General features: G+C 43.0%; 1 protein-coding gene and 1 long non-coding RNA gene across 2 annotated transcripts; one reads left to right on the forward strand and one right to left on the reverse strand.

Moving 5' to 3' along the window:
• Positions 1 to 5,008: 5,008 nt before the first annotated feature.
• LOC138757644 (uncharacterized) lies at positions 5,009 to 32,616 on the forward strand. Its single transcript, XR_011353781.1, has 3 exons — positions 5,009 to 5,087; positions 10,974 to 11,104; positions 32,315 to 32,616. It is a non-coding gene; the product is annotated as an uncharacterized lncRNA (long non-coding RNA).
• On the reverse strand, positions 25,166 to 55,200 carry znf330 (zinc finger protein 330). The gene is made up of 9 exons (XM_069925301.1): positions 54,915 to 55,200; positions 41,637 to 41,656; positions 41,252 to 41,322; positions 37,494 to 37,573; positions 36,959 to 37,085; positions 33,312 to 33,416; positions 27,273 to 27,319; positions 26,967 to 27,084; positions 25,166 to 25,631 (listed from the first exon to the last, which is right to left on the reverse strand). The coding sequence occupies exons 1-9, from the start codon at positions 55,032 to 55,034 to the stop codon at positions 25,342 to 25,344; spliced, it is 978 nt and encodes a 325-aa protein (XP_069781402.1). The 5' UTR covers positions 55,035 to 55,200; the 3' UTR covers positions 25,166 to 25,341.
• Positions 55,201 to 72,089: the final 16,889 nt, after the last annotated feature.

The raw sequence follows: 72,089 nt of genomic DNA on the forward strand, positions 1-72,089 counted from the left end.
TGATGAAGGCAGGGTGGTAGATGAGCTCTAGTAAGACATTTGACAAGGTCCCCCATGAGAGTCATTCAGAAACTTACAAGCATGGGATTCATAGAACCTTGGCTATATGGATTAAAAATTAACTTGTATGTAGAAAGCAGAAAGTAGTATTGGATGGGAAGTACTCCGCCTGGAGGTCAGTCTGTTTTGGGACCCTTGCTCTTTGTGATATTTATCAATGACCTGGATGAAGAAGCAGAAGGATGAGTCAGTAAGTTTGCAGATGATACGAAGTTGGAGGCTTTGTGCTGAAGGTTGTCGTAGGTTACAAAAGGATATAGACAGGATGCAGAGTTGGCCAGAAAAATGACAGATGGAGTTCAATTCGGGTGTGTGAGGTGATGCATTTTGGAAGGTCAAACCAAAAGGCTGAGTACAGGGTTACTGGTCAAATATTTAAGAGTGTGGAGGAATAGAGGGACTTTGGGGTCCATATCCATGCATCTCTCAAGGTTACCGCACAGGTTGATAGGATAAGTTAAGAAGGCCTTTGGGATGTTGTGCTTCATTAACAAGACTGAGTTCAAGAGTCCAATGGTCATGTTGGAACTCTACAAATCTTTGGTAAAATTACACTTAAGAGTATTGTGTTTAGTTCTGATCACCTCATTATAGGAAGGATGTGGAAGCTGTGGAGAGGGTGCAGAGGAGATTTACCAGGATGTTGACCGGACTGGAAAATAAGTCATATGAGGCAAGGTTAGCAGAGCTGGAACTTTTTTTTTTGATCTAAGAAGGAGAAGAGGTGATTAAATAGAGGTCTACAAGATTCTAAGAGGCATTGATAAGGTGGTCAGCCAGTGCCTTTTTCCCCAAGGTAGGAGTAGCAAACACCAGAGGACATCTCTACAAAGTGAAGGGAGGAAAATTTAGTGGAGACATCAGGGGTAAGTTTTTTTTTAAAAACACAGGGTTGAGGGTGCCTGGAATGTCAGGGATGGAAGTGAAAGCAGAAACCTTAGGGGCATTTAAGAAACTCAAATAGACACATGAATGAAAGAAAAAAAATAGGGGGTCATGAAATAGGAAGGGTTTAGTACTTTATCTGGTAAGAATATATAGGTCAGCACAATATCGAGGGGCAAAGGGTCTGTACTGTGCTGTAATGTTCTATGATGAATACTCTACTCCCATTTCCAAAGATTAACAATTCAAGTTTAAAAGGAGAAATCAGTACAACTGCTGAAGACTTTATTGCAGATTTGAGAAAGGTTACTAAACATGGCAATTAATAATACAATACTGGAGAAACTCAGCAGGTCACACTTTGGCCTGAAACGTTAGTTTTTTACTATATTCTCTGTGTGACCTGCTGAGTTTCTCCAGCATTGTGTTTACCACAATCACAGCATCTGCAAATGTTTATGTTTCACTCTACTAAACACTGTAAATAATGAAAAATCTTTCTCAGTAGGATTTAACCTCCTCCAAACCGCTATCAAATTTAAATCTTTCATCAATTAAACCATTTGAACAGCAGCCTTCGAATTTTTCAAAATCTTTGGAAATTTATCCAATAATGGATCTAGTACACATTTAAAATCTCCCCCAACCAAAATGTTTTCCTTGGCTTGACTCAATGTTAAAAAAGCTTCAGACATAAATTGCTTATCGTCAACATTTGGCACAGACGCATTTAACAATAACCATGGTTCCACAAACAATTGACAATTAATCATTAAAATTTGACCAGCTGATTCCACCAATGACTCAAGTTCAAACAGTATTTTCTTGTGAATCAAAATCGCCACTCCTCATGCTTTGGAATTGAAAGAAGATAAAATTATATGACCAACCCAGTCTCTCTTCGATTTTAAATATTCTTTTTCAGTTAAATGTGCTTCCTGCAGAAAGGCTACATCCACTTTCATTTTTTTAATATAAGCCAAAACACGTTTACGCTTAATCGGATTATTTAAACCTTGAACATTAAAAGTCACAAAATTCAAAGTGGACATTATTCTAACAATAAAAAACCACAAAATAAAGAAAAAAAAAACCTCAATAGAATAAAATAAAGCTCCCCTTGCCAAAAGATCCCTAAATTGGTAAACTACAAAAAAACCCAACAAACAAAAACAATTACATAAATACAAGGAAAATGTATATATACCCCAAAACTACCAAAAAGTAGTAACTCCCCAATTAACTGGGTGTGGAGAAAACCCCACAGATGGCAGATGACTTCCAAAACCTTCAGTGTCATCCACCTCCCCAGTCAGATTTACAACATCATAAATCTGAATCAAATCATAATCCCAATGAGTTCAGTTCCAAAGCTTATTCCGGACCATCAATATCAATCAAGCTCTTTGACATATCTGCCTTTCCATTCTCATTCTTCTTATGCGATGTCTTCCTCTTCGGAGAAGAGTGCCTTTCAGGCAAAGAATTAGCAAAAATTAAAGCATCATGATCATTCTCAAAAAACTGTGATTGGAAATTGCCGTAAAAAATCTTCAACACAGCGGGATATCGAAAAGAAAATTTATATCCCTTTCTCCAAAGCACCTCTTTCACAGAATTGAATTTCTTACAACTCTTAATAATCTCCTGACTTAAATCAGGATTTATAAAAAGACCTTATTATCTTGTACCATCAATGGAGATGAAATATACGTGCATTTTGTACCGCAACTTGCAAAATTGTCTGCCTGTCTTGATATTTCAAACAACTAATCAAAACTCCTGGAGGAGGTTGACCAGAATATGGTTTACTTCTTAAAGCCCCTATGTGCTCTGTCTAATTCCAAACCATCTGAAAAAAAAAATGCAACACCTAATGCGTCAGGGATCCAATTTTAAAAACATTTTACTGGATCCGAACCTTCAATGCCTTCTGGAATTCCCACTATTTTAACATTATTCTGACGGCTTTGGTTTTCCAAAGAATCAATCTTCTTCAATAAATCTTTCTTCTGAATTTCCCGTCCAACAAAGGAATCTTCCATTTTTTCTCTATTTCGTTCCACCATCTTGAAAAGCACCTTCAATTTTCTTTAAATTATCTTGAACTGTATCCACCACATTGAAACATCTATTAACATCAGCTTTAACAATAGAAATATCTTTCTTGACAGAAGAAACCTCATCATAAATATTGTTCATTTTAACAGTCATATTCATAAATCCATGATCCATCTGAGTAGACATTTGTGTTGACATATTACCCATTTGTTGAGCTAGACTTTCAAGAATTGTAAAAACAGCATCAAAAGTAGATTAAGTTGTCTTTTTCTGAGGCCTCCCTTCTTTTAATTCAGCAGTAACCAGCATTTCTTCTTCCATACCTTCCATCTGTGGAGAAACCCTTTCTTCTTGTTCTTTTAAGCCTACAATTGATTTGCTCCTTGTCAGCATGCCGACCGACGCGGGGCCGACATCTTCAGCCCATTGCCGGCCAGCATTGCCAACAGCCCAGACCTTCTTAAGAAGGTCATGGACCTTCGACGCACCGCGCATGCCCAGCAGTGTCACAGGCTGCACATGCACATCTTGACGTGCTGCCTTGGGCCTCCGTGCCATCGGGCACAGCAGCGGTATTGCACGTCAGGCCTGACAATGTACATTCTGACTGTTGTACCGCGCGCTTGACATTCCGAGTGTGTGGTTCAAGATGAGAAGAAAGAGTCGGAAGCCCAGCGCCATCTTGTGACTGCGAGGAGGACACCAGGGTAATACTTAGGCGAGCTGGAGTACATTGAAGCTTGATTGTCGGACCAGTCGACTCCGTGAATTCCACTTGGTAGGTAGGCCTCAATTCTTCTGTACTCTTGAATAAAAGTTTCTTCTGAAATTGTGTTTTTGATTTCTTTGTATTAGTAGCCATTATGCTTTTATAATATTCAGACAACTTCAGAAAAAAAATTTCAAGCTTTTACAAAATCTTCAATTCAGGCATTTATTAGTCCAACTGGGGAGAGATAGAATTACAATTCTTCCTACGCCATCACGCCACAGCACCCCACCCCCCTCCCGACACAACAGAGAAGAAAACACACCAGCACCTCTATTTCCTCAGGGGTTTGTGGAGGTTTGGTATGACAGCAAGAACCCTAGCAAATTTCTACAGATGTGTTGGGGAAAGTGTGCTGACCAGTTGCATCATGGTCTGGTTTGGGAACACCAATACCCCTTGGCATAAGGCCCTGTAAAAGGTAGTGAATACAGTCCAGGCAACACCCTCCCCACAATCAAGTACATCTAAGGGAATGCTGCCATCAGAACAGCAGCAACCATCAAGGATCCACACCACCCAGCGTACGCTCTGTTCTCACTGCTGCCATCAGGCAAGAAGTATAGGTGCAACATGACTTGCACCACCAGGTTCAGGAACAGCTACAACTCCTCCATCATCAGACTCCTCAACGGCAAACTCAATCAGACTCTTACTTTTGCACTTAATCTTTGTTTTTTTTTAAATCCTCTCTATTGCACATTTGTTTATTTGTTTTCATGTGTACATTGTGTGTAATTTTTTTTGCATTACCAAAAAGTGATAATTCTGCCTGACCTGCAGGAAAAAAAAAATCTCAGGGTTGTATGTAATATCACATAAGTATTCTAACAACAAATCTAAAATCAAATCATAATCTCAATCTTCTTCCACTATAGAAGGGAGAATATTCAAAGATCTGGACAAGCTGGAAAAATGGGATGAAAAATGGCAGATGAAATTTAATGCAGACAAGTGTGAAGGACAAACCAAGAAAGGATGTACATGGTAAATGATAGGGCACTGCTGAGTGCAGTAGAACAGAGGGATCTGGGAATACAGATACATAATTCCCTGAAAGTGGCATCACAGGTGAAAGGGTTGTATAGAGCTTTTGGCATATTGGCCTTCATAAATCAAAGTGTTGAGTATAGGAGCTGGGATGTTATGGTAAAGTTGTATAAAGCATTGGTGAGGTCACATTTGGAGTATTGTGTGCAGTTTTGGTCACCTAAGTACAGGTAAGATGCCATTCAGATAGAAAGAGGGGAGAGAGGATTGCTAGGAAGTTGGTCAGACTTCAGGAACTGAGCTACAGATAAAGATTAAACAGGTTAGGACTTTATTCGCTGGAGTGTAGAAGAATGAGGGAAGATTTAATAAAGGTATTTAAAATTATCAAGGGGGATAGACAGAGTAAATGTAGATAGGCTTTTTCCACTGAGGGTAGGTGAAATACAAACGATAGGATGGGTTAAGGTTGAAAGGGGAAAAGCTGAGGGGGAAACATCTTCACACAGAGTGGTGGGAGTGTGGAATTTGCTGCCAGCTGAAGTGGTGAATTCAGCTACAATTTTAACATTTAAGAAGAGTTTGGACAAGTATATGGATGGGAGAGGTACGGAGGGCTATGGACTGGATGCAGTTCAGTAGATCAGTGGGACTAGGCGAAACAAAAATTGTTTGGTACAGACTAGAAGGACCAAAGCAGCTTGTTTCTGTTCTATGATTCAATTTGATAGATCACAACTGGCTAGTTATAGCAGGATTAGGGATAAGTCAAAATCCTGAAGGAACTACATCAGCTGTTGTGAAGATTAATTTAGAATGATACATGATGAATTTGGGAGCGTTCAAAGTATGGAATACATAATTTATCTGAAGGAAGATCCTTTTCCTCAGTTTTTCAAAGCATAATGTGCATCTTATTGCATGATGGGGGAAAATGCCAAAGCTTGTGAAAATTATGTTTAAAAAAAATCAACACAAAATACAGTTTCCTACTCTGATTAATAATTGCTTCACTCAGGAAGATGGAGGACAGATTTTCACAACATTTGGAATGTCATAAACTTACCAACAAATTGAGTGGAGAAAGGTTCAAGCATATACTTAACGATAAATACTTTGGACTGTTCCAATACAATTTACTTCCATCTGGAATTGATTCGATTCCAGGCCTTTTTTCAAAACCTTAGGATGGTTGTGTAGAGCTCGTCGAAAGAACCAAAGACTTGTTGATCCAAACCAAGGCTTTTATTAGCAAAAGACAGGAGCTCTTCACAGGTAGCCGACCAGTCCGGAATGATCCGACCTGGCTAGGGACACAACCCTTTAAGGCCAAGACAATAGGCGTGGCTTAGCTCTCAGCCAATCGCTGTAAGCACAGTCTAGATACTGTAACTATATACACTAAGTACATTGGTGATAGATCTGTACTATCACATTCACAAAAACGAGGGAGAGAATGAAAGGAAGGGGTAGGTCAAGGACTGTAGCGGTCAGGGGGTCTGACCATCCGGCGTGACTGCCGTGGTGCCGGGATTGGGGTCGCTTGAGTGGTGTCGCCAGCGGGCTCGTCGGGTGCGACTGCTCCATCGCTCAATTCCCCAGTCGTGTTGTCGGCAGGGTGGCCCGGGTCGTTGGGGTGCTGTTGGTCCTTCTGTTGCGGCACGGAGCCTGGGGAATAAAGAGTTGGGGAAGGTTGGGTTGGGGGGTTTGCTGGGTCTACCGCATCCTGAGCTAGGTCCCGCACCGAAACAGTGTCCTCCCGCCCGTCTGGGAACTCAACGTAGGCGTAATGTGGGTTTGCGTGGAGTAGAGTCACTCGGTCGACCAAGGGGTCGTTCTTTGAGTGCCGGACGTGGCGTTGCAAAAGGACGGGGCCAGGGATGGTGAGCCATGCCGGTACAGTGGTTCCTGATTCGGATTTCCTCGGGAAAAGGAACATCCTTTCGTGGGTGGGTGGCATTTGTTGCAGTACATAGGAGGGAGCAGATGGAGTGTAAGGCACTAGTGAGAACCTCCTGCCAGTGAGAGGTGGGGAGACCTTTAGACCGGAGAGCCAGTGTAACCGCTCTCCATATGGTGGCATTCTCCCTCTCGACCTGGCCGTTACCGCGTGGATTATAGCTCGTGGTCCTGCTTGAAGCGATACCACACTCCAGAAGGTACTGTTGCAGCTCTGCGCTCATGAATGAGGACCCCCTATCACTGTGGATGGAATTGGGGTACCCAAAGATGGCGAAAATACTGTGAAGGGCCTGTATCACTGAGGTGGCAGTGGTGTCTGGGCAGGGCACAGCGAACAGGAAGCGGGAGAACTCGTCGATGGCCGTAAGGATGTAGGTATTATGGTTGGTCGACGGTAGGGGCCCCTTAAAGTCTACGCTAAGACGCTTGAAGGGGCGGGTGGCCTTGATAACGTGGGAGTTATCCAGATGGAAGAAGTGGGGCTTGCATTCAGCGCACACCGAACAGGCTCGGGTCATGGAGCGGATCTCCTCGACTGTATAGGGTAGGTTGCGCGCCTTCACAAAGTGGGCAAACCTAGTGACCCCTGGATGACAGAGCACCTCATGAAGTTTCTGTAGTCTGTCCATCTGTATGCTGGCGCACATCCCCCTGGAGAGCGCGTCAGGCGGGTCGTTGAGCTTACCAGGCCGGTACAGAATGTTATAGTTAAAGGTGGAGAGTTCGATTTTCCATCTGGCGATTTTGTCATTTTTTATCTTAGCACGCTGGGTGTTGCTGAACATGAAGGAGACCGCGCGTTGATCAGTCAACAGTGTAAAGCGCCTCCCAGCGAGGTAATGTCTCCAACGACGCACCACTTCAACTATGGTCTGGGCCTCCTTCTCGATCGAGGAATGTCTACTCTCTGGACCCTGGAGGGTTCTGGAGAAGAAGGCTACAGGCCGACCGGCCTGGTTCAAGGTGACTGCCAGGGCGAAGTCAGATGCATCGCTCTCGACTTGAAACGGGACAGACTCATCGATCGCGTGCAGCGTCGCAGCGGTGATGTCGGATTTGATTCGATCAAAAGCCGCTCTGGCTTCGGTCGAGAGGGTAAAGGAGGTGGTCTTGATAAGAGGACGCACCTTGTCGGGGTAGTGTGGATCCCATTGGGCGTAATATGAGAAAAGGCCCAGGCAGCGTTTGAGAGCTTTCTGGGTATGGGGGGGTAAGTCCATTAGGGGACGCATGCGGTCAGGATCTGGCATGACTATCCCGTTCTCCACCACGCAACCTAGAATAGCGAGTCGTGTGGTCCGGAAGACACACTTGTCCAAATTGTAAGTCATGTTCAGCCGACGGGCAGTTTGAAGAAATTTGTCTAGGTTGGCGTCATGGTCCTGCGTGTCATGGCCGCAGATGGTGATATTGTCCAGATACGGGAAGGTAGCAGTTAGCCTGTTCTGGTCCACCATCCGGTCCATTTCCCGCTGGAAGACCGCGACACCATTCGTGACCCCGAATGGTACCCTGAGAAATTGATATAGCCGCCCATTCGCTTCAAAGGCCGTAAATGGTCGGTCCTCGCAGCGGATCGGGAGCTGGTGGTAGGCCGAACGTAGGTCAATGGTGGAAAATATGTGGTATTGGGCGATCTGGTTCACCACATCCGTGATGCGTGGCAGGGGGTACGCATCCAGGAGCGTGAAGCGGTTAATGGTCTGGCTATAGTCGACCACCATCCGTAGTTTTTCCCCGTTCTTGACAACCACCACCTGGGCTCTCCAGGGGCTTGAACTGGGTTTGATGATGCCCTCATCTGGCAATCTACGCACCTCACTCCTAATGAATTGCCTGTTTTCGTAACTATATTGTCGACTTTTGGTGGCCACAGGCTTCCAGCCAGGGGTGAGGTTTGCGAAGAGTGCTGGCGGGGCAATCCGGAGTGTGGAAAGGCCGCAGGATTGGCCCCGGGGCATGGGGGCGGGTTGCTCGGGTGCTTCGGGGGTGGGGTGATGGCAGACCGAGAGGGGGGCGTGGGGTCCCCCAAAGTGTAGGGACATCATTCGGAACTGACACTGAAAGTCTAATCCCAGCAACACTGGGGTGCACAATTGGGGAAGGACGAATAATTTGAAGTGGGTGACTGTTACCCCCTGTACTTCCAGCGTGGCGATGCAATACCCCTTTATCCCAGTCGAGTGCGACTTCGTCGGTAATGAGATCCTCTGGGTAGTGGGGATAATGTCAAGTCCCCAACAAAGGGCCAGATATGGCTGGATAAAGCTGTCAGAGTCAAATAAGCAATTGGTGTAGTGTCCATGCACTTTAATCAGTTCCATTGCTCTGGTGAGGGGATGAAAGCATTGCTGGTCTAGTGTTATTGAAGCAGTTGACAGGGTAGTTCCGCGTGATGACGTCACGCAACGGAATGACGTCACACAACGGGATGACGTAGTCAACGCTGGAGGAGCAGGTTGGAGTAACTCCCGGAAGTGCTGTTGTGGCTGCGTTGGCGGATGAAAGGTAAGTAGTGGGGTTTGTAGTTGCTCGCGGTTGGCGGTGGGTAGGTCGTCGGTCGTGGCGATCGGGCCCTGGCTGTCGTCAGTGATGGACGCTAGGGTGAGCACCTGGTTGGCCGCGGGGGCGTCTGTGGCGGCGGCAGCAGTAGCGGTAGCCACAGTCGGGACTGAGTCCGGGTCGAGTGTTCCGCACGGGGGCGAGAGGCGGGCCAACACCATGGTTGCAAGGGTGAGCTGCCCTTTCCGGGTTTGGCGTCTCCGTGACGTCAGGCGTTGCCGTGCAAGGGAGCCCTCGCTCTCATTGGACGAGAGCTCTGGGGAAGAAGAGTTTGAATGGGATAGTGGCGGTTGGGCTTCACACGAGGCACTGTGTTTGCCGGTGGCCATTTTAGACCTACAGATTGCAGCAAAGTGGCCCTTTTTAAGGCACTTCTGGCACCTGGCTTTTCTTGCTGGGCACTGAGACCTGCTGTGCTTGTCCCTCCCGCAGAAATAACATTTTGGGTTCGCACGGGGCAGGGTAGCAGCAGCCGACAGGCCGTCAGTGGTAGGGTAGAAGGGCACTCTACTCATATCAGAACGAGGGGTCCAGTCCCTAGAGAGCTCGGTGGACTTTAAGGCTGCATCCTCCATTGTGATTTCAATCTGGGCCATGTCCTCTAGTTTTTCTACCCCTTGCTCGAGCAAGCGCAGGCTCACTTCGTTCGATCGGAGCCCGGCCACATAGGCATCCTGGATGAGTTTGTTTGTGATCTCGGCAGCAGTTTTATCCACACAGTTACAGCCCTTGCCCAACGTCTTTAATACTTGTAAATATGCCCTGCTGGACTCGCCGGGCTGTTGCTTTCTCGAAGCAAGCACGAGCCGGGCATGAACTCTGTTCACTGGTTGATCATACAGTTCTTTCAGTACCTTTATGGCTGCTGTGTAAGTGGTCTCATCCTGCATGTTCTCGTAGACTCTCAAGGTCACCAAAGACAGCAATGCTGTTAGACGCTGGTTATCCTCCTCCACCTCAATGAATCTCAGGAAGTTTTCAAAGTTCAACAGCCAGAGTTAAAGGCTTTGAAGGCTGTAGCTGACTGTGGGTCGATATCAAGTTTTTCTGGCCGAGTTTAACGCTCCATCCCTTTCAAAAAAAATTATTTTTGCTAATAAAATTGTAGAGCTCGTCGAAAGAACCAAAGACTTGTTGATCCAAACCAAGGCTTTTATTAGCAAAAGACAGGAGCTCTTCACAGGTGGCCGACCAGTCCGGAATGATCCGACCTGGCTAGGGACACAACTCTTTAAGGCCCAGACAATAGGCGTGGCTTAGCTCTCAGCCAATCGCTGTAAGCACAGTCTAGATACAGTAACTATATACACTATGTACATTGGTGATAGATCTGTACTATCACAGGTTGATCAAAAGACATCCAGTGTTATCGACTATAAACACATCAAAAAAGAGCAAGAACTTGGCGAGAACCTAAAAGTTGGATTTTGAAGATACTGAGAAGTTGATGCAGATTTGAAGAAAGGCAAATATGTCTTTTAAGTTTCCAAAGTCAATTTCATTAAAGATAGATGGCCTAGTTGAGGTCGATTGTGTTTAACCATTTATAAATCTATCAGCATTCTGTTAGGCCTTCACATGCCTTTCTGAATTACAGGGTAAAGTGAAAATGTGCGAGAAAAGATGCTGTTTTCTGGGACCTGGTAATTCTTGCTGAATTCACAGCTTCTTGTTCATGTTGCAGCTCTTCACGGATACTTTGCCTTAGGACATTGCTGCAGCTTTGTTACAAGTTTTGAAGAATGAAGGGACTGATCAGTTTTGCACGATGGCTTCCTTTTAAGGCAAAACAACATGACTCAGAGCTGAAGAAAGGTAGTGTAACAATTCTGTGCTGAGTGAAGAGGTTCCACGAGTAACCATATAACAATTACAGCACGGAAGCAGCCAATTTGGCCTTTCTAGTCCACACTGATCCAAGTACCCTCCTCTAATCCCACTTAGAAGCACTCTGCCCATATCCCTCCATCCCCCTCCCATCCAATATACTTATCGAACTCTTAAATGACAAAATTGACCCTGCCTCCACCACCTTTCCCGGAAGCCCATTCCACACAGTAACCACTCTCTGAGTAAAGAAGTTCCCCCTCATGTTACTCCTAAACCTTTGCCTGTCAACTCTCAACCCATGACCTCTTGTATCCATCTCTCGTACTCTCAATGGGAAAAGCCTTTCCACATCAACTCTATCTATCCCTCTCATTATCTTAAACACCTCTATCAAATCCCCTCTCTGCCTTCTACGTTCCAAGGAATAAAGATTTAATTTGCTCAGTCTTTCCTTGTATTCCAGATGCTGAAACCCAGGCAAAATTTTTGTAAATCTTCTCTGCACTCTCTCTATCTTGTTAATATCCTTTCTATAAATCGGTGACCAGAACTGCACACAGTACTCTAAATTTGACCTCACCAGTGCCTTGAACAGTTTCATCATTACTTCCCAACTCCTATATTCTATGCACTGATTTATATAGGCAAGCATACCAAAGGCCTTCTTCACCACCCTATCCACTTGCACACCTACCTTCAGGGAACAATCCACCATTATTCCTAGATCTTTCTGCTCCACTGTATTCTTCAATGCCCTCCCATTTACCACATATGACTTGCTTTGATTATTCTTTCCAGAATGAAGCACCTCACACTTATCAGCATTAAACTCCATCTGCCATCTTTCTGCCCACTCCTCTAAGCAGTTTAAATCCCTCTGCAATCTTTGAAAACCCTCATCATCCACAATTCCCCCTATTTTAGTATCATCTGCATGTTTACTAATCCAATTTACTGCCCCATCCTTCAGATCATTAATATATATGACAAACAGCAACAGTCCCAGTACCGAACCCTGAGGTACACCGCTTGTCACCGGCCTCCATCCTGACAAACAATTATCTACTACTATCTCTGGCACCTTCCTTCCAGCCACTGTTGAATCCATTTGACTATCTCCAATACCCAAACACTTACCCTTCCTAACTAACCTCCCATGCAGAACCTTATCGAAGGCCTTATTGAAGTCCATATAGACAACATCCACTGCTCTACCTTCATCAACATTCCTAGTCACCTCTAAAAAATTCAACAAGATTGGTCAAACATGACCTTCCATACACAAATCCGTATTGAGTGTCCCTGATCAGAGCCTGTCCCTCCATATACTTATATATATTATCTCTAAGAACGCTTTCCATCAATTTACCTACCACAGACGTCAAGCTTACAGGCCGATAATTGCTAGGCTTGCTCCTTGAACCCTTTTTAAACAAAGGAACCACATGTGCAACACTCCAATCCTCTGGCACTATACCAGTCTCTAATGACATTTGAAAAATCACTGCCAGAGGCTCCGCTATTTTTTCACTAACTTCTCTCAAGGTCCTGGGGAAAATCCTGTCAGGATCTGGAGACTTATCCACCTTTATATGTTTCAAAAGCTCCAGTACTACCTCTTTCTTAATCACTATAGTCTCCATATATACCCCCTTTGCTTCCTTTACCCTGCATAGTTCAATATCCTTCTCCTCAGTAAATACTGAGGAAAAGAAATTGTTCAAGACCTCCCCCATCTCTTTTGGCTCCACACACATTTGTCCTTTCTGATTCTCTATTGGACCAATTTTATCTCTCATTTTCCTTTTGCTATTTACATATTTGTAGAAACCCTTCGGATTTATTTTCACCCTGCTTGCTATAGCCACCTCATACCTTCTTTTAGCTTTTCTAATTTCTTTAAGATACAATATAGTACCCAAACATCTATTTTCCCTGTTTCTTATATTTATTGTAGTACTCCCTCTTTTTTCAAAACAAGTTTCCAATATCCCTTGAGAACCATGGCTGTCTTAAACTTTTGACCTGGAATTTTATGACTGTCAGATATGACAAGCTAAGTCTGAAGGCCTCAGCTAGAGCAAGGAGATTGCAATTTTTGCACAATCTGGATCTAACAATTGATGTACAAGAGCAGGTGATAGAATTGGAATGCAGTCAATGCATCTTACAAGATGCTGAAACAACATGATATTGTAATCCAATTACAACTCAACAGCTTACTACCAGATACATAGCTCTGGCCACCTGTAGATTTGTGCATGCAAACAACTTGCATGGAAAGATATAAAATCTGTCATTGTTCAACAGAATACAGTAAGAACATATGTAGGATAACAATAGTTCAGATAGTGTTGCTGCCTTATAAACCTCACTTTGATCAACCTCACGTGCTGTGTGTGTCTGCAGGTTTCTCTCTGGCTTCCTTTCACATCCCAAACACCTACTGGTGGATTAATTGGCCATTGAAAGTTGACCCTTGTGAGCAAAGGTGGCAAGAGAATAGGGTGGGGTGGGGGGTAACAGTCATGAGAGACTCAGTGTCACTCTCCTTCTCCATTGATAAGAAAATATACTACGAGAAAGAGAAGTAGGCTACGTAGATCCACATGACTAGTCATCCATTCAGTAAGTTAATGGCTGATCTTTTACATCACTCTCCCATCTCTGCACAAACTTTACACTAGCTAACCCTTGATTCTATTAATTACTCATCAACATTGTTAGCATATCACAGAAAATGGTACAAGCTAAGCATCTAAAATAGGTTGGATCTTTGAAGATATTTATTTCTTGTGATGAAACAAGATATTCTAAAGCACCTGCATTAAGGGAACCCCAAGTGTACAGTGCCCTCCATAATGTTTAGGGCAGCTATCATTCGTATCACCTCATGAATTACAACTTTGTGTTGGTTCCTACATTTAATTAGATCAATTCAGTTGTATTATTAAGATAACAGCAAGTTCTGAATTAGAGTAGAAGACATACATGAAATAGAGTAAATGATTTAGATGCATCAGAGTTCAGGAGAGAATCAATATAATGAAATACCTGGCAATCTTTAGGCAGACAAAGGTTAATGCAGAGAACACGTAGAGATAGATTTTGAGGAGTACAAAGAAACACTAAATGAGTTAAAAATAGAATTTGTTCAAATCAAAGAGATAATTCATTTTTTTTGTTTTGGCTCACACTCTGCGGTCTCTTTTTCTCCAGGCGATTACAAGTCCATTCCCTAGAAATTTGTTAACATAGCCTCAGAAAAATGCTGCTGAGCAATTGAAAATTGGTTTAACCCAGCATTGAGGAAATTATGCAGTAATAGATTTTTCACAGCTGTCAAGAAATTCGACTTCAGACTGACATAAAATTCTTCTAGATTATGTAAACAGTACTGCAGCCAGAACTATTGGTACTTGCAGTGAGATTTTTATATTAACTGGTTTAAAATGTACCTGTTAATTTCTCATAACAAATGCAGATTTTTTTCCAAAGCCTTGTCAAAGAGCCAATGCTTGAACTATACATTTTTTTTTTAAACCTTCAATACAACCTCATGCAACTGCCTGGATGTGGAGTTCACTCTCAGCTTCCGAGCCTCAGGATCATTCCAAAATAAGGCACATACATCTTTAGTTCACAGTTTTCAGTCAATAAAACTCCATATTTTAGGAGAGAATATTCATCTGATTTTTCCTTCAGCCTTCAGCATTCATTTCACCAAAGTACAGGCATGCACATCTTACAGATTCCTCTCTAGTATGTCTATTCAGAAGTCTTGAAGCAGTAATGCTGAGGTTGTGTGGAACACCCTTCTGCCACTCATTCCATCTGGCATAAAGAACATTATTTCTGCAGCAAGAAATTGGCCAGGCCCCTCTGACCCCATTCAGGTCCCATCAATGAATCATCCTTTCATCTGGTAAGCACGTCCCTGCAGCTGGAGGACTGATGCTTTTGTGGTGATAGGTCTCTGGTTCAGGGATTATGCCTTGTGGGTTAAAATGAGTCATCTGTGGGATCTTCCATCAGTTACAATAAAATGCCACAAATGGCAACCCAGCAATCCCTCAGAGAGCCTTGTAATTAAAAATCTCAATCTCTGTATAACTTTCATAAATAAATAACAGAGTGATGCACAATGCAATTTTAACACTGCTAAAGGGAGGATTGATTGGATCTGGGTGCCACTAGTATGACCAACATTATTGCCAATCTTTAATGCCCTAGAGATGTGGTTGCTGAACAGCTCTTGGGCATGGAGTTCCAGGATTTAGACTCTGGGTGATGAAAACCAGCAACCTAGAGAGAACCTGGAGTTGATATTCGCATGCTATGGTCCTTATTTTTCTTGACAATAGAGGTCACAGATTTGAGAAGTTCTCTCAAGGTAGCCTGAGTGAATAAGAGCTGCACTGCATCCTCTCTGGTCTGTATGAATTTCTTGAGAGACTATTCTGAGCATCTTTTTAGTTAATGTAGTCTCTGGGAAATAAAACTGAGAACCCAAGGCAAGATTGCTGTACCGCTGAGGGATGAGGTAATGCTGTATTTTCGGCTTCATAGACATATGTGTAACCACAACTCTCCAGACTCTGTCTTTCAGCCTTTGTCACATTGGCTAGACTGTGTACTCGGGTTAAGGAAGAGATGGTAATGTCTACTTCATGATCAACTCTTCGGGCTGTTCAGATGTGACAATCCTGTCCCAGGGCTGCATTCTTCATTGGAACATCTGGTGCTGAAGTTCAGACCCTTCTGAGGGAATTCAGACCCTTCTGAGGGAATTCACCCCCGCTGCCCTTACTGCATCCCTCCACAGGCAGATGTTAAGCACTGGAGATCCACATCAACAAACAGCATATTCAGTCATTGCCAGTGACTTCAACTAGACTAGTTGAAAGAAGGTACTCCTAAACTACCAACAACATTTCCCCTGAACACTCTCACTGCTACACAACCATCAAGGCTACTTATTTCTCCATTCTGCACCCATACTTTGGAAAATTGGGCACCCTGGTTGTGCTCCTATATCCTGCATTGAAGATAGAAATTGAAAAGTACAGAACATAGAACATTACAGCAGAGGCCCTTCAGCCTACAATCTTGTTCCAACCTACATATACCTACCAAAAACAACTAAACCCTCCTTTTAACTTTCATCCATGTTCTCAAGAGTTGTTATATGCTCCTATTGTTCCAGCCTTCACCACCCCTGACATTGCATTCCAGGCACCCACAACTGTGTAAAAATCTTAACTCGATATCTTTCCTAAACTTTCCTCCCATCACTTTATACTGATATCCTCTGGTGTTTGATACTCCTGCCCTGGTTAAAAAAAAATGGTGCTGGCTGTCTACCTTAGTTGTGCCTCTCATATCTTGTAGACCTCCATTAAGTCACCCCTCATCCTTCTTTGTTCCAAAGAGAAATGGTCTAGTTCTGCTAACCTTGCCTCATAAGACACATTTCCCAATCCAGTCAACATTCTCCTTTGCACCCTCTCCATAGCTTCCCCATCCTTCCTATAATGAGGCGATAAGAACTGAACATCGCCTCATGATTTCTGAACTAAATCCCAGACTAATGAAGCCCACCATACTATAGACCTTCTTAACTATCCTATCAATCTGCACCGCATTTACAACCCAGGGTCTCTGTTCTTCCACATTTTTAAAGTATCCTACCATTGACCATTTTCTCTGTATTCAAGTGTGATTTTTCAAAATGCTTCACCTCACTCTTACCAGATTGAACTCCATCTGCCACTTTTCCACCAACTCTGTATCCTGTATAACTTACAACAACCTTCAACGCTATCCACACCTCCAATCACTATCCACAAACTTAGATCCATCACTTGACTTCATCCAATCACAAAGGGCAGGGGTTCCAGAACAGATCCCTGTGGAACTCCACTAGTCACTGACCTCTAAGCAGAATACTTTCTGTCCACTACTATTTTCTGTTTACTACATGCAAGCACATTGTGAATCCAGTCAAGGTTCCATGGATCCCAAGCCTCATGTCTGTGAACAAGTCTCCCATGGGGAAAATCCATAAACATCTACTGCCCGACCTTCCTCAATTTCTTGTAATCTCCTCAGAAAACTCAATTACGATTGTGAGGCACAACTTTCCCTTACAAAGCTACACTGACTATCCACGTCCATGAGAAAACTACTTCTCTTAATGCTTGTAAATCCTGCCCTTAAGAATCCTCTCCAAATTTGCCCACGACTGAAGCAAGATTCACTGGTCTACCATTCCCAGGATTCTCCCTATTGCTTTTTTTTTTAAATGGACCACATTTGGATTGCGGCACCTCCCCTGTAGTCAAGGAGAATGGAAAGATCATTACCAATGCCCCAGCAATCTTTTCCCCTCCCTTCCCAGAGAAACCTGTATATCTCATCTGGTCCCAGGTGTCTATGCGTTCACACAATTAAGACTCCGGAGACATGATGTTTTCTCATTCTTTACTTCTATTACACTAACATGGCTACTGACACACAGGGTTATATATATGTTGAAGGGTGACATCATGACGTGGGTGTCTTGATGACCAACAGAGGGTGAGCTTATATCCAACACTCTTCCCCCTGAGTGATAAATGCTGACTGGGTTCTTTCGAACTAATAAGATTACATCTGGCCCAGGACTATGTGAGAATTAGAAAACATCTAATTATTAATTATAATTATAAAAGGGAAAATATTTAATAATAATCAAGGCACAGTCATTAAAGCATTCAGATGGTCTTCTTTCTCTTTTGGACCACCTCAACATGGTTTGCTCTGCCGGTCTTTGCTTGGGACCCGTAGATAGTTGGGACAGCGGTCGAGTCAGCGGCAACTGCTCTCCTTCGCTGCCCTCCTGGCTGCACGTCTATTACTGGCCTCCTCAGTTTTGCGACCATCTCTACCCTCCCCCCCACTTGGCCTGAGGGGTGGGATTGTTGGGGCAGGTCACGGCAGGTCTGGTTCCACCTTCTCCAGTTCATGAGGCAGTTCATGGACCTTAGTGTCAGTCAATGCTCATAATTGGTCAATGTGTCGCTGCCACAATCTGTCCCCCACTAAAATAGAATACGAGTTGGGGCTCAATTTTTGTAAGATTACTCCTACCACCCATGGGTCTTTATATTGTCTATAATCTTGTACCAGAATTCTCTCACCCACTTCCAATGTTCTAGGTGAGGTTTGTGGTGATATTTTTTGTTTGCAATTATTTTTTTTTGCAATTGGAGACCCAGATCTGGATGAACTGTGGACAGCCTGTGCCATGGGTTGCGGCCAAACATTAGTTCTGCTGGGATGCATTTTATGGTAGAATGTGGCGTGTTTCTGAACCACAAAAGGAAATCTGCGATTTTGTGTATCCAGGAAGCATTTAGAAGTTTCATGGTTTTCTGAACATTTGTACAAAACTTTCTGCCTCCTCATTAGTACTTAGGTGATAGGGTGCAGACAAAATAGATCTGATATTGTTGTCACACATAAATTTAAAAACAAATGTCCTGATGTCCGTAACTAATTCATGAGGCAATCCATAAGAGGCAAAGATACCTCGTAGACAGTCAATCATGGGATTTGCTTTGGTGTTTTTCAGCTGTGAAATTACTGGCCATTAGGAGTGTGCGTCCACAACTATTAGGAAAGTCTCACCCATGAATGGTCCAGTGAAATCTACATGAATCTGATGTCAGGGTTTGGATGGCCACTTCCATGGGTTAGCTTTGGCTTGTGGCATTTTTTGGCTGCATTGACTGACATACTTTACATTCTTTTACTGTTGTTACAAAGATTGTCTATGGAGGGCCACCAGACATGCATCCAGGTCAGTTTTTTCATTCATACCATTGATGGTTGTGGTGTAGTTCTGATAACATGGTAGTTTGCCTTTTAGCTGGAATAATTGTACGGGTACCCCATAGTAAACATCCTTCTTCGACTGATAGTGCACGGCGGCATGTGTGGTAAGATTTTAGATCTTCTGGAATGATTTCAGATTTGGGCCACCCATTAAAGGTGAAGTATAGGATCTTGCTTAATGGTGCCTCTTTTTGGGTTTCCTTTGCGATCATCTGGGCTGTGATGGGCAGTTGTTGAAGTTGTTCTTGGTTGATGGCTGTTGTCTCTGCTGTCCATTTAATAATTTCTTTCATTGTTCTGTCTCATGTAGAGGCATGCATGATGGGCACCTGCATGGCTGTTGAGTGTTCCTGGTTTATGTTTTATATCATAGTTATACGCCACTGGTAGCATGGCCCATCTTTGAATTCTGGCTGCAACTAATACTGGTATAACGTTTGTGTGGCCCCATAATTAAACTAAGAGGCTTGTCTGTGATCAGGGTGAATTTTCTTCTCTAAAGATATAGGTGGAACTTTTGTTTTTACACCAAAAATTATTGTCAATCCTTTTTCTAGTTGGGCGTAAATTGCGTTCACTTGTGGTTAATGTTCACGAAGCATACGCTACCGATTACTCCTTTTTCTTTTCCACTGATGAAGCATCCACAGCTAGTGTAATTACTTTACTAGGGTCATAGTGGATCAGCACCCTATTTGTTGACGTTAGAATTCCCTTCAGTTGATTGACTGTGTTTTGGGGGGCTTTCTGTGTTCCAATACCATGTTTGATCTTTCTTGAGTAACTGGTTCAGTGGGCTGCATAGTGTAGACATATTAGGGACATGTTTTTGTTAGTGATTAACAAGTCCTAGGAAAGACTAATTCTGATTTGTTGGTTGGGTATAGGGTCTTGCAAATGGCTTCTGTTCCTTCTGGATTCATTCGTACCGCCTCATTGTCTGTTATAAACCCAAGATACATTACTGAGGGGAGCATGAAGACACATTTGTCCTTTCTTAATTGTATATAGCTTGTTGTAATCTGGTTAAAACCTTTTCAAGGTTTTGCAAGTGTTCACTGTTGCTTCTGCCCATGACGATATCATCTAGGAAACACCCAACTGAGAGTCCACGTAGTAATTTGTCCATTGTTGCTTGAAAAATCGCAGGTACTGCTGATATTCTGTAGGTGAATAGTCTCAGATGGGTATTGATTAGTCACATATTCTCTTGCTTTTTTTGTCCAATTCTATCTGTTGATATGCTTATGACAAATCTAGCTTTATGAATTTTTGCCCTCCGTTTAGTGCTTGGAACAATTCTTCTGCCTTGGCCATGGGGTGTTCGGGTATTTTGAATAATGGATTGATGGTGACTTTGTAATTGCCACAAATGCAATTTTCAGTTTGCTTTTTGTACGGGTACAATGGGCACTGCCCAATCGCTGTATTGCATTGGTTCTATATGCCTTCAAGTTTTAGTCTGTTTAATTCAGCCTCAATTTTCCATTTCACAGCAAATGGGGCTGTTCTGGCTTTGAAGTATTTTGGTTCTTCATTATCTTTTAATTGCAGTTTGGTTTTAACACCTTTGATTTTCCCCAATTCTTGTTGGAAAATCATTGCGTGGTTGTTGAGGATTTGGTCACGATCTGGCTGAGAGATGTCCGTGTGGTTTACATTTAGTATTGAACCTATTTCCAGCCAGTCTAGGGGAATGTGTTATAGCCAGTTTCTTCCAAAAAATGCTGGTCCCTGGGTTATCTATAATGTAGAGAGTGTGTTTTTGGCTGTTGTTTGTATTGTACTTGGACCGTATATTTTCCAAACACTTTGATTCTGTCTCCTGTAACAGATCTTCAAGTTATTTCAGTTGTTTTTTTTTTAAACCAGGAAGCGTGGTAGAAAGCGTTCCTTTACATGTAACTGTATTAGGGGCACCTCTGCCCCTGTGTCCAAGGGGAGTCTGTTTATTTTTAGCTCTATAAAGATTGCTGTTTCTTCCATTTATTCCTTGGATGTGTAATATCTCAAGAGCTTGAAGGTCAGCTGTTATCATCATGGCTAGGTTGCCTCTCTCTCTACTATCGTTTTGACTTTAGTTGTCTGTTTATTTGCAGGCCACCTGCACTTTAGAAGTGAACATTTAGCTTTGATATGTCCTTGTTTTGCAATAGTTGCATTTAAAATTTTTGAAGAATGTCTTCTGGTTGGTGGTTGTATTTCCCATAATGAAAGTATTGTTGATGGAAATACCTCCCGACCAGTTGATCTGGTTGACCCACATCCAAATTTTTATCTGCCATTTCAGAGCTGCATGCAGTCCTGTATGCAATTTGTAACGTAACATCCTCATACATTGCTAATAGTTTTGGTGATTTGCCAACCCCATCACTAATCTGTCTTGCAGTGCCTGATTTAGAAACTACTCAAAATGACAGTACTCCGCCGGTTTGCGCAATGCTGCCAGATATTCACTTATTCAACATGTATTCCTGGCCCTTGTCTCCTTTCTAGAATCTTTGCCTTCTGCCATAACTGGTGGTTTGGGGCTTAAATGGTTCCTTAGAGCTGTGCATAATTTTCCTCCAGTGCCAGCAAAGTCTTAAGGAGGTCGAATGTTTTGCTGCCCATTATACTGTGGAAGAGGTCAGTTTACTGGACCTTCCACAATATTGTGGTTAAAATGTTCTATGTAGCTATCCCAAAGTTTCTTCTACTTCGTTGAATTCCCAGAACTTTCCCTCCACCATCTTGGCGCGCTTTTGCCTTGATCTTTTGGCAGGAGTTTGTTGGGGTTGTTAGTAGTTGGTTTCTAACTTCCTTCTGTTGTAGTTGCATGAAGCATGTGTAGGGTTCGTGTCCTTCTTCATCACTACTGTTGTGTATGCACTCACACAATTAAGACTCGGAGACATGATCCTTTACTTCTATTAGACTAACATGGCTACTGCCACACAGGGTTATATATAGTGGAAGTGTGACATCATGACAAGGGTATCATGATGACCAGCAGAGGGCAGGCTTATACCCAACACCAGGGACTTAAAATAATCCTAATTTGTGGCCTCACATTGACCAAGGTCCTTTTCTTTGGTAAATACTAAAGCAAAGTATTCATTTTGACCTCCCCTACTCCAAGCACACATTGTCTCCTTTTTCTTGTGTGGCCCCATCAACAGTCTCATCATGCAAGCATAGAACACCTTGAGGTTCTTCTTCATGCTTCTTGCCAAGACTTTCTAGCTCTCCCAAGTCCTTTCTTAATTTCCATCCTGGCTACTGTACAATTCTGAGCCCTTCCTGTATTCTTTGCCTCCCAGATCCATTGTTTTATTTTCCTTCTTAACTGTTCCTTCTGTCAACCACAGTTCTCTTTTCCTACCAATTTTTCTGTCTCAGTGGGACAAACCCATCCAGAACACTGTGCAGGTGATCCTTAAACAACCTCCACATTACTTGTGCGTTTTCTCATGAGTACATCGGTCCCAATTTACTCTCCTAGTTCCTGCATCATCATATCATAATTAGCCCTTTCCCCAATTACAATTTTGTTCATTTTTATTTTTGTCCATAACTATGCCAAAGCTCAGAATTTGATAACCATCACAGAAATGTTCATCCACCAAGAGGTCTGTCATCTGACCAGGTTAATTATCCAGTACTAGATTCAGTATGGTCTCTCCTCTAGTTAGAGAGGAATCCTTGGATGAATTCTGCCCCATCTATCCCTCTTGCAGTAAGAGGCACCAGTCAATATTTAGGAAGTTGAAGTCTCCCATTACTACAACCCTATTATGCCTGCACCACTGCAAAATCTACCCATTTACCTTTTCCTCAGTGGTCTGAGGGCTATTTGTGGGCCGGAGGGCTACTCCCAATAGTTATTGCTTTTTTTCCTGATTTCTGACTTCCATCCACACCAACTCAGTAGACAATCTCTCCACAATTTCCTCCCTTTCTGCAGCTGTTACTATCCCCAACCAGTAATGCTACTCCCCTCCTCCTGTTTTACAAGTTTATTGTCATCTGAATGTACAAGTATAACCTGACAAAACTGCATTCTTTGGTCCTCGGTGCAAAACATGCAGATATGCAACTAGATGTACTAGATGATTTTGCTTGCCCTCTTCAATGATCCTGTCAATGGAGGGGAAGGTGGGGAGATGTCAATGATCCCTCTACCACTCTTATGCTCCTGTGGATTGACCTCTGATCCATTTTTCTGCAGTGATCATACCACACTTTGATGCAGCTGGCCAGGACGCTTGCATTTGAGCTCCAATAGAAGGTTGATGTAATGGTGGCTGGTAGCCTTGGCTGCTTCAGTCTTCTCAGGATTTGCAGTGCCTGTTGCGCGTTCCTGATAAGAGAAGTGTTGAGTGTCCACTATAGGTGACTAGTTAAGTGAACTCCAAGGAACTTGGTACTTTCCACTCTCTCTACAAGTTTTTTTTTTATGTGTAATAAAGGATGGTTGTTCCTGTTCTTCCTTAAATCCATGATCATCTCTTTCATCCTGACCACATTGAGAATCAGGTTGTTACTCTCACACCAGATTTTCCACCTCTTCCCTGTAGTGCAACTCATCATTCTTACTGATGAGATCAACTACTGTTGAGTCATCTGCAAACTTGATGACACTGTGCAGCTAGATCTGGTGTTGTAGTCATGGGACAGTAGCACGAACTGGTGCGCCAGTGCTCAGTGTCATGGTGCTCGATATTCTGCTTGACCTGGCAGACTGTGGTCTTTCCATTAGGAAGCCCAGGATCCAACTTTGGAGTCCCAACAAGGACAGCTTCTCAACCTGCCTCTGGAGAACAAACGTATTAAGTACTGAGCAGAAGTCGACTTGCAGCTGCTTGGCGTTTGAGGTGTCGTTCTCCAGGGGAGCCAGGATGGAATGAAGTGACAAGGCTTTCTTCTAAGGGTGAATTGAAATGGATCCAGCATCTCTGGGAGGTGCACTTTGATGCATTCCATCTCCACGCTTGAAGCATCCATAAGGGTGGAGTTCAGTGCCACAGGGCAGTATTCACTGAAGCCTGTTTTTGTCACACTCTTGGGTACCGGGATGATGGTGGCAGTTTTAAACCCTGCAGAAATGATGGACTGCTGCAGTGAGATGTTGAACAGGTCCATGAAGACCTCCTTCAATTGGTCTGCGCAGTCCCTACCACCCTATCCTTTCATATACTAAGCTGCTCTACTTTAGCTTCCCTTCTCTTTATTGGGTGCAGCTAATTGGCCAATCAAGAAATTTAAACGCCCACCTCTCCAGCTGCTTTCTTTCATTCAGTCCTGTTCAAGATTTAAACAAGCACCTACCTTTCCTTCTGCTTTTTAACCGCTCTCTCATTCATAGACTCTGACAAGATTTAAACGAGCACCTACCTCTCCCACTGCTTTTTAAACCGCTCCTCCTTTTATCATTTTTAACTGCTCCTCTCGTCACAGAGCTGGTAGCAAACACTGTACAGAGATGGCGTAAAGAGGCAGAAGACTATCTTCATGAGTGTCTCAAGATGCTGGACTGGGTCACATTCTAGGAGTTGGGTGCATCCCAACCAGAAGTCATGGAAGCACTGCACCGAGAGATCCTCAAACTGTTTAAAATTAGACCTGTGGCAATCAGATCAGGCAATTCAGAAATATACAGAAAGGCCAGTTACAACCTCTGGAAGGTTTTATCAATGCTAAAGATAAATCCAGACCAAGCTGGAGTATCAGATGGACACATGACAGCTGTGGCAGGGCTTGGACACCATTGCACCCCATGAGGTGAAACAAGGAAGTATCAACTACATCTCCAGACAAGCTCAATGCCTTCTATAAGAGAAAACAATGAAAGACCCTCATGATTCCCCACAGCCTCCAGTGCTGTGGTCCCGTTTCTGAGCCAACATGAATTGAACCTTGAGGAAGATGAATTCCTTAAGGAGGTGGTGACAAGACACCTTTTTGAATTTAAATGCCAGTGTAACTAGAAATGGGCAATAAATTCTACCCTTGGTAGTGAAATTTCATATTCAGAGAAAAAAAAGAGGTAAAACAAAGAATGACTTAGATGCTAATTGAAGTTATATAATCAGTACTCAAGTTAAAATAGAAAAGTAATTGTAAAATGTTATTTACAGATTTGTAAAGATGTATTTCAAAGAAATGTGGTAACTTTTAGGCAACACATGAATCACAAAATAACATTTATTTACCGGTAAATGACTTGGGAAAGATTTCACTGTACCTTTAAACCAATGTTTTTGCACTCCAAGAGAAATGTTAACAATCCACCTTATTTTAATGTTCATTGGAAGAAACACTGTTAAAGTAACAAATAACAGTCAATAAATCTCCATTTTTTTTTAAGATTCCTCATAGTCTGCATAGCCACTTGCATAAGTTCTCCCTAGATTTAAATGGCCAAATGTGTCCCTATAGCCTTTATCTTCATCGTCTTTTTCAGATTTCTCATTCGCTTCCTCATCCTCATCCTCCTCCTCATCATATTCTTCATCGTCGCCATATTCTTCATCATCATCAACAACTGGACATGATCCGGTTCCACCAGATGCCAAATTTTTCCAATAGTCATCGTAGCCAGATGCACCACCATCATCTACATCATTCTGTCTGCCAAACTTCAATGCACGAGCTAAAATGCAAAAAAAAAATTCCTTTAATTGACAGTTCAGGATTTTATTTAAAATATACTTCTAGATCATAGAACAAAATATCAAACATTAAAACACAGAGAATGCAGTTTCCACGTCACTGGCAAAACCATTTTGTTTTCAAGTTTCATTGGTATACTGAGATTTGAGGCATTACAACCGTTAGTGATGCTGATTTTCACCTCCAAGGCCCAGAATTAATCCGGACCTGGGGCAGCAGCACCTGTATGGCATTTGCAAATTCTACCAATGATCTCAGGGGGTTCCTCCCACCACCCACCAGATTAAAAACACACTGCTGGAGAAATTAAGCAGGTCAAAGTGTACTTTATGTAGAAAAGATAAAGATTCATAATCAAAGTTTGGGGCTTGAGCCCTCCATTAAGGTATGAAAAAAAGTAGCCAGTCACCCCATCAAATTGGTGGGATGGGGGGGGCAGGTGAAGCACAATCCCAATGGCAGGAGGGAATAGGAGGATCAAGGAGGGAGGGAACACCCCCAGGTAGGGGGAGGAGGGATGGCTCTGTGAATGGAGACAAAGGGGTGGAGAGCTGGAGGAAGAAAGGAAGGAGAACAAAGAGTAGGCTCGCAGAAACCGGGGCTCCCACTGTGGCCTTCTCTGTATCAGAGATTGGACATAGACTGCTTTGCTGAGCATCTATGCTCTGTCCACCTCAGTGTCAGGGATCCTCCAGTGGCCAACTCCCAACTCCCCCACTGACATGTCTGTCCATGCCCTTGTGTACTATCCCACCAAGGCCACCCGTAAATTGGAAGATCCACACTTCATTTTCCGTTTGGGCACTCTCCAACCAGATTGGCATTAACAGATACTTCTCCAGTTTCTGCTAGCCTACTCTCCATTCCCTTTGTCTTTCCCTTTTGGTTTTATTGTCATTTTTTTTTAAAGTTTTTGTAGTTTTATTTTTCACCAAAGTACATGTTTAGCTGCAGCAAGCAAGAATTTTTGTACACATGTACAATTTAAACAATGAAGATTTAGCCATCTTGCTAAATGATGTTGAATAAAGCAGATTTTTAATAACTCAATTACCCTCTCAAAGAACCCAATATTTAAATGCAGCATGTCTAATACTGTCTCATCTTGCTGTACATTGCTGCTGGAAATTGTTTTTATTTTCCAAAAAAAAACTTCATTCACAATAAAAACACAAACCAAAATTGGACAAATTATTTTCACTTTTTGAGTGTCATATTCCTATGCCCATTTTCTTACTGTACAGTGTAGTGTTAGGTAATATGGAGTTGTTGGAATATACAAGGGTAAGCCATTTCAAACAATAATTTAACTTACTGGACATGCTTAAATCCTTTGTTTCCTGTGTTTCATGACCACATTTAGGACAAGGTGGCACTTTCCCTTTTTCCTGTTTGAAGACCTTGCTGCGAACGTGATCATTACAGTAACAGGCCTTCAGGGAAGGAAATAGGGATAAAAATAATTTTGAAATAGAAGCCTCAGGAATTTAATGCTTTAAAGATACACATTTACAATTTACACAAAAACCAAATGTTACTTGCACTCTCAATTACTAAAAGGGAAAATTTAATTGGCACACTTTATCTCAGTAATAGAACAAAAAAAATTAAAACCTATTACCTTACAACGTAGACAAGAATGTTGCCCTAGACGATTACAAGAGATGCCTGGCAAGAAATCAAGTGTTGCTTAGTAATACTGAAATATTAAAATAAACAAACTCAATAATATTTTTTCTTGCTCACACAGCTTGTGACTTCAGAGAAACATGGAAACTCCCAATCATGTTAATTTGTTGGATAATTATAATTACAAGACAACTCCAATTATATGAAATAGTCAGGACTGGGCCTACGTCAGACAAACAGTTTATTCAGAGAACTGGTCATTTTTTTTTTAAAAACAGCCCAGTAGAATAAGCAAATCACGTATCAATGTTTAAACAACAAAGAACACAAGGGAAGGCTTTTTAAGCATTAAAATGTTTAATTCTCACCACCCAAAAAAATGCTAGCTGCCACTGATCACAGATCACCCAACCACCGCTGCTGATCCCCAACACGAACCACCACTTCCACTGATCCCCAGGGAGGCTTCACGAGCCAGTGGAACACTAACGGGTGAGATGGCAAGGTCCTATCTCCCTGGTTATTGGAGTTCCCAACACTGAATCCTGCCTTAGGTCTACTGCACATGGGGGAAGTAGGCCGAGGGAAGGATATGGAGTCTGTGTCTCGTGTGCTGGGGAGGAAGGGGGGGAGAGGGGGGGGAGAGGGGGGGGAGGGGGGGGAGGGGGGGGAGGGGGGGGAGGGGGGGGGAGGGGGGGAGAGGGGGGGAGAGGGGGGGAGAGGGGGGGAGGAGAGGGGGGGGGAGAGGGGGGGGAGAGGGGGGGAGAGGGGGGGGAGTGGGGGGGGAGGGGGAGGGGAGGGGGGGAGGGGGGGAGGGGGGGAGGGGGGGGAGGGGGGGAGGGGGGGAGGGGGGGAGGGGGGGGAGGGGGGGGAGGGGGGGGGAGAGGGGGGGAGAGGGGGGGAGAGGGGGGGAGAGTGGGGGAGAGGAGGGGGAGAGGGGGGAGAGGGGGAGAGGGGAGAGGGGGGGAGAGGGGGGAGAGGGGGGAGAGGGGGAGAGGGGGGAGAGGGGGAGGGGGGAGGGAGGGGGGAGGGGGAAGGGGGGAGGGGGGGGGAAGGAGGGAGGGGAGGGGGGGGGACCAAGCGATCCAGTCAGGGCTCATATTTATGCTGATTATCAAATTTTCTATATGGACAAGTCACTTGCATTTTTTAAAATCCTTTTTATTATTGTATTTATAATTACAATTGGGCCCCTATGTGGTTCCAATATGGCTGCCATATCTTAATAAATGTCATATTTGAAATGTCATAGTTGTATGCAATTTTTTCCATAGGTATACAACTGTTTATCTCAGCAGTTAGAGGGGAGTCAGGTTTCCAAGTAATTGCAATACATTTCTTAGCCACTGTTAAGGCTATTTTAACAAATGAAATTTGGAGTTTAGTTAGTTTATTACTTATTTCAAATGATGTTGCCCAAAAGGTAAAGCCCCAAGTTGCCCGTGAAGGCCATCCCTGTTTTCCTTGTTAATTTTTCAGAAATATCTTGCTAAGAAGGGACTCACCTTCACACATGACCACAATGCCCAAAACACATTTCCAATATTTCAGATTTTGATTTATGCAACTTCTGTGGTGAAGGAAATTAGATTGAACTAGCCCGTATCTGCATGCTATCAAAACACCAATCAGACCAACATCTTTCCATTATTGCAACAACTAGATCCGACTCCCATCTCTCTGAATCTCTGTAAACTTGATTTCGCACTTTCATTCTGGAGAGCATCGTACATCTTAGTTATAAATTGTGCATTCCACTTCACTAATTTCAGGTGGGGCTAAATATGGCCCACACCTTTCTCTTAGGAACAATCTTAGTTGGAGAAAACAAAAGAAAGTCTAATTAGCTACTCTTTTTATTTCTTAATTGTTCAAAAGACACAAGAGATACCTCCATTTAACAATCGATATATCGTATTGCTTTTTCATACCATGAATTCAATATTTTGTTACCCAGATTCATAGGCAGCAGTACATTTTTACATAATGGTATTCTTAATGATATACCCGCTTTCCCCCCCCAATACACTCATTTATTTCTTACCATATTCTAATCATATGTAATAAGAGCTATCCCGCTTTTATTGTTATTAACTTAACATTCCACATAAATAAAATTCTTCATTGCTTCTTCTTTTAAATTCAATCTTATTCGGATACAAGAAAGGGGATTGTCTTCTTCAAAAAAGAATGATAAAAATCTTGCTTGTGCTGATAAATAGTATTTCTTAAAGCCAAGAAGTCCAAGTTCTCTCAATTTATAGTCATGTTAGCTTTTCCAATGAAATTCTCGGCACTTAGTAATTCCATAGGAATTGCCTTATGTAATTATTCAATAAATACATTTTTAGGTAGTGCGATAGGCAACGATTGAAAAAAATACTATAACCTTGGCATCACATTCATTTTAATACAATTTACTCTTCCCACTCGAGTAATTGGCAGGTCTTTCCATTTCTGTAAATCTTTCTCTATTTTTTCTAAAAGAGCAATTAAATTTATAAAAGTTCTGTAAATTTTTATGTCATTATTCCCAAATATTTGATTCTATTGAAATGTGCTTTTTGATATATTTCATCATCAAAAATTTTCAGTGGCATCATCTCATTCTTGCCCACATTTATTTTATAACCTGATATACTTCCATATTTTTTCTAATGTTGTTTATAATTTTATCAAGGATTCAGCCAGGTCTGGGTCTCCTCTGCCCGGTACAATACATTCATCACGAGGTATCAATAAACCATTGTCTGTAGAACTCAGTAGGAAACCCATCCTCTCCCCAAGATTTGTTAGATTATAAGGCACCCAAGGCTTTCTCAATTTCTTCTCTTGTGAAAGAAGCATCTAAATCAATTTGTTCACTATCTTCTCATTTTGGAAGTTCAACATTTGTTAAAAATTCATCCATCTCATTTTCAACTCCGAGTAATTCTGATTTATATAGTTTCATATAATATTGTCTAAAAATATTATTCATTTCTTTTTGATTATATGTTATAATAACAGCCTCTGTTTTTATTGCATTTATCATTCTAGATTACTCCTGCCTTTAACTGCCAAGATAAATCTTTGTGCGGCTGTGCTCCTAATTAATAATATTTTTGTTGGGTTTTTAATATATTTTTTCCATTCCATAAGTTTGTAATGTGTTATATTTCATTTTTTAAATGCTCTAACAGTTTATATTTTTCTTGTGATCCTGTTCTGATATTCTTTTTCCAACTTCGTTATATCTTTCTCTAGATTATCCAGCTATAGCATATTCTCTCTTTTTGTATAAAAAATAATTGTCTTCTTGGATAAGTTTTTAATATGGGATATGCTTAGAGTTTATCAGCAGAAGGTTAGAACTATTCTGTGAAACTATTTGTCTCTTAATAAAAAAAAAAATCACAAATGTCCTTCCTTTTCAACAGTGTGCCATTGAGACACCATCTACATACACTTTCTTGTTTTTCCATTATTGCATGAATTAAAGTTAATGGCAAATGATCTGAGAAGTCTTGCCAAATATTCTGTTTTTAACCACTCAACTATTTTTGTTTAATTGGGAAGACATTAAAAACAAATCAATCCTTGTAAGTGAATCATGTACCCTTGAGTAGATCGAATAGTCTCTTTCTACAAGATTAAGCTGGCTCCAAATAAATCAAATTTAAATCCTTCATAGATGATGGTGTTATTTTTACCCTTGTCACTTCTCTGGTTGATTTATCCAGCATTGAATCTAGACAGAAACTGAAGTCTCCTCCAACCAGTCTTCTCTCTGCTATTTTTGAAAAAGTATTTTTCATAACGGCTTCATCGTCATAATTTGGCGCACAGATGCTCATAAATGTCCATGATTCAAATTGCATAAATTTTACAATGTGCCATTACAAATCTTCCAGCTTGGTCAGTCAGTGTCCCTTCTGTTATTATTGGTATATTTTTGTTAATTAGAATCGCTACTCCTCTTGCTTTTCAGTAAAATGACGAGGATATTACTTGTCCCACTCATTCTTAAAAAATACAAAAAAAATACAACTTTTACTTAGTCACATTGTAAATATTCTCAGTCTTCTTCTTTGGCAGCCTTAGCCTTTTCATAAACCTCTCAGGAAGTCTTCCATCTCATTTTCAGTCTTGAAAAATCATAGATTACCTTTTGATACTTTGACCCTCAGAGTCGAAGGGTGTAACATCGAATAGTTCAAGTTTTTAGAATGCAGTTGTCATTTTACTTCAACATACTCCTTCCTTTGCTTAATCAAAGTAGGATTAAAATCTTGGAAAAATAGCAATTTTCATGGTCAATCTTGGGCAGACCATTATTTTGCTTAGAGTATTCATATGCTGCTCCCAGAATTGTCTCCCGTTCCAGGTAAGTCAATAGTGTTTCCAGACTGGTTGTGGTCACTGATTGCTGGTTCTCTTGGGTCTGAGGGTCCAGTGAACCCTTTCAATATGCAGTTTTTCTCTGAATTTGTTTTCACAGCACTCGCAGGATCAATGTTTCGAAGAAGTTCACCAGAGCTCTTCCCTAGATTCTTTCTTCAGTCCAATAATTTGAATATTATTTCATCTGCTAAAATTCTCCTTGTGGTCGATCTTGTCCAGCACACCATGTCTATCCAACTCTCATTGCTTCGCATCTTTCTCCAAAGCTTTTTAGCTTATCTTGTGTTTTTACCAGGTCTTCTTCTGCTTTGGTCATTCTTCCAGTTAAGTCTTCAACTATTTCTTAAATTTCAGTCATTCTTTCAGTCATGTCTCTCATTACATTTTCGACACCAGCAAATTGATTGCTCAAGTTTTCTACTTTCTCCAGGATAATATTTAGTTCTTCTCCTGACTCCCCAGCTCTGCCAGACCCAAGACCACTCTTACGCTGCTCCCCTTCAGGCTTTCACTCGATAATTCTGGCAGAGGAGAAACTTCATTTTTTTCTTCTCAGCTGCCTTGGTTTTTTTAGTACTGGTTTTGTCCATTCTTTAGTGAAAAATTCTTAATTTTAAAATTTTAACTGTCTTTTCAATACTCTTCATGGAGACCTCGATCAAAATACGTCTAACCAAGTCCTTTGCAAGGCCATGGTCCTGGGAGGCTGCCTCCATGACGACACTGGGACAAGGGATTCTTCCAACTGCTTGCAGCTGGGAGACCGTGGCACAGTGAGAGGGAGAGTTGGAGAGAAAATTCAACAGGGGAAGGTAAAGAAGAAATGGAAAGAGAGAGGAGAGACTTATCGGAAATGAATACAATCATCATTCTAATTTCATGTCAAGTGATTTTTTTTTTCAAATCTGCGAGGTCAGTTTGTCTCCGAAAAAATTTTGGATAAATGAGGATTTCGGTGAATCCAATTTCAGATAATAGGAGTTGTACTGTATCATGGCAGGGATGCGTAGAAAGAGTAGATTCTTCGAACTTGCTGTGAGTAACAATAGATTCTTTGAACTGTCTGAGACAATAAATCTCAATGTTGGATTACTTGGGTGAAAATTTTAATATATTTCTTTTACATTGACCTGTTACAGCATTTGATCATTTTGAAATGGCTTTGTTTAGATTCAGATACCTACAGTGCCTCTACTTTGATTTTGTCCCTTTTACATGCTCTCCACCACCCCGCCATTCTAATAACACACTTAAAATATTACACCAAAAGATAAGGAGAACATTTCTGAGACTAGTTCCTCTTCAACATCAAAGGGTAATGAGATTGCCGATTCCTCTCCATTATAACATGCAACTAGATCCTGAGTGATTGGAAGTCCTTTTGTTTCTTTGAGACTATACAATTAAGTTGATTTTTAAAATTGATCGAAGTCCCCAGTTGGAATGAATTATAGTGAAACTGGTCACTTATACAGACTACAGATAAGATTTTCATCCAACACACTTCTCATCATACAGTACTTCACACATTGTCTTAAACTGGCTTTGGATTATAGCCAAAATTTAAAAATGCAAAACAAATTAGTTATATTTTCCCCACTATCTGGGATTCAACATCCAAAAAAAAGTTAGATAAACAAGAACTTACACTTGTACGTTTCAGAATCCAGAACTTGGCAGCTGGCTTGATGTTCAAACTGATCATCTTCACAAAGGAAGTTGTTACAGAAGGAGCACCGGAATATCCTCCCTCCTATAGTGGAAGATGGGAATTATAAAACTGTACACTGTGTATACATGTAAACAAACAAATAACTGTAAACAGATAATGAATGTAAATAAACTTTTTAAAAAATCAGTAAAGTGCACAAGAGTCCTTAAATGAGTCCTCATTGAGTTCATTGTTTAGGAGCCTGATGGTGGAGGGGTAGCACGTATTCCTGAACCTGGTGGTGCAAGTCTTGTGGTACTTATACTTTCCTGATGGCAGCAGCGAGATCTGAGCACATGCTGTGTGGTGTGGAATCCTGATGATTGCTGCTGCTCTCCACTGACAGTGTTCCATGTAGATGTTCTCGATGGTGGGGAGGGTTTTGTCTATGATGCTCTGGGCTGTGTCCACTACCTTGTGCAGGGCTTCCATACCAGACCATGATGCAGCCAGACAGCACACTTTCCATTAAACATCTGCAGAAATTTGCCAGGTTTCCAATATCATACCAAACCTCTGCAAACTCCTGAGGAAGCAGAGGCACTGGTGCGCTTTCCTTACAATACCAGTAGTGTGTTGGCTCCAGGAAAAATCCTCTGAGATGGTGACTCCCAAGAACTTAAATTTGCTCACCCTCTCCACCTTCGATGTCCCAATGATCCCAGAAATACAAAACCTCATTCATATTTGTGACCATTTCTTCATTAAAAACCACACCATCTAAGTAGAGGGGCAATGACAATTCCGAAATGCATTGAATTTTAGCAAAGTTTCTTCTGAAAGTTAAAAGAACAGACAAGTGGGCAGAGGAGGTGGGGTGGCTCTGTTGGTGAGAAGTGATATAGAATCAGGAGATGCAGAATCAGTATGGAGAGAACTGAGAAATTATAAGGGCAAAAAGATCCTAATGGGAGTTATCTGCAGGCCCCCCAAACAGTAGCCTGGATATAGGATGCAAGTTGAATCAAGAGTTAAAATTGGTATGCCCCAAAGATTAATGCTATGGCTGTTATGGGGGCATTTCAACATGCAGGTAGCTGGGAAAAATCAGGTTGGTACTGGACCCCAAGAAAGGGAGTTTGTGGAGTGCCTCAGAGATGGATTCTTAGACCTCTTTGTACTAGAGCCTACCAGGGAGAACACAATTCTGGATTTAGTTTTATATAATGAACCAGATTTGATAAGAGAACTTGAGGTAAAGGAGCCATTAGGAGATAGTGACCAAAATATGATAGGTTTTAATCTATGATTTGAGAGCGAGAAGGCAAAAAAAAAAACCAGAAATGTCGTCACTATTACAAGTTGAACAAAGGGGACTATGGAGCCATGAGGGAGGAGCTGGCCAAAGCTGACTGGAAAGCTACCCTAGCAGGGATGAGAGTGGAACAACAATGGCAGGCATTTCTGGGAATAATACAGAATAATAAGTTCATTCCAAAGAGGAAGAAAGATTCTTAGGGGCAACCGTGGCTGACAAGGAAAGTCAAGGACAATACAAAAATAAAAGAGAAATATAACATAGCACAGATGAGCAGGAAGCCAAAGGATTGGGAAACTTTTAAAGAGCAAAAGATAAATAAAAAGGCCATACGGGAGATTAAAAGAGAGGTATGAAAGTAAGCTAGCCAGGAATATAAAGGAGAATAGTAAAAGCTTCTTTAGGTATGTGAAGAGAAAAGAATTAGTTAAGATTAAAATTGGGTCTTTAAAGACATAAATGGGTAAAATTATTATGGGGAACAAGAAAATGGCAGACGAGTTGAACACGTATTTTGGATCAGTCTTTACTAGGGAAAACAAACAATTTCCCAGAGTAATAGTGGAGAAAGAACCTAGGGTAACAGAGGAACTAAAGGAAAATGGAGCTGGGTAGACAGATGGAACTGAAGGCTAATAAATCCATAGGGCCTGATGGTCTGCATCCCAGTGTTACAGCCGGAGACAGCAGCTGGTACTGGAACAGGACAAGCTGGCAAGCTTATGGAAAGCTTGTCCTTTTCTGAACTTAAACACACATTACATACATGTGCGCTTAGAATTAGAAGGGGGTTAAATTAGGTTAATTAAGTCAATAGAGTTAAGTTAAAGTTTGATTCTATTTTCATGTTTAAAGATAATTAAAAGCAACTTTTAAGTACTCATTTGTCATGGTGAATATCTATTGCTGCTGGGTTTTGGGGTCCTCTGGGCTCATCACAATATGTTCAGAAAAGTTCTTTAATTCACAGTTCAACCTCACTTCTCCAAGTTCACTGGTTGCAGGCAATTCTTATACTATGCACAGAATTTAACATTTATGAATTTCACCAGGCTTTGGTGTTTGAAAGGTAAACGATTACCATTCAGGAAAGTTCTCGTCGGTTTTTGAGAGAGAGATTTAATGCTCATTGGACACCCTCAACTGATTCCTTCTGACCAGCCACATCAGTGTCTTGCTGAAGAATCTTGCCCTTATCAGGGTCTTCCAGATGATAAACTCTTTCTTTCAGATCAACAGAGTTCCTTTTTCATTATTTCAAGTGAAACATAATACAGCCAGCCATCTCCTCTTGTATGGACCACAAGGGCTTTGACCAGGCTGAATTAAGAACTCACAACCAGTCTTCAAAATGGGTTTTTTTCCCACAAGCTTTCCAGCTTGTAATGTTCTAGTCCCAGTTGCTGCTACAGCTGAACTGTAGAACTGAATCCTTTGTCTCACTCAGAGAAAGCCACACGACTCTCTGCACTCTGCACTCAGACAGACTGTGGCTCTGGACCTAATCTTCTGAGTTGATTCATCTGTTGCTTTGCAAAACAATAATCCATTACTCCACAGCATGTCCAATTAACCCCTACTTTTGAAGTCCTCATAGGCATTCTTCAAATATTTGTGCAAAGGCACTCGGAGCCTGAACTGTCTGACTTGAGCAGAGCGCTGGCATCTTAAATGAGATCTGTTTTGAAGTGTTTGTATGTGACCTACACTAAAAACCTCCCACAATTTATCTCTGATTAAACAGATCTATGATCAATACAAAATAGAACATATGTCACACATACAAGAAGTTTGAGCAATTCAGGAACAACTGGTCCAAATTAAACTACTTAATTGTTCATTAATTCTCTAAAGAAAAAAAAATAATCAAATCTGACCAATTCCCCAACATATTGTAGTACTGGTCTTCAAATACAGGATGCTGTCATCCACATAGAATTACACTGGTGGCACCAACATACAGTGGGTGGCAGCATATTATGGCTACATTCAGAATATTTTTCAAGCAACAGTCCCCAATCATTGAAATATTACATGCTCAACACATTAAGCAGATTTACCAGGAAGTTTAACAGATATAGAAAAAAAGGTGAAAGAAAACAATTTATAGCTTGGCTCAATTATTTTTGAGCCAGTCCACTCTCACCAAATAAAATTACTCTGTACTCACCTTGTGTATATTCGTATTGGGTTGAAAGGCAAAAAAATAAAATGCTAGAAATACTCAAGAGATCACACAGCATTTGTGAACAGAATGAGTTAATGGTTGCCCTTTTTAAAAAATGTTTACTCATCCTCAAAAGAAGCAATTGGAGACCATCCTTACCATGTTCCCATACACCTCTCTCACACTCGATACATTCAACGTCAGCAAGTGGGCAGCTACAAGCATGTGTGCTGAGGCACTTCCTGCCATGACAAACCCAGGCCTCACAGAAGTCACAAATTGCTCCCTATAAAGGGGAAAAAAGAAAACACTGATGTGTTTAAACTTTAATTTCATATTTATTAAAATAGAAGTTTTTAAATTTATTGTAGCACTAAATTTCTACATATATCAGTTACTCAACTGGAAAAGGTTTACATTCACAAGACATTGACAGAAATCATTTTGCTCACTGTCAGACTTAGCTTCTAGACTTAAATTTTTTAATAATTGAGTTATTGAAAAATTTAAATTCAGCAACATAGATGATATTGAACATCAAAACTGCTAAATTTAAAACTAAAGATATTAATTCTAATTTTTTTTGAACTGATAAGATTGATGCACAAAACATCAGAGCAAAATCTTGGGCAGGAAACATTGATGTAAAGTTCTTCCAATTACCTCAATGGAGAAAAGCCAAGTGAATACTTACCACCATGGCAAGACCTGTGCTGTAGACACCTGGATGCTTAACAACACAGTCTGAACTTTTCAGCATGCATTTTGTTTTACCTAAAGTGCACAGAAAGATGCAACTTACAAAGGAAATACACATAACATATACTGTCTGTAGCCAAAGCACAAACCAACCTGCTGAAAATCTTCACTGATTTGTTTTCCTTTTATACTTCCATTATCAGTGATGTTTTATTTATCAGAGTAATGAGCAACTGTTTTCAGACAATTAAAAGGACCAACCAATCTGGATTAAGCATCTCACCATTATTTCCCTCACGAGTCATTAACTACTGCATTCCCCTGATGCCAAATAGATTCCTTGGCCCATGCAAAACTCTTGATAGACATGTCACATTAGATTAGCACCACATTGTTAGGCTTTCCTTCCGTACTTACGATATTCTGAATAGGAACTGTTAAGGAACAGCAGCCATTGTCGGAAGCTATATAAAAATATAGTAACCATTTACACAAACAAAAGCCTGCCTCCAAACTACTTCCAAATGCAGGTTACAAGTAATAATTAGTTTTGAAATGACAAGGACAATTGCATAAATAAACACTATCTGAAGGGAGCAGGCTGCAAGTTCTCAAAGCAGGATGCCATTTGAAGATGGAAAGTGAGAAACAATAGATGACCGGCAAGGCATTGAAAGATAGCTATTTTACCCCACTTCAACAGCCACAGGATACAATACAAAAAGTTCTGTATCTCTATCGTGGGAGGTTCCAAACTGGCTATTTTGCCCTTTAGTACACATCTGGTCACTGTCATATCTGTTTCATCAACTTTTGCGTTCCAAATCAGCCACACTCACAATATATGGCAGTAGAAGTAGGATGTTTTGTTTTCTTTTGTCCTCAGAAGCATGTGGTTCAATAAAAGTATTTGATTATTCAGAGTTGGTCTTTTTTTTAAAAAATGATGTACTCCCAGTGTAAATATAATACTATGGCACCATTTGCCAACACAAAATATTTATACATTGTAACTTTTGAAATTGCAGTCTGTCAATTTTGTACTTTGTGGACATAAAAACTTCAACATGTATTGAGTTACATTGTAACTTTTGAAATTGCAGTCTGTCAATTTTGTACTTTGTGGACATAAAAACTTCAACATGTATTGAGTTTATGGAGATTTTTCCTCCAGATCTCTCCAATACATTTGCTTGTGCAGAATACAGATGTGATGTCAGTTCATAATTGCCATGCACAGAAATCAACCCACTAGCTTGTAACCCAGAGGACAGGCCAGACAAGAAGCGTGCGTGAGGTTGCATGCCCACATCTCCTATTGAGTATTTCTCCCATGTGCAAATAAAGTTTACAGTTCATTACCAGCACATCTCCAGGATTGTCACTCTTTGAACCTGTTCCTTTATTACATAGGTCAGTGACTATCCAGTAGTTGCCCTTTCATTAATCCAGTTTCCTCTTTTAAAAAAGATGTTTGTCTTTTACTGCTGAGTTCCATCAGCTTGCCAAATACTTGTTAATTTTTATCTATGCTGCCATTTTTACTCATGTAATTTTCCCCAACTCAGTTTTGAATTTTCCCTGAAAATTCTCCACAGTCTCTATGAAATGTTCCAAGACTTTCCTACCCCCCCCCCTCCCCTTCTCTCCTCTCCTCTCTCCCCATCCCCCCAACTCATTTTTGGTGTGGGCACATTGTTCACTGGGAGCAGGGTCAAAATAAAATCAAAACTTCATACAAAGTTGATCTAGCTTGAAGTCTCCAAAACAAGGAAATAAATTACTTTCCAGGACAACACCTTTATGCAGTCTGAGGTCAGATAGACCAGCTATGGGGTAATTTAAATAAAGCTTTTTTTTAAGCAATGCTTGTATTGCATCTTCTAATCTTTTTTTAAAAAGAACCAATTACATTTTTGCAGTTGTATTTTACTTTTCAAGAAGCACAACATCACATTGGACTAGATTTTGCTCAGTTCAGACTGCAGCCCAGATTTGGTGCCACTTTTATTCGACAGACTGCACAGCCTCCCTACTGAACTGTACTATAAAGAAGGATAGATCTCAAATGGCAACTAGGCCTCAGATGACCATACTAAAGACTCTTTGTTGGCTGCAGTCCAGGGACTGCTTTTAAAATGTGTGAGATTAAATGTACAAAAAAAGTAACCAATTCAGATTAAGTAAAAAGAAGCCTCTTTTCAATTAACATTGGCAATTCCTTTCAAATGAACAGGGTTGAGTGATTATCTGTTGTGATTTGGACCTTCCTTTTGCCCGAGTTATGAATTTAGCATTCCTATCCTCAAAAATTAATTCACTCCTTTTCATGTACATCCAACATCAAACCAACCCAACCCCCCACCCCTGATCTTTTATTGTGGCTCTCAGAAGCCCATTCCGTACTTTGAAATTGTCACCACAGTTTCCAACTACATTGTATCCACAATTAAAATAAAATCATGCCACAACCAAATGTTCAAATTTTCCCATGTCTTCTATTTGGTTATCATTCATGACATCTGATCCAGTCATGTATTGATTCAATTAAAAGCATGTGAATTATCCATTTTAAACCAAACTGCAAGTTATCAATACATGCATAAAGAACTGTAAAAACATAACACTTCAAATATATTGTCATTTAACATTACCCAAATAATTCCCAGTGTCACCCTGATAAAACAGCTTCATTCGCTCCAAAAGCAATGCATGAAAGTAACTTCCAACGTCTTCCTTGGTTTAATCATTACAACAAATGTCAAAATGTAACCTGTCATCTTATTAGCTTTACCATAATCAATTAAAAACAGAGTTGTGATATTGCTAACTGATATTCATTCAGTTTTTTTTTGCTGAAAAGCATCAAAATAACCACTTTTATGACTATTAACGACTGTACCAGATCCATTTATTTAAATAGCCAAACTCTAGCTAGAAATATACACCTTAGACTACACTAATAGAAATATAAAATAAATAGAAATATACACCTTAGACTACACCATTAAACCAGAGGAGCAACTAAGAAACTTCTTCTTTGGCTTGGCTTCGCGGACAAAGATTTATGGAGGGGGTAAAAGTCCACGTCAGCTGCAGGCTCGTTTGTGGCTGACAAGTCCGATGCGGGACAGGCAGACACGGTTGCAGCGGCTGCAGGGGAAAATTGGTTGGTTGGGGTTGGGTGTTGGGTTTTTCCTCCTTTGCCTTTTGTCAGTGAGGTGGGCTCTGCGGTCTTCTTCAAAGGAGGTTGCTGCCCGCCAAACTGTGAGGCGCCAAGATGCACGGTTTGAGGCGATATCAGCCCACTGGCGGTGGGCTTACTTTAGTAATAATTATATTAACTGCAAATTACAAATTTCAGTGACCCTTATTCATCCCACTTTACCTACATCCTAAATGCAACTCATTAAAATGGTAAATCCCAACTTCAATTTACTGCAAAATGCCTTCTACAAATTCTATTGGGACAAGGCCACCCAGAATTCCATAAATAGCAAACTCTTATAAATCTGTATCATGCGCACCCACACGCACATGGAAAACTATAAGGTGAACAGAGAAGTTTCCTGAGGTCTTGACGTCAACCTTGACTTACCCTTTTTTAAACCAATGAACCTTCAATGTCGTTTTATTAAAAGTACATGTTAATCTTACTTTTTTACTGTAGTAATTATCTTATGATTGGATATTATAGTAGAAAACATGTTAAAGCAACTGCAATAATTCAAAAACTTACTGAAGACAACTTACCACACTGCGCACAAATAGGTAACTTTTGTAATGAATTACAGAAGTAACAAAAAGCCCGGTTCTTTTGCCGTCTTGCACAAAGGAGGAAAGAAAACAAGAAGTAAATGCAAAGTTAGGTCCAGGAACATAAATGATTTACATCTACCACACTATGAGAGTTATGTTTGTCACATAAATTCAAATTAAAATTTCACTTTTGGAGATTACGAGTATCAATAGGGAAGAAAAAAAATCCTTGTCAGCAAGGCTAAATATGAATGAAAGAGTCCGTCATCATAATATTGTGGCACATACAGCATGCCAATGTGATGTAAAGATGTTAAATCAAAGAGCATGCAAACTTAGAATTACAAAATCTGAAAGTAAAAAGCATCTACTCTCTTACCTTTGGCACTTATCACATTCCTGTTGGAAACAAGGGGAAAATATTTTCAGAACGAAAATGAAACAGAGCCACAAAGATTTTGGGAAGATATAACTTTTTATTTTATACCCAACTGAATGAAATTGAGTCAATTGCTTTAGACCTGGAAAACTAGGGATCGACAATAAATAACAGTATAACGCCAATGCCATTATCTCAAATTTATAGATAAAGGCAGCAGGCATTTTTTTCTGTTACCCCCAAGGTTCTTATTTTAATTTGATTCTAAAGTGGTCATATGATCACAGGATGTCAGATGCTATTTGGTGAAGCAATTTACTTTTTACATACCAAGAAGCTTTTAAGCAATACACACTTTTAGGGAATCCTATTCAGTAATGAATTAGACATTTGGGTTGGGAGTGGAAAAATGAATGAAGGGGGAAGAGGCAGGCCTAGTATTATTAATGCCTGCCATCTGCAGATTGTAACAGATGAAGTTAGAAACAAATTTGGCCTGTTTGAAAAAAAACGTGCTTCCAGCAAGCATGGATTTCCCATCTAAAATTGCCAATAATGAAAGCTTCATTCACAGGCCTCGTAGGAAATGGGAAGAAATTTTTAAAAATTGTTCACAACAGTTGCAGCATTTACAATTAAAAGGCTTTTAAAAATGACAATTCAATGTTATTTCTCTCTGCTTTTTATTTAATGATTTGTTGAAAAAAAAACTACAAGTTGACAGCCATGTAGGCCAAAGGTGATGTACTGATCCAAAAGCAGTTTACAATGTAATCAAAATCTGGCAGCCAAAAACAAGTCACACCTTGTGACACAATGACCATTTTCAGGAGATTTCCAATTGTCATTACTGATACAAGAGAATTCTTTTTGGGTACTTCTTGGTAATCAAAGACTTGTCTCCTTAAAATTAACAAAAGGTTCCAAATCTTCTCTTCTATATTTCAATTACAAAAAAAAGGTGGTGGCAATTGGTAACATTGAAAATGTATTGAGATCAAGTACATTAATTAAATACATTCTAACCAAAATAACAGGACCTCAGCCACTATTTGATTTTGTCCTCTCTCCAAGGTTACCAAAGTTCTTCTTTCTATTTTCCCATCTTGCATTCAAATTTTCATCTCATCTTTGAAACAATGTCAAGACCATGACGTTCTAGCCTGCTGTTTAAGGCTGAAGCAGAGTTCATTAGCTTTGATCATATGGGAAATCAAGAGTTACAAACCATGAATTAAAAGGGAATTTCACTTGATTGACCTGCATTTTTCATTCATTTTTCAGTAGTGTTCACATCAGAAAAAAGCAAATTAAAAAATCATTAATCAGTTATCATTTTATGCTTTTACACAAGATTATCAGGCATCTATTTTGAGAACACGGACAATTAGTTCAAACTTTAAGGTTTACCCAGATTATTCTTGTGCACTACTTTAGCTTTAATTCAAATTGAATTATTCCTGTCTTCGTATAGAGATTAGCAACACTAAGGTCTTGCGTTGAAACCACTCATCAAGATTTAAGTGGGGTATCAACTCATGTTGATTGACCATTTCTATCAATGAATACTGTCTGAATTGCTGAGCACCTCCAGGAATTCTTTGTTTGCTCAAGATCCAAGCATCTGGGGGAGTCACGTGATGGAGTAGTGGCCGGACGGTGAACTCCAGCCCTCTCCAGAAAAGTCGGGAAAAACAAGAGAAAATACAAAGGCACAGAAATACAAGTTAAAGAAAAGTGAGTATAAAGGTGGAAAGAAGATGGAGACAAAAGGAGAAAAATCAAAATCAACGGAAAGAAGAGAGGAAGAGAAGACAACGGAGGAAAAAGGTGAAGGCCTTACCTGTCCGAAGAGGCCCGCTGTGGAGAGAGGGCCCCACTACCTCAGGTCGGTAGAAAGAGAACTACAACAATGGCTCACAGAGCCGAGTAAAAGTGCGCAACCGCGCATGCAAAAAAACACACCGACGGGAGGGGGGACCAGCTGGGGAGTCGATCTCCACAGCCGGCAACGACAGCTGCAGAACACCTGCAGCAAGAAGAGACCACAGAAGACAATGGAAACAAGAAAGAAGAGGAGGAAAGGGCAGCAAAGAAACAACAGATGGTCAACCTAGAGGAAGAAGAAGAGGAAGAATACAGTGAAATAGATAAAGGGAAAGGCAAGGTAAAGGATATACTTGCTCTTGTTAGAGGATACATGGAGTCATTTAAAGAATGGCAAACACAGGAATTCAATGATTTAAGAAGAAGAATAAACAACACAGAAGAGAAAATAAATAAAATGGATATGACCTTAACAGAAATGGGGAAAAAAATGGACAAGATGGAAGAGCGGGCAGTAGCAGCAGAAATGGAGGTAGAAGACTTAAAAAAGAAATTGGAGGAATCTAATAAAAAAACTAAAGAGACACAAGAATTACTAGCCCAAAAAATAGATATAATGGAAAATTATAACAGAAGAAATAACATAAAGATAGTGGGCCTTAAGGAAGATGAAGAAGGCAAGAATATGAGGGAGTTTATAAAAGAATGGATCCCTAAGGCCCTAGGATGTCCAGAACTACAGCAAGAAATGGAAATAGAAAGGGCACATAGAGCATTGGCCCCTAAACCACAACCACAACAAAAACCAAGATCTATTGTAGTAAAATTCCTAAGATATACTACAAGAGAAAAGGTACTGGAGAAGACAATGGAAAAAGTAAGAGAGGGCAACAAACCACTGGAGTATAAAGGGCAAAAAATCTTCATTTATCCAGATATAAGCTTTGAACTCCTAAAGAAGAGAAAAGAGTTCAATACAGCAAAAGCGATTTTATGGAAGAAAGGATATAAATTTACACTGAAGCATCCTGCGGTATTGAAAATGTTTATTCCAGGACAACAAAACAGACTATTCTCGGATCCAGAAGAAGCACGAAAATTTGCAGAACAATTTCAAAAATAGACTGAGGGATGAAGACGGGTAATGAGAGCAAAAATTATCACGATTGATATGTATGTGGGTAAAGACAAAAATAGACTGAGGGATGAAGAAGGGTAAGGAGGGTAAAAATGACCACGATTGATATGTATGCGGGTAAAGAGGTATAAGAGTGAATAGAGACAATGGGCATATGTGAAAGTATCTGTAATTAGAGGAAAACAGAGAGAGTATAGACAAGAATTAATAAGAGAAGGCAATGGAATAGAGAGAATAAGGAGGGAATTAAAAGAGTGACCTTTGTGACATATAAAAAGCGAAATCTTTTCTGGGGGGGGCTGGGTGGGGGAAAAGAGCGGTCACTGCAAAATCAGTTGACGCTTGCGAGTGGATTCGCAAATCCAAATGGAGAGGGGAGATGTGGTTGTTCGACAAGGGATAAAGGGCAACTCAGGAGGGGAAGGGGAGACTGGGGATAAAGAAGATAGAAATAGGAGAATAAGGAAAATGTTGGATGTTGTAGGAATGTTGTCTGGTAAAGAGTTGAAAATAAGAAAACAGAAATGGAAAAGGAGGAAAGGTAATGAGGGAAAAACGGAAAGAGAAGATAAACAAAATATAAAATGGCTACGCTAAACTATATGACTCTAAATATTAATGGAATACATAACCAAATTAAAAGGAAGAAACTACTAAATTTACTGAAAAAGGAAAAAATAGATATAGCATTTGTCCAAGAAACACACTTAACTGAATTGGAGCACAAGAAATTAAAGAAAGATTGGGTAGGACATGTAACAGCAGCATCGTATAATTCAAAAGCAAGAGGAGTGGCTATATTAATTAGCAAAAATGTGCCATTTAAAATAGAAGAGGAAATAATAGATCCAGCAGGGAGATATGTTATGATAAAATGTCAGATATATTCAGAGCTTTGGAATCTACTTAATATATATTCACCTAACGAAGAAGATCAAAAGTTTATGCAAGATATCTTTTTGAAGGTAGCTAATACGCAAGGGAACATACTAATAGGAGGGGATTTCAATCTGAATTTGGATCCAAATATGGATAAAACGGGGAAAAAAATTAACAGGAAGAACAAAGTAACCAAATTTATAATTAAATCAATGCAAGAAATGAAACTTGTGGACATATGGAGGAAACAAAACCCAAAAGAAAAGGAATACTCATACTACTCGACTAGACATAAAACATACTCAAGGATAGACCTATTCCTGTTATCAGCCCACATTCAAGGGAGAGTTAGGAAAACGGAATATAAAGCTAGACTATTATCGGACCACTCACCCCTGTTATTGGCAATAGAGCTAGAGGACATCCCTCCAAGAATGTATAGATGGAGATTAAACCCCATGCTACTTAAAAGACAGGATTTTAGAGAATTTATTGAAAAACAATTAAAAATGTACTTTGAAGTAAATACGGAATCAGTGGAAGATAAGTTTATACTATGGGACGCAATGAAAGCATTCATTAGAGGGCAAATAATAAGTTATGCAACCAAGATGAAGAAGGACTATAACCAGGAAACAGAGCAGTTGGAAAGGGAAATAATAAACATAGAAAAAAAATTAGCAATAAAGGAAGATACAACCAAAAGAAGAGAATTGGCGGATAAAAAAATAAAATATGAAACATTACAAACATATAAGGTGGAGAAGAATATAATGAAGACAAAACAGAAATATTATGAACTAGGTGAAAAAACACACAAAATCTTAGCATGGCAGCTTAAGACAGAGCAAACTAAGAAAATGGTATTGGCAACAAGGAAAAAAGACAAACAAATTACATATAATCCAAAAGAAATTAAGGAAAACTTCAGAGAATTCTATGAACAATTATACCGAACCGAAAACGAAGGGAAAGAAGGGAAAATAGATGAATTTTTGACTAAAATTGAACTACCAAAACTACAAATAGAGGAACAAAATAAATTAACAGAACCATTTGGAACAGTAGAAATACAAGAGATAATAAAAAATTTACCAAATAATAAGACACCAGGAGAGGATGGACTCCCAATAGAATTCTACAAAACATTTAAAGACCTAATAATACCGCCCCTCCTGGATGTAATCAACCAGATTGATGAGACACAAAACTTACCAGATTCATGTAAAACAGCAATAATTACAGTGATACTAAAACAAGGGAAAGATCCACTCTCACCAGCGTCATATAGACCAATATCTCTGCTAAACACAGATTATAAGATAATAGCTAAACTATTAGCGAACAGATTAGCAGAACAGGTACCGAAAATGGTAAATTTAGACCAAACTGGATTTATCAAAAAAAGACGCACAACAGACAATATTTGTAAATTTATTAACTTAATTCATGCAGTAGAAGGAAATAAAGCACCGGCAGTAGCAGTTGCTTTAGACGCAGAGAAGGCCTTCGACAGAGTAGAATGGAATTACTTGTTCAAAGTATTGCAAAAATTCAGTTTACCGGAGAAGTATATTAATTGGATTAAAGCATTATATAAGGGACCGTTAGCGAAAGTGACAGTAAATGGACATGTATCAAAGCAATTTAATTTAAGCAGGTCAACGCGGCAGGGATGCCCACTATCACCATTATTGTTTGCGCTAGCTATAGAACCACTAGCAGAATCGATAAGAAGAGATAATAATATAAAAGGAATAAAAATAAAAGACAGGGAATATAAAATCAGTCTGTTTGCGGATGATGTGATAGTGTACTTAACAGAACCAGAACTATCAATAAAAGAACTATATAAGAAATTGAAGGAATATGGAGAAGTGTCGGGATACAAGATAAACGTAAATAAAAGTGAAGCAATGCCTATGAATAACGCGGATTTCTCAAAATTTAAGGAGGAATCCCCATTCAGATGGCAAACGCAGGCAATAAGATACCTAGGTGTGCAAATAAACAAAAATCTAGGCCAATTATATAAACTCAATTACAATCCACTAATGAAAAAATTACAGGACGATTTAGAGCATTGGAAAGAGCTACCACTAACACTGATAGGAAGGATAAACTGTATTAAAATGAACATTTTTCCAAGGATACTATACTTATTTCAGGCATTGCCAATACAACTGACAGAAAAATTCTTCAAAGAGTTAAAGAAAATAATAAGGAGATTTTTATGGAGAGGGGGGAAACCGAGGATAGCACTAGATAAATTAACAGAATGGTATAAACAAGGAGGCTTACAATTGCCAAACTTCAAAAATTATTATAGAGCCGCACAATTAAGGTACCTATCAGATTTTTATCAAACAAGGGAAAAACCAGACTGGACGAGACTAGAATTAGATAAAATAGGGGAAAAGATACCTGAACACATATTATATAAATGGGACGAAAAATTGGTACAACATAGAACTTCTCCAGTATTACACCATCTCCTCAATATATGGAAGAAGATTCATGTAGAAAGAAATAAAATAAATTACCAAATACCAAAACTAATATTGACGCAAAATAAGCTACTCCCTTTTACAATAGACAACCTTGCCTTTAGAAAATGGGAAAAAAAAGGGATTAAAAGAATAGAAAATTGTTTTTCAGGAAGTAGATTCTTATCCTTTGAACAAATGAGAGATAAGTACAATATAACTGGAGATACAGCGCTGGCATATTACCAACTGAGATCCTACTTGAAAGATAAATTAGGAAGCAACTTGAGTTTACCAGAGGGAAGTAACCTTGAATATGTGATTACAGATACAATGTTAATCAAAAGATTTATAAAAAATATGTATATTAAACTGCAAGAAAAGGAGAATGAGGAAACAAATGGTAAAACTAAACAAAAATGGGAACAAGATTTAAATATAAAGATAAAAAAGGAAACATGGGAGAAGTTATGCTCTGGAACGATGAGAAATACAATAAATACGAGGCTGCGTATGATACAATATAATTGGTTACACAGACTATACATTACACCGCAAAAGTTAAATAAATGGGACCCAACAGTATCTGATAGATGTTTTCGATGTAAAAAAGAAAGGGGAACAACAATTCATGCAATCTGGACATGTGAGAGAGTAGAAAAATTTTGGGATGATCTCAATCAGATATTAAATAAAATAACAGAAAACAATATACCAAAGAATCCAGAGATCTTTCTCCTAAGTAACATAAAAAATAAAGAATTTGGAATTGACTTGGAAGATGCACAAAAAAGATTTGTCAAGATAGCCCTAGCCGTAGCAAAAAAATGTATTATGTCAACCTGGAAAATGGAAGATAATTTGAAAATACAACAATGGTATATAGAAATGAATAAATGTATTCCATTAGAAAAAATAACATATAGTTTAAGAAATAATATTGAAATATTCGAACAAGTATGGGAGCCTTACATTAAATACAATAGCGAAAACCTACCGGGAACAAACATTACCTAAGTTGATGGAAGGAGAAGAAAAGAAAAGAATGGACTCAGTAGAATTTCTGGTGTATTTTTGTTGAATGACAACATTGTCTAACTGAATTAATGCAACCTAGATTGTATACCTAAAATGGATGAAAGGGGGTGGGGTGGGGGGGTGGCTTGGGAGGAGGGAGGGAGAAAAAGTCACTGTAAATGTGTGGAAAAGAAAAAGTGTATATCATGGCTATTGTGATTTATGGTGTGAAAAATAAAAAATTTAAAAAAAAAAAAAAGAGAAATAAGGAATATAAAATATAGTCCGGAGGAATGGTTATCATCGGCGCATGAACGATTCTTTCCCCGGTCTGCATCTTACGACTAAAATAAACTTCCCCACTGGGAGATTCTGGCTGTGATCAGTGCTGATGTGATCCACTCTGGTGATCACAATGAGTTCATGAACTCATTGAAGAAGCGACCACTTACTGCCCCAAGTCGGGAGAACCGAGCCGTGCTGCCGACTCACTGCTTCGGCTGTGACACACAAACGTGCCGAAGAAAGTCAGTTGGCCACGCAGCATGCAGAGGAAGGCAAGGGGAGCCAACGTTTCGGGCCTAGACCATTGTTCCGGTAACTTTGATCAAACTGCTGGTCTCTGCAGCGGTCACTTCTTCCTGTGAGGTTTCTCGATCAGTAAAATGCCGACACTAGGATCTGTAATGTTTAAAGAAAAGATGCAGGGAGTGGAAGCAGAAGTTAAATTTGAAAACTGTAACATTGGATGTGTTGATCCATGCAATTGATTAGTTTGTGAAACGCATTGTTTGTGAAACGTTTCTCTTCGAAGTGATGGACCTGCACCCACGTTGTAAACTTTCTATTGTGATTTGAATAAATGTGATTCAATTTAAAAAAAAAAAAAAAAAAGATCCAAGCATCTGCAGCTTTTCTGCATCTTCAATGACAAACTGTTCCAATTGTCCAAAGGCTATAATTATATTGTTGGGTGCCATTTCTTACAAATTTGTAAGACTCTTTGCATAATTCTGAATCAGGGCATTTCTCTGTAAATTTGCAATGCAAGACCAGCAGACAAACAGAGAAAATCCAGTTAGTGTAGGAAATTATTGGACTACTGACATCTACACTGGTCTACCAATAATTCTTTAAAAGAAACAACCAATCAACTGAAAAGTAAAATGTTCTGCAGAATAATCACATTCTATTGAAATGAATAATGCAAATGAAGTGACATCAATCTTGATTAATGACAAAAAATCTTCAAAACAGTAAAATTTCCCACAGTAATTCACCAAGTTGAACAGCTATGATTGCACAGATTATAGGTTTCCTTTTGGTTTTGTGGGTCCTGCAGAGGCAAGTAGGGGGTGATGAGCAGGTAGCTTGCAGAGTTGCACTCCCACTGCTTACAGTAGTGGGCAAAAGTTTGGGCACTGCCAGTCAACATTTGTTTCTGTGAATAGTTACATGAGTAGAAGATGAACTGATCTCCAAAGAGTCACAAAGTTAAAGACACATTCTTTTCAATATTCTAAGCAAGATTAGTGTATTTATTTTTGCCCCTTGCAAAACTTGGGGCACCCCAAGAGATTTGAGCTCTCAGATAACTTTTCCCAAGGTCTCGGACCTTAATTAGCTTATTAGGGCTTGTTAGTTTGTTCACAGTCATCATTAGGAAAGGCCAAGTGATGTAAATTACAAAGCTTTATAAATACCCTGACTCCTCAAACCTTGTCCCAACAATCAGCAGCCATGGGTTCCTCTAAGTAGCTGCCGAGCACTCTGAAAGATTAAAATAAATGATTCCCACACACCAGATTGATAGCGTTTTCTGATGGTTGCTTCCTCAGTTTGTAATGAAATTAAGAAATGGTAGTTAACAGGAATGGCCTGGAAGTCTAAGAAAACTTTCCGAGAGAATTGCACATAGGATTACTAAAAAGGCGAATCAAATCCCCTGTTTGACTGCAAAAGAAGATTTAATAGATTTTGGAGAGGTGGTGCATGTTCTACTGTGCAGCGACACCTGCGCAAATATGACCATCAGAAGAAAATCTTTCCTGCATCCTCACCACAAAATTCAGCATTAGAAGTGTACAAAGAAACATCAAAACAATCCTGATGCATTGTGGAATCAAGTCCTGAGGAATGAAGAAATTAAAATAGAACTTTTTGGCTGCAATGAGCAAAGGTGTGCTTGGAGAAAAGAAGGGTGAAGAATTTCATAAAAGGAACACCTCACCAAATATTAAGAAAGGGGGTGGATTGATCATGCTTTGGGCTTGTGTTGCAGTCAGAGATACAAGAGGGAAGAACGCCAGCGAGCCACACGCCAGCGAGCCACACGCCAGCGAGCCACACGCCAGCGAGCCACACGCCAGCGAGCCACACGCCAGCGAGCCACACGCCAGCGAGCCACACGCCAGCGAGCCACACGCCAGCGAGCCACACGCCAGCGAGCCACACGCCAGCGAGCCACACGCCAGCGAGCCACACGCCAGCGAGCCACACGCCAGCGAGCCACACGCCAGCGAGCCACACGCCAGCGAGCCACACGCCAGCGAGCCACACGCCAGCGAGCCACACGCCAGCGAGCCACACGCCAGCGAGCCACACGCCAGCGAGCCACACGCCAGCGAGCCACACGCCAGCGAGCCACACGCCAGCGAGCCACACGCCAGCGAGCCACACGCCAGCGAGCCACACGCCAGCGAGCCACACGCCAGCGAGCCACACGCCAGCGAGCCACACGCCAGCGAGCCACACGCCAGCGAGCCACACGCCAGCGAGCCACACGCCAGCGAGCCACACGCCAGCGAGCCACACGCCAGCGAGCCACACGCCAGCGAGCCACACGCCAGCGAGCCACACGCCAGCGAGCCACACGCCAGCGAGCCACACGCCAGCGAGCCACACGCCAGCGAGCCACACGCCAGCGAGCCACACGCCAGCGAGCCACACGCCAGCGAGCCACACGCCAGCGAGCCACACGCCAGCGAGCCACACGCCAGCGAGCCACACGCCAGCGAGCCACACGCCAGCGAGCCACACGCCAGCGAGCCACACGCCAGCGAGCCACACGCCAGCGAGCCACACGCCAGCGAGCCACACGCCAGCGAGCCACACGCCAGCGAGCCACACGCCAGCGAGCCACACGCCAGCGAGCCACACGCCAGCGAGCCACACGCCAGCGAGCCACACGCCAGCGAGCCACACGCCAGCGAGCCACACGCCAGCGAGCCACACGCCAGCGAGCCACACGCCAGCGAGCCACACGCCAGCGAGCCACACGCCAGCGAGCCACACGCCAGCGAGCCACACGCCAGCGAGCCACACGCCAGCGAGCCACACGCCAGCGAGCCACACGCCAGCGAGCCACACGCCAGCGAGCCACACGCCAGCGAGCCACACGCCAGCGAGCCACACGCCAGCGAGCCACACGCCAGCGAGCCACACGCCAGCGAGCCACACGCCAGCGAGCCACACGCCAGCGAGCCACACGCCAGCGAGCCACACGCCAGCGAGCCACACGCCAGCGAGCCACACGCCAGCGAGCCACACGCCAGCGAGCCACACGCCAGCGAGCCACACGCCAGCGAGCCACACGCCAGCGAGCCACACGCCAGCGAGCCACACGCCAGCGAGCCACACGCCAGCGAGCCACACGCCAGCGAGCCACACGCCAGCGAGCCACACGCCAGCGAGCCACACGCCAGCGAGCCACACGCCAGCGAGCCACACGCCAGCGAGCCACACGCCAGCGAGCCACACGCCAGCGAGCCACACGCCAGCGAGCCACACGCCAGCGAGCCACACGCCAGCGAGCCACACGCCAGCGAGCCACACGCCAGCGAGCCACACGCCAGCGAGCCACACGCCAGCGAGCCACACGCCAGCGAGCCACACGCCAGCGAGCCACACGCCAGCGAGCCACACGCCAGCGAGCCACACGCCAGCGAGCCACACGCCAGCGAGCCACACGCCAGCGAGCCACACGCCAGCGAGCCACACGCCAGCGAGCCACACGCCAGCGAGCCACACGCCAGCGAGCCACACGCCAGCGAGCCACACGCCAGCGAGCCACACGCCAGCGAGCCACACGCCAGCGAGCCACACGCCAGCGAGCCACACGCCAGCGAGCCACACACAGTCTGTGGGAAAAAAAATCTGAAAATGAAAAGTGGATGGCTTCTACAACAGGATAATGATCCCAAGCACATCTCAAAATCCACAATGAACTACCTCAAGAGGCAGAAGCTGAAGGTTTTGCCATGGCCCTCACAGTCCTTCGACCTAAGTATCATTGAAAATCTGTGGATAGATCTCAAAAGAGCAATGCATGCAAGACAGCCCAAACATTTCACAGAACTGGAAGTTTTTGCAAGGAAGAAAGGGTGAAAATCCCCAAACAAGAATTGAAAGACTCTTGGATAACTACAGAAAGCGTTCACAAGTTATGATTACTTGCCAAAGGGGGTGTTTTGGGCCCTTTGTTTTTTTTTTAATTATTTTTATATTGTAAAAGATGGAAATTTAAAAAAAGTAATCTTGCTTAGAATATTAAAGAAATGTGTCATCTTTAATTTTATACCTTTTGGAAATCAGGTAATCTTTTACTTACTTAGCTATTCGCAGTACAGAAAATTTGACCAGGGAGGCCAAACTTTGCATACCACTGTATGTAGGGCTTCAGATGTATGGAAATGTTCAGATTTCAATACCGTTCTAAATGCACTTGCCACTTTATACAACCATAGGCCAAATTTGCCAGGTTCATTTTTTGTCTGCCCACCTTGTAGGCTCTTTCATCAAAACAGCTTTCAGGAGTCTCAAGTTGGACATGCAAACAAAGTGACTAAATTAATAGCGATCTTGTGTGTTAACACCTTCTGGAATGCAAATGTTCAAAATTGAAAAAGCCTAAATATTCTAAAGGGTTACAATACTGGAAATAGTTATAAAAAAACAAAGAGAAAATGCTGGACTAGCAAGATTGACAACATCTGCAGAAAGAAACAGAATTAATGTTCCAAGTCTGAGACTTTTTCACAGAACTAGTGGGGAAAGAAAAAGAGTTAGTCTTTAAGTTGCAGAGATGATGATGGAAGGATAAAGACCAGATGATTTCTTAGATAGGGTGAAGCTAAGTTTGCCATAAGGATACATTATAGAGAAGTCATGCAATCTATGAATTAATAAAACAATGAGAGAGAAAAAGGAACAAAAGCCAAGATGAAGGCAGATAGTTTGCGAGCATACAAAAGAATACAGAAAGTTTTTTTTTTGCAGGGCTAGAGGATGTGCCCAGTATGTCAATTCCTTGAGTAAGGTCTCAGTTCTAAAATATCAGTAGTACATCTATGGACACAGAAACCTGTTGAGTTCCTCCAGAAGTCCTGTGTTTCTACTACAATCACGGCACCCGCATACTTTCATATTTCACTCCAGTTAACTTAAAACTTGCAATTTCTAATTTAATTTCAAATTTCCTTATCTATAGTCCCATGCTGCCCCCCCCACCCAACCCACCATTTCAATACCAATAATAATTTTAATAGAAGCAGTGCCAAACCAGTGTCAGGTCAGGGATGTGCAACACTTCATGCAAATCAGGAGTCTTGAGTTTATAGAGAATGCAAGTGGGAAACACCATGCATTACCCACCTCTGGGAACAGAGTAATAGGGCCCAGGACTAATGATCATTGCATTTCATGTACTTTCAACTGAAAGGAAAGTATCCTTTGTCATTAGCCAATTAACATCAAATTTATGGAAACACTGGTTTCAAGTACTGGAACGCACATTTCCATTAACTTAGACTATGAATCGAGGGGGGTCAACATTAAAATTGAGTCAAAAGCAAGGAATTGGGAACCGTTGAGCCGCCATGCTCCAGCTCATGGTCAACACAGCCTGGCCAGACCGCCCTTGGATGCACTCACCATGGAGGTATTGCAGGGGTGTTTCGCCACGTCCACGTTGTCTTTGGCCGCCCGACTTAACTTTTCTCGCACTTTGCGACTTTCCACCTTCTTCCGTGCCCCAGTCTTCTTCTTCGGCATCTTATAAGTGTGTGTCTGCCAGCACGACCTCTGAAAGCAGACGGGCGGCGGCTGCTCAAAAGCGGGCGGGCGCGCACGAAACCTTGCCCGGTCGATCCCAAGCTCGTGGCGGACGGCGCTTGACGTCCGCGTCGTTCAAGGAGCCGCGAGCAAATCGCCAGACTTCCGTCGCGCTCGTGACGTCCGCGTCGTTCAAGGAGCCGCGAGCAAATCGCCAGACTTCCGTCGCGCTCGTGACGTCGCGTGAATGGTGGCAACGTCATGTAGGTTGGGTCGCTCCGCTTTCTTGTGGGCAAGACTCATCTGGAATGTATAAAGTTGCTGGAGTTCAATTGTCTGGGTGTTCAGGAAGGTTATGAAACATATTTGTGCTTGTCAGCAGCCCCATACATTTGTGAACGTGCCAGTCGCCCCTACTTGTGGAAGGTCCAAGCCACATCAGAAGCTTTCTCCAGCGACATCTGGCCAAGGACAAGACATGTAATTTAGACATACAGCACGGAAACAACCCCTTGAACCCATGCTGCCCAAATACACCCAATTAATAATGTACATTACCCAGTAAGTATCTGAAGGGTAGGAGGAAACCCATGCAGACACAAGACACAGACTCCTCAGAGACCACTGGAATCAAACCCTGGTCCCAATCGCTGGCGCGAAAACAGCATTGCACGAGCTACTGCACTAATCACGCCATGTTACGAGCCCAGAGGACCTCAAAATTCAGCAGCCATAGATAGTCGCCAAGATAAATGGATACTGAAACCAAAAGTTATTTTTAATTATCTTTAAACATGAAAACAGAATCACATTTAACTTATCACTGTGAGAAACAGAAGTACCTTCACAGAATTTGCTCGAGACAAAAATTGAGAACAAAGAACATTTATTATACAACAATGCGAAGTTGGGTGCTTTCCCCTTACCCTGGGAATACACACACATACTGGGGCTCACCCAACTTTTATACAGTTGATTTCAGTATAGGAATACCCTCCCCTTACCTTCTTCTGCCTCCTGGATGAGTTTGGCATGAGGCAATCCTGTCTGCCTACGTGCTGTTTCTGTGAACTTGGAGGACCGGGGGTATCCTGTCGGTGTCCCATCATGTCATTGTCCTGACTTATTCACAAACCTGCCTTTGTTCTAATTCACACCTTCCCGACTCTCAGGGCTACAACCTTCTTATATGCAGAACTTGCTAATTCTATCTCAGGCTAGAAGACCCTTATCTTATTCAAACTAACTTTGCTTCCTACATTCTAATATCTATCCTTATCCTATTCATACTGGCTTTATTCATTACACATATATCCATACTAGTTTCCTCATCTTCATATTTTTATATCAGTTTTACTTATCTCTCACATCACTATTAACCTAACTTAACCCCCCTTCCAATGCTAAGCGCACGTGCAAGTTCAGAAAAGTTCCTTGGTTCACAGTCCAATCTCACTTCTCATTCTTCCAAGTTCACTGGTTGCAGGCAATTCTTATACTGTGCACAGAATTCAACATTTATAAAGTTCACCAGGCATTGGTGCTTGAAAGGTTCTTGTCAGTTTTCAGAGAGAGATTTGTTGTACGATGGACACCCAGCCACTTCAGTGTCTTGCCAAACAAACTTGCCCCCTTAGGATTGTAAGGGATACTGGAATGTGAGGAGTCAAGCAAGTGCTCATTAGAAATGAAGTATTATGGGTTAACTTAAGGTGAAGGAATGCTGGAATGTGAGGAGTCAAGCAAGTGCTCATTAGAAAGGAAGTATTATGGGTTAAATCAGGGTGAAGGGATGCTGAAATGGGAGGAAGGGTTATAAAAGTATAATAAAATAAGGATCTTCAAAACAGGATAGCAAGTAGATAGCTTTAGCAAGTCTTGGGGATTGATTAATGGGTAAAGAACAAAGACATGATATTTCCTGGCTAACAAGTTTGCAGGAAACTGATAAGAAGTTAGAATCCACGTGGGCAGAATTACCTAATGCTAAACCAATCCAGGAGGCAGAAGAATGTTAGGGGGAAGGTATCTCTGTACTGAAATGAAATGTATAAAAGTTGGGTCAGCCTCAGTATCTGTGTGTATTCCCAGGGTAAGGGGAAGCACCCAACTTTGCATTGTTGTAATAGTATAATAAAAGTTCTTTGTTCTCAATTTTTGTCTCGAGCAAATTCTGTGAAGGTACTTCTGTTTCTCACAGGGTTCTCCAGATGATATCCTCTTTCTTTCAGGTCACCACAGAGTTCCTTTTTGTTTTGCTTATTCCAAGTGAAACATTAGACAGCCAGTCCTCTCCTCTTGCATAAAGCACAAGGGTTTTGACCAGGCTGAGCTAAGCACTCACAACCCGTCTTCCAAATGGGGTTTCCACAAGTTGCCAGCTTGTCCCATTCCAGTCCCAGCTGCTGTTGCCAACTATATTACAGTTGAACTAATCTCTCTCTCTCTCTCTCTCTCTCTCTCTCTTTGCGAGAAAACCTGTTTGATTCTGCTTGCAAAACCACATGACCCTCCTAGAACAGCAAGTTCCATTCCAGACAGAAGGCGGCTCCGACAAACTCTTTCATCTGTTGCCTTTTTGTAAACAACAATCCATTAGTGAAATCTCTTGGGCACTCTCCAATGCTCTTGCAAAGGCTGTGGGACCGATATGTCTAGCATTAGCAGAGCTCCACTATTTCAAATAAGATCCGTTTTAAAGTGTTTGTATGTGACTTACACTAACAAACCTTTCCCAATTTATCTCCCAAAATTATATCTATATACTCTGCCACACTAAAAACTCTGAACTCATGGGCTGTGTGTGACGAGCCAGTAGAATTGGTTCAGTGCTGCTCTTGGGGTGTTGCGCATAGGCTGGAATTGGCTAGAGGTGCCTCAAAATCTCAGGTTGTTATGAGAGTTACTAATGCCCTGGGGGAACTCTGGGTAATTCTTAACCTGATAACAATCATGTGACTGGGTGCCAATGGAAGAATCCAGATAAATGTATCATCAGAAGTAAGATTTTTAACCCACCGAATGTGTGCTCTCCTAAGAAATGGTTGTTTGAGAAGTATACATTAATATGTCTCTCTTTTTTCCCACTGGTAAGGATAACTTATTTCTGCTTTAATTCTGTGGTTCTGAAATGGGTCACTGTAGGAACTGCAGATTATTTCATAATGGAAGCAGAATGTTGAAGATAGATGGGTAATTTGTGAGGTAGTTATATTCCTTCCTTCCAATACACAGCCTCAAGGTTCTGTAATTAATGGACTAGTTCTTTTCTGAAGTCAGGAACTTATAGTGATATTTCAAGGAGGCTTTGATCATACATTTGAATTTTTTTCTCCAACTAAATTATCATCTCTTTTTGTGACAGAACTTGGAACACAGTTTAACAAGAAAGTCTGCAGATGTTGTGACTGTAGGTCAATACATAATAGTACTGGAGAAACTCAGCAAGTCACGCAGTGTTCTTTATTTATGAATGTTTCAGGCCATAGTCCTTTGTCAAAATTTGACAAAGGCCTGAAATATTGGTTACATTGCTTGTTGGGTGTAAGCTCTCCTTCTGCTGGATGTCATGTTGTCACCCTTCCATATATATATATAGCCATGTTAGTCTAATAGAATTAAAGGATGAGAAAGCATTACATTTCTGAGTCTTAATTGTGAGTGCATATACAACAGTGGCAACGAGGAATGAAATGAACCCTACACGTACTCCATGCACCTACTGTGAAAAAGAAAACAACTGAAATAACTCTAAGAACTATTACAGGAGACAGAATCAAAGTGTTTGGAAAATTTACAGTCCAAGTAGAATACAAACAACAGCATCCAAAAATATTCTCTCTCTACATTGTAGATACCCACGGACCAGCACTTTTCTTTAGAAACGCACTACAACACATTCCCCTAGACTGGCTGGAAATCGGTTCAATACTAAATGTAATCCACATGAACACCTCCCAGACAGAACTTGACCAAATCCTCAACAAACACGCAGTGGTTTTCCTACAAGAACTGGGGAAAATCAAAGGTGTTCAAGCCAAACTGCAATTAAATGCCGAACCAAAATTCTTCAAAACCAGAACAGTCCCATTTGCTATGAAAGGAAAAATTGAGGCAAACTTAAACAGACTAAAGCATGAAGGCATATTAGAACCAATACAATACAGCGATTGGGCAGCGCCCTTCATACCCGAATGAAAAGCAAACCATGAGATTCACATACACAGCAATTACGTCACCATTAATCCATCACTCAAAATACCCTAACACCCCATGCCCAAGGCAGAAGAGTTGTTCCAAGCACCAAATGGAGGGCAAAAGTTCACAAAACTAGATTTGTCACAAGCATATCAACAGATAGAATTGGACAAAAAAAAATCAAGGGAATATGTGTCAATCAGTACCCATCTGGGACTACTCACCTATAGACGCATACCTTACGGAATATCAGCAGTACCTGCGATTTTTCAACCATCGATGGACAAATTACTACATAGACTCTCAGATGGGTGTTACCTAGATGATATTACTATGGGCCGAAATGACAGTGAACACTTACAAAACTTTGTGCCCCTCAGTAACATATCTTGAGTTTACAATAGATAACGAGGGGGTGTGAATGTTTCCCAATTAATTTTCCAATCCTGTCTTCTTGGCATCTCACATTTACCTTATCCATCCTCTTCCTTTTTATATCCTCATTATCTGTTTTTCATATTCCCACCAATTTTCTCTCAATCAATTTTCAAACTCTATCTTTTTAGTCTCTCACAGCTATGCTCCTATACAATAACCAGTTGTCTGGGCTACCACTAGTCCTGCCACTTAATAGTCTCTAGTTTTTTTATTTAATATTTTCCTTGACCTCCATTATTAACTATCAAAAGCAATAATAAGAACCATTCAAAAAGAAAAGTGTTAGGATTAGCAGTTCTCCATGATCGTTTTTCAATCTCCAGGAATAAAAACACTGCTGCATCTTATGAAATGTTTACTGAAATTACTATGGACAATTATGGCAGACTTCATGAGTGCATAGTGATGTGGGCAAGTAAATGAGAGATGGCAAATGTGAAGTGATGAATTTCAACTGAAGGTAAATGGTTGAAGAAAAATCTAAGTCCTTTCTTCCTCGGGAGAGTAAACTGCTGATTGGGATCTCACCCAGATCCTGGATCGACACCAATCCTCACAATGTAGAGTGGTGTATCTTGCCAAGGATATCAGCATTTAGTCATGTAGAAAGTCTAGAAAAGAGGGATTCTTCACAGAGACTCCAAAATGCTTTTGCAATGCATTCATGTAGTCTATAATTGTAACTTTGTGGGCGTAAAATGTTTTAATATCAACACTTCAATTATTATTATTCACGTATGGAAATGCACATAGACCAGAAGATATATAGGAAATAATCAGATAGAGTGCAAATAGATTTACATGGATAATTTCAGAACTAAGATTATCGGAAGAGATTGCCCAGGTTTGGAACCTTCTCTTTTGTCTAGGCCGAGAAGGAACGCAGTGGAATTATTTAAATTATGTAAAAATTTGATGAGGTTAAGTTAGAAAAGGTCATTTCAAGTGGTGAAACCCAAAACTAAGGGTAACAAATAGAATTAGGCACTGATAAAGTCAAGGAATGGGAGAAAATATGCCTTTATTCAGAGAGATATGAAAATTAAATAGATGAAGTGAAGAGCTTAGATACATTGAAAGGAAAGCTATATGAGAAATGTTGAATACCTTTATAGGCTGAGTTGAAGGAAGGAGGGAAGAGATTCTTATATAAAGTAAACTTTAAGGTTGACATTTTGGGTTGAGCGGATTTGCTACCCTGCTGTCAATTCTTTTCAGTAATCTACAGGAAAGTCATACGGGAAACAACTGTTATTTATACAACTTGCCACATGGTGGTGCATTATTCTTGATATCAGAAGTTCCTGTGTGGGACATTGACTCAAAAGAAAGATTTAACTGCCACCTGGCATCTATACAACATTTGATAAGGAAAAAAATACAAATTCAAACTAGTCACAAAACCACTGTAATATTTAAAAACAAGCATGTTAAATACCTAAAAAAAGGATGTTCATTTATATTTACAAACATCATTCATGTCTGACGTAGAGCTTTGATATTCTTCAACACAAGCTTTCCGTTTACTTACCTTATTCACTGGTAACTATTTGCTAGGTACCAATGTTGTTCAGATTTCAGATTTATTGTCACAATATATACATAACATTCACATGCACCCTAAGATTCTATTTCCTGTGGGCGTAGCAGAATTGCCACTAATTGGTAGTGCAAAAAAATAAATTGTATACAGAGTGAACATGTAAACAATTAAAATAACTAACAGATAATGAATGTAAACAAACTGACTGTGCAATATAGTGAGAGCAAAGAAAATCAATAAAATTGTCAAGTAAGAGTACTTAATTAGCCCCTGTTGAGTTTTTGTTAAGGAGTCTGATGGTAGAGGGGTGACAGCTGTTCCTAAACCTGGTGGTGCAGTCTTGTGGCACCTATACCTCTTTCCTGATGGCAGCAGTGAGAACAGAGCATGTGCTGGGTGGTGTGGGTCTTTGATGATTGCAGCTGCCCTCCTGTGGTGGTACACCACCGGCCTACTGCAGGGGGTAACTTCTGTACCTGCAGGAGTGTACCGCCGGCCTACTGCAGGGGGCAACCTCTAACCCTGCAGGAGTGTCAGGGGGTCAGGACTACACCTGGCCAGCTGTCAATCAGTTGACCTGAATGGATCAAGCCCCACCTGGACGGGTGTCAAACACCCTCCAGGGTATAAGCCTGCGCCGGCCTCCGAGTCTCACTCAGAGTTACTGCAGCTACAGCCAGCCTGGCTCTGTAGAAGTCTTTGTGGATTAAAGGCTGTTGTACAGTCTTTACCTTGTGTGCGTCTGATTTTGTCTAACAGTGCTCCACAATTTAATCCACAAAAGGACTTTTTTTTCCCACGACTGCCATGGAAAAACTCCTGAGCGCAGGGAGCCTTGAAGTCGACGCACGCCACCTGGAAGCCCAGACGCGCTTCAAGATCTGGCAGCACACAGTCGAAGCAATCATCGAAGCGCACGCAGAAGGGCATCCTGGACTCAGATCGGAAGAAGCTGGTCCTACTCCGGTCAAAGCTGGGTCTTCACACTTTCCAGGCAACCAAAGGCTGCTCTAAGTACAAGGAAGCAATGGACGCTCTTGAGACCTTGTACAAGCCCCCCCCCATGAATGCGGTCTTTGCAAGATACCTCCTCAATACATGAGCCCAGCAACCCAGGGAGACGGCTGAGTCTTACTTGGGACACCTGCGAGAGTTGGCCTGACCATGTCAGGCTGAACCCAGGGTAGGCACAGAGGAGGTCAAGAAGCTGATCTGGGATGTCTTCATCCGAGGGCTATGCTCAAGGGCCATCCGGCAGAAGCTGCTGGAAGATAGTATCTATGCCCTGACCAAGACTGTGGAAGTGGTCTGAACCCTAGAAGCTGCAGTCCTGCACATCGAAGCCTTCGATTTCAGTCTCCCCCCAGGCTCCTTCATGGCCACCTCACACTGCAGCTGCAGTCTCAGACCAAGCTGGGGAGGAGAACATTGCTGCGGCGGGCGCCCGGTACCCCTGTAAATGCTGTGGATCCTGGTGTGGGTCAGACCAGCGATCGTGCCAAAACTGCCCGGCTAGGAACCAGTACTGTTCCTGATGCGCCAAGAAAGCCCACTTTGCTAAAGTGTACCTCTCAAAACCAGCCGGCAGCTCAGCAGCCCTCTATGACCTCCCCTCCTCCCCCATGGACCCCTCCACATGCGTGTGCCGGGTGGCGCCATTGTCCCCGCTACAACTTCCGCCTTCCCCAAACCTGACGGTGAAACATCCAGCCCCGCCAGTAACAATCGCAGCATATGCCCCGTGCACCCAGACCAGCCCCCACTCTTGCCAGTGCCGCTCGCCAGGAACTACAGTGACATCATTTCTGGCTTACGGCGTGATGTCACCTCCGGCTGACGGGATGACGTCCCTTCCACCGGCCGCGATGACGTCACTTTCCCCGGCGTGATGAACACAAATGGGGAAGGAGGTCAGCCACGCCACGGGACCCCTCGTGGTGCTGCCATCTTGGGGCTGGGCAGAGGCTGACACGGAGGTCCCCTGGCGATGCAGTCAACACAGGCGATGACCAGGCTGCCACTCCGATGCTCCCCACACCTCCAGACATCATCAGTTGCCGCACACTGCACCCCACGACCGACGACAACGTGGTCAACATGGGCGATGACCAGGCAGCCCTACTGATGCTCCCCACGCCTCCGGACACAATAAATCACCACACACAGCTGGAGAGCAACGACCCCAACCCCAAGATAGTCCTGGCTGTCACCACTCTGACCAGGAACATTCCTCATGACCTCGGGCGCTCTATGATGAACGTGCAAGTCAACGGGCAGGTAACAAAGTGCCTGATCGAAAGTGGCAGCTCTGAGAATTTCATTCACCTGAGCGTGACCCACTGCCTGAAATTAAAAGTGCACCCCACCACCTTCTCGATCGCCCTCGCCACCAAGGATAAGACTGTTGGTACCTTCAGGCACTGCTTGGCTGATACAACTGTGGGAGAGGAGACATACACAGCATTTAGGTTCATTCATGCCCAAACTCTGCGCCCCCATCCTCCTCGGCCTGGATTTCCAGTGCCACCTGCAGAGTATCACCCTTGCCTTTGGGGGCCCCCACAGCACACTGACCTACCATCCCCGGCCAAGCTGCGGCCTCTCTACACTATGCATCACCCCCCCGGCACTCTTCACACACCTTAAGCTAGGCTGCAAGCCAATCGTCACCAGAAGTAGGTGCTATTGCACCACAGACAGAGACTTTATCAAGGCGGATGTGCAGCGACTCCTGGCGGAAGGTGTTATAGAGCCCAGTAACAGCCCTTGGAGAGCCCAACCAGGTGGTCAAAGGGGGAAGTAAACTGAGGATGGTCATGGATTACCATAAACCGGTACTCCCAACTGGATGCCTACCCCCTGCCGAGGATAGCTGACATGGTCAACAAGATGGCCCGCTACTGGGTTTTCTCCACGATTGACCTGAAGTCAGCTTATCACCAAATTCCCATCCACTCAAAGGACAAGCCCTACACAGCCTTCAAGGCAGACGGGCACCTGTACCAGTTCTGCCGAGTTCCCTTTGGGGTCACGAATGGTGTCTCCATCTTCCAGTGGGAGATGGATCGCATGGAAGACAGGCACAAGCTGATGGAGATGTTCCCATATCTGGATAATGTCACTATCTTCAACAGTGATGCCAACCTGGAGAAATTCCTCCAGATGGCTGGGGAGCTGAACCTCACTTACAACAAGGAGAAGTGTGTGTTCAGCACCACCCGCCTTGCCATCCTGGGGTACATCGTGGCCCATGGAGTCATCGGCCCAGATCCAGAAAGGATGCACCCATTAATGGAGCTACCTCTCCCCACCACACTAAAGTCCCTCCGCAGGTACCTTGGCCTATTCTCCTATTACTCTCAGTGAGTCCCTTGCTTCTCAGACAAGGTCCACCCACTGGCCCAAGCTACAACTTTTCCCCTCCCACCCGAGGCACAGGCAGCCGTCATGCGCATCAGGCAGGACATCGCAGACGATGTGGAAGAGGCCCAGGCAATTGTGGAAGAGGTCCGCCACTGGCGCCGTTATCTGGCCGGTAGAAGATTCACCCTCCTCACGGACCAGCGGGCCGTGGCGTTCATGCTTAACGCTACCCTCAAGAGCAAGATCAAGAACGACAAGATCCTGCGCTGGAGAGTCAAGCTGGCGACCTAATCTACGACATCCAGTACCGCCCTGGGAAGTTTAACGACTCCCCCGATGCCCTCTCTCGCACCTGCGCATCTATGCATGACAACAGGCTGCAGGCACTGCTTGAGTCCCTCTGCCATCCGGGTGTCATCAGGTTGTACCACTTCATTAAGTCCTGGAACCTGCCATATACCATCAGGGATGTCAGGGACATGACCAAGGCCTGCCGAGTCTGCGCTGAGTGTAAACATCCTTCTTCTGCCTGCCGCAGGCCTATTCGTAAAGGCCACTCAGCCCTTTGAGCGTCTCAGCATGGATTTTAAAGGGCCCCTGCCTTCCACGAACTGAAACGTCTACTTCCTCACAGTAGTGGACGAGTACTCACGCTTCCTTTTTGCTATCCCTTGCCCGGACACCTCCATGGCCACTATCATCAGGGCCCTGCGGCAGATCTTCACCAAGTTTGGCTACCCCACCTTCATCCACAGCAACTGGGGGTCTAGTTTTATGAGTGATGAGCTGCGCCAGTACCTGATGGTGAGGGGCATCGCGACTAGCCGCACGACTAGTTATAACCCAAGAGGCAATGGGAAAGTGGAACGCAAATACGGGGTGGTCGGGAAGGCAGTCCTCCTGGCCCTCAAGTCAAAAGGATGGGCCGTTGAATTCTGGCAGGACGCCCTGCCCAAAGGGTTCTGTGTACTAACAAGACACATCATGAACGTCTGTTCTCATTCCCCAGTAAGTCGGTGACTGGAATGTCCCTCCCAGCATGGCTCGCGTCCCCAGGACCAGTGCTCCTGCGTAGGCACGTACGAGCACACAAGGCTGAACCCCTGGTCGAGCAGGTTTGTATCCTACACGCGAACCACAACTACGCCTACGTTAGGTTCGGCAGTGGCAGGGAGGCCACCATCTCAACCAGGAACCTGGCACCAGCAGGAGCATCCACCATTCCACAGCATCCTTCAGCCCAGGACGATGCTGACCGGGCATACATCCCTGTCCCCAGGCAGCTATGGGGCGCGCAGGACCTCTGTGACCACTGGGGCCCACTTCAGCCATGGGGGATGAACCTCTCCCCCCCCCACCCATCCAATACGACTCTCACACATCCACCCTGCCCCCTCGGCCACCCCTCCACGTGGCACCTCACCAGTTACTCAGACTCCTGCCGCCAGCCCCCTCACTTCCCCTCTGACCAGGAGCCAGTCCTACGACAGTCACAGAGACTCAGGTGGCCGCCGGATCGTCTCAATCTGTAAATAGTGTATTTTGTATAGTGGGTACGATTCGTTGTTACTGCACCCCCCGGGACAATTTTAAAGAAGGGGGTGAATGTGGTGGTACACCACTGGCCTAATGCAGGGGGCAACCTCTGTACCTGCAGGAGAGTAAGGGGAACAGGACAACACCTGGCTGGCTGTCAATCAATTGACCTGAATGGATCAAGTCATACCCGGTCGGGTGTCAATCACCCTCCGGGATATAAGCCTGCGCCGGCCTCCGAAGTCTCTCTTAGAGTTACTGCAGCTACAGCCAGCCTGGCTCTGTAGAAGTCTTTGTGGATTAAAGCCTGTTGTATAGTCTTTACCTTGTGTGTGTCTGATTCTGTCTAACAGCACACCACACCTCCTATGGCAGAATTCCCTGTAGATGTATTGAATAATGCAGGGCTTTACACTCAAGGGTATTGGTGTCCCCATACCAGACCAGCACACTTTCCACCACACATCTGTAGAAATTTGCCAGGGTTTCTGGTGTCATACCAAACCTCCACAAACTCCTGAGGTAGTAGAGGTGCTGATGTGCTTTCTTCACAATATCAGTGGTATGTTGGGACCAAGAAAAATCGTCTGATATAGTGACTCCCAAGAACCTAAACTTGCTCACCCTCTCCACCTCTGAACCCCCAATGATCACTGGATTGTATTCCTCTGGGTTTCCTTTCCTGTAGTCAACAATCAGCTCGTTAGTTTTGGTGACATTGGGTGCAAGATTGTTGTTGTTGCATCATTTGGCCAAGGTTTCAATCTCCATATGTTGATTCATCCCCTTCCTTTATATAAGCCACGACCGTAGTATTTTCGGCAAATTTGTAGATGGTGTTATTGTTGTACCGAGCTACCCCATTCGTAGGTATAAAATGAGTAGAGCAGGGCTTTCTTTCCAGAAAATGGGGCAAGAACATTTATTCAGAAATATTGATAGTTTTTCTGGGATCAGAGTAAAGGAAAAATTGTTGTTCACTGAATAATGTTTAAGGGAATCAATTCAAGGAATAACGAAAGGATGTCACAAACTTGAATTAGAAATATTAATACCATGACTCTGTAGCGGCATCTACAGCAAAGAGACTCACAGCCACCGCATTGGATGTTCTCAACAACTGTTTTATTCAAATCCCATGCATGCCCCTTTAATGGCAGCGTGAGCTTGGCCCGTGCATGAGCGATGACATTATAATGGCTGCCTGAGGTGCACGCTGGGCTGGAACCATGAGGCAAGGAGGACCCCTGATGGCACCATCTTCTCATGGCTGCCCCGCCACGCAGCAGTACAAGCGGGGCCGGTTCACCACGAGAGAGTGCACTGCCACACAACCCCCCCAGAACCGGCTTACACGTCCTGCCGCTTGGGCTGACGGCCTCAGCGTTTGGGCTTAGCTATTTGAACCGGTCTCGAGAGGGCTAAGTGTGCTGCCTTTAGGTAGTCTACTGTAAATAGTTCATTATTTCCCCCAATGTCTAATGTAAAAGTCTTGCCAGACCGCTGGAGGACTTTGTACAGGCCCTGGTAAAGGCACTGCAAAGGTGCAGTGTGTGGTCCGCACCGAACGAAAATGAATTCCGCCAAGACCAGCTCTTTGGGAAGATGGGCTGGTTGGGCGAGGTGATGCATAGGAGGTGGAGAGGGCTAGCGAGGCGAGCTTGAAGCAGAGGTCCGCCAATAGGTTTGGGTGCTCGGTCATAAAGTTGGGTTCCAGGCTGAAAAAACTCACCAGGCAACGAGAATGGCACACCGTACACCAGTTCTGCAGATGACGCTTGTAGATCTTCCTTGGGTGCTGTTCTGATGCCGAGGAGGACCCAGAGTAGTTCGTCTGCCCAGCCGGGGCCTGTGAGGCGAGTCACGAGGGCTGACTTCAGGTGATGGTGAAATTTCTCCACCAGGCCATTTGCTTGCGGGTGATAAGCCGTGGTGTGGTGGAGTTTAACCCCCAGTAGGTTCGCCAATTGAGTCCAGAGGGTGGATGTGAACTGGGTGCCCCTGTTGCTGGTGATGTGTGCCGGAACTCCGAACCTGGCGATCCAGTGGGCAACCAAGTTCCTGGTGCATGTCTCTGCGGAAGCCTCCTTTATGGTTCAGCCATCTCGTGGTCCGGTTGACCACCGTAAGCAAGTAGCGCACCTCCCTGGACACCAGCAGGGGGCCCATGATGTCAACATGAATGTGTTGGAACATTTTGACTGTCAGGTCGAACTTCTTGCGTATGCCGGTGGACCTTGGAGGCCTGACACTGAGTGCAGCTCCTTGCCATCTTAGCTACCTCCTTCTTGAGCCCATGCCACAAGAACCGCTCCACCACCATTCGCACTGATACCTTCACAGAGGGGTGTGCCAGATCGTGGACCATGCTGAAGGCCCGCTATCTCCACTGCAGTGGAACTACAGGGCATGATGAACCAGTGGAGATGTTGCAGAGCAGCTGTTCGGCAACTGAATGTCCTGGAGGCAGAGCCCTGAAATGGGGGTACAGAGGGCTTGCATCTTTGAGTCTTCCCTCTGCACCTGAGCCAGTTGGGTGTAGTTGAGGCCAGGGGTGAGGGTGTTGATTGCCAGTCGGGAAAGCACGTCCGCCATGACGTTGTCTCTACCTGCCCTGTGCCGGATGTTGATGGTGAACTCCGACACATAGGAGAGATGGCATTGCTGGCAGGCTGACCACGTATCCTTGGCCATCACGAGGGCCTGGATGAGAGGCTTGTGGTTGGTGAATGCAGTGAATGGCCTGCCCTCCAGGAAATACCGGAAGTGCTGGATGGCTAGGTACAGCACCAGGAGCTCCCGGTCGAAGGCACTGTTCTTGAGCTTCGGCGGTCAAAGGTGCCTGCTAAAGAAAGCCAGTGGGCGGCACTCTCCATCGACCCACTGCTCAAGTATGCCCCAATGACCATAGCTGAGGCATCTACTGAAAGCATGATGTGTGCCTCTGGGCGCAGGTGAAACAATAAGGTGGCGCTGGCCAGTGTGTCCTTTGTTGCCATGAAAGTGCCCTCTGCCCAAACCAGGACTTGGTCTTTAGAGGTGATCAGTGAGAACAGCGGCCGCATGATGTGGATGGCACCGGGGATGAAACAATGATAAAAATTCACCATACCTACGAATTATTGCAGGCCCTTGAGGGTGGTGGGTTTGGGGAACTGCCGTACAGCTGTGACTTTTTCTGGTGCTGGGGTGGCTCCTGCTGCCAAGATGGTGTGTCCCAGAAACTGCAGAATCTGCTTGCCGAATTGGCACTTGGCCATGTTGACTGTGAGGCCAAATTCTGCCAGGAGGGCAAACAGGGTGCGGAGACGAGCCTTGTGCTCCTTGTGGTCGCAACTGGCAATAAGGATGTCATCAAGGTATATAAACACAAAGTCCAGGTCCCTGCCCATTGCATCCATGAGGTGCTGAAAAGTCTGGGCAATGTTTTTAAGTCCAATGGGCATGGGCAAGAATTCGAACAGGCCGAACAGGGTGATGATCGCCGTCTTACCAATGTCCTTAGCGTGGACTGGGATTTGATGATAGTTCCACACCAGGTCACATTTCGAGAAGACCTGGGCACCATGGAGCTTGGTTGTAAAGCCCCGGATGTGAGGGATTGGGTACCTGTCTAGCATAGTCGCATCGTTCAGGTGCTGATAATCCCCGCAGTGTTGACAGCCTCCAGAAGATTTGGGGACCATGTGAAGAGGGTATGCCCAGGGGCTGTCAGAGTGGCAGATGAAACCCAACTCCTGCAGGCAAGAGAACTTCTCCTTGGCTAACAGCAGCTTCTTGGGCAGAAGTTGTTGGGCCGCGTGCAGCGGGGGACCTTGTGTGGAGATTTGGTTGTAGACCGCACATTAGGGTGCAGGATGGAGGGGAACTCATCGAGTATGCTGGAATACTTGTCCCTAGGAGCAGCGATGGTGGTTATTTCGGGCTTGCAGGCATCCATGGCATCGAGGCAGACTGAGTGGAATGTGCGGGCATTAACCAGTCTTTTGCCCTTCACATCTACCAGCAGGCCATGCACTCTGAGGAAGTCAGCTCCCAACAGCACGGTACGCATTGAGGCCAGGACGAACCTCCAGCAGAATTTATCTTTCCTGATCTGGATCTGCGCTCTGCGGGTGCCAAAAGTTTTGATGGTGGAACCGTTGGCTGCCCGCAGGGTGGGACCACAAGATCGGGTGTGGGACTCGAGGGCATTCGGAAGCAAGATGCTCAGCTCTAGTGTCCACAAGGAAACACCAGCCAGTGGACTTATCAGTCATGTGCAGGAGGCTGCGTGGTCAGCCATTGCAGCCATCAATGGCGGCTGGCCGAGTCATTTCCCTGGTAGGTACAGGGTTGCCTGCACTTACGAGCTTGTGACCCCCAGTGTTGATGATAGAAGCACCTGGTGGGGTGGTGCTCCTTTGGCTTGTGCTTGGGGGGGGTGGGGGGGGGGGCTGTGACCGGCTGGCTCCTCAACAGGTGACTTGGCTGAGGCCGGCTTCATTCTCCCTCTTGGTGGACCAGAGGGTGTCTGCTTGGGCCACAACTCACAGTGGGTTAGTGAAGTCTTCATCCACCAACAGGAGCTGAATGTTCTTGGGCATCTGCTACAGGAAGATCTGGCGGAACAAGAAGCAGGGCTTGTGATCTTCTGCCAGTGCCAGCATCTCGTCCATGAGGGACGATGGCATTCGGTCTCCCAACCCATCTAGATGCAGGAGTCTGGAGGAACACTGCTGAGGGGAGAGACCAAATGTACTCAGAATCTTGGATCCTGCTGAGATCAATGGCATCGCTGTGAAACTGCCTCCCTTCTGGACCCATCGCCCAAGTACATGGTTTGGGCAGGTGGAGGTGCAGTTTTGCCTCAGGAAAATTTCCTCAGATGCCATCGTGAGCGTGCTAGATGAGGAGACTGCTGCCAGATGGACGATCTCATCCACAACCCACCAGCTGAGGGTAAATATCCTGCCCTGCCTTTTCCCCATATCACTTAATTCCTTTCTTATGTAAAAATCTATCTAACTGAATCTTAAATATGTTTAATAAAGTAGCCTGAACTGCTTCCCTGAGCAGAGAATTCCATAGATTCACTACTCTCTGGGAAAAACAATTTTTCCTCATCTCTGTCTTGAATCTACTCCCCTGAATCTTGAGGCTGTGTCACTGTGTTCTGGTCTCATCTCCAGTGAAAACAATTTTCCTGCCTCTATCTTATCTATCCCTTTCATAATTTTGTATATTTCTTTAAGCTCTCCTCTCATTCTTCTAAATTCGAGTGAGTATAAACTCAGGTGATTTAGTCTCTCTTCATAGGTCAACCCCCTCATCTCTGGGATCAACCTAGTGAACCTCCTCTAGACTGCCTCCAAGGCCAGTATATCCTTCCTCAAGTATGAAGACCAGGGGGAAGAGACACGTGATGGAGTAGTGGCCGGTAGGGGAAAACCAGCCCTCTCCAGAAAAGAAGAAATAAAGTGAAGAAAATACAAAGTTCAAGAAATACAAAACATAACAAATAAAAGATAAAGTTGTAGAGAAAAGAAAGAAAATGACACCCAAGAAGGAAAAGTAAAAACAATGGGAAAAAAAGAAGAAAAGATGCTGGAAGAGAAAGAAGAAGGCCTTACCTGCATGAAGAAACAGGGAGCCATCATGGAGAAGAGAGCCCGTTCTCCGAGGTTGGTGAAGACCCCGCAGAGTCGTGACCCCCTGACCGCTGGACTGCAAAAATGGCTCTCTGAGCCAAACAAAAGTGCAAAGTGCGCTGACTAAGGAGAAGGAGAACATCGACGGGAGGGGGGCTGAGCTGAGGAGCGGGCAAACACAATGCGACCAGCTGAGGGATGCCCGACACCAGGGATCTCAGCTACAAGAAGAGGAAAGTGACAGGAAAGGGAGTGAAAGGAAAGAAGAGCAGCAGCAGGAAGCCCAACAGATGAGTAGCCCAGAAGAACAGGACCAACAGCAAGAAGCCAAGCAAGAAGAAGCCCAGC

Source organism: Narcine bancroftii, chromosome 3 (genome assembly GCF_036971445.1).
Source record: "Narcine bancroftii isolate sNarBan1 chromosome 3, sNarBan1.hap1, whole genome shotgun sequence".
NCBI lineage: Eukaryota > Metazoa > Chordata > Chondrichthyes > Torpediniformes > Narcinidae > Narcine > Narcine bancroftii.

Excerpts from the sequence above, each read along its gene's own strand:
- znf330 (XM_069925301.1), bottom strand. The coding sequence starts at position 55,034 with ATGCCGAAGAAGAAGACTGGGGCACGGAAGAAGGTGGAAAGTCGCAAA. Across the intron at positions 37,574-41,251 it reads ACCTATTTGTGCGCAGTGTG|GTAAAACAAAATGCATGCTG; the intron begins GTAAGTTGTCTT and ends TGTGCACTTTAG. Across the intron at positions 33,417-36,958 it reads GAGAGGTGTATGGGAACATG|GAGGGAGGATATTCCGGTGC; the intron begins GTAAGGATGGTC and ends CTTCCACTATAG.